Source organism: Chenopodium album, chromosome 22 (assembly GCF_948465745.1).
Source record: "Chenopodium album chromosome 22, dcCheAlbu1.1, whole genome shotgun sequence".
Taxonomy (NCBI): Eukaryota; Viridiplantae; Streptophyta; class Magnoliopsida; order Caryophyllales; family Amaranthaceae; genus Chenopodium; species Chenopodium album.
The window spans coordinates 4,141,548-4,192,602 of NC_137855.1; the positions used below are offsets into that span (position 1 = coordinate 4,141,548).

General features: G+C 33.2%; 3 protein-coding genes and 1 pseudogene across 5 annotated transcripts; 2 read left to right on the forward strand and 2 right to left on the reverse strand.

Annotated features, from left to right (window-relative positions):
- The first annotated feature begins 5,691 nt into the window (after positions 1 to 5,691).
- LOC145603698 (putative ion channel POLLUX-like 2) lies at positions 5,692 to 20,717 on the forward strand. Of its 2 annotated transcripts, none has more exons than XM_081659656.1 (24): positions 5,692 to 5,936; positions 7,456 to 7,529; positions 9,012 to 9,127; positions 10,198 to 10,487; positions 11,042 to 11,113; positions 11,262 to 11,337; positions 11,481 to 11,579; positions 11,706 to 11,860; positions 11,950 to 12,054; positions 13,710 to 13,796; positions 15,828 to 15,912; positions 16,032 to 16,179; positions 16,842 to 16,918; positions 17,032 to 17,112; positions 17,477 to 17,671; positions 17,772 to 17,885; positions 18,527 to 18,613; positions 18,711 to 18,837; positions 18,907 to 18,983; positions 19,195 to 19,242; positions 19,320 to 19,389; positions 19,497 to 19,570; positions 19,977 to 20,087; positions 20,164 to 20,717. In XM_081659656.1, exons 1-24 carry the CDS (start codon positions 5,797 to 5,799, stop codon positions 20,281 to 20,283), a joined length of 2,628 nt encoding a protein of 875 aa, XP_081515782.1. In that variant the 5' UTR covers positions 5,692 to 5,796; the 3' UTR covers positions 20,284 to 20,717. The 2 variants fall into 2 exon arrangements, with proteins under 2 accessions (XP_081515782.1, XP_081515783.1); XM_081659657.1 differs by having other exon boundaries at positions 9,069 to 9,127.
- A 780-nt stretch (positions 20,718 to 21,497) lies between these two features.
- Positions 21,498 to 25,092, forward strand: LOC145603700 (GDSL esterase/lipase At1g09390-like). Its single transcript, XM_081659658.1, has 5 exons — positions 21,498 to 22,043; positions 23,780 to 23,965; positions 24,103 to 24,263; positions 24,329 to 24,599; positions 24,700 to 25,092. Exons 1-5 carry the CDS (start codon positions 21,806 to 21,808, stop codon positions 24,930 to 24,932), a joined length of 1,089 nt encoding a protein of 362 aa, XP_081515784.1. The 5' UTR covers positions 21,498 to 21,805; the 3' UTR covers positions 24,933 to 25,092.
- Positions 25,093 to 25,306: 214 nt separating this feature from the next.
- Positions 25,307 to 27,316, reverse strand: LOC145606252 (increased DNA methylation 1-like). Its single transcript, XM_081662284.1, has one exon. The coding sequence runs from the start codon at positions 27,314 to 27,316 to the stop codon at positions 25,307 to 25,309; it is 2,010 nt and encodes a 669-aa protein (XP_081518410.1).
- Positions 27,317 to 36,432: 9,116 nt separating this feature from the next.
- Positions 36,433 to 44,601, reverse strand: LOC145606253 (inactive glucose-6-phosphate 1-dehydrogenase 4, chloroplastic-like; annotated as a pseudogene). The gene is made up of 12 exons (XR_014105231.1): positions 44,546 to 44,601; positions 44,320 to 44,432; positions 43,847 to 44,091; positions 43,217 to 43,311; positions 40,676 to 40,790; positions 40,337 to 40,539; positions 40,150 to 40,258; positions 40,030 to 40,070; positions 39,812 to 39,931; positions 39,529 to 39,731; positions 37,659 to 37,859; positions 36,433 to 37,045 (listed from the first exon to the last, which is right to left on the reverse strand). The product of XR_014105231.1 is annotated as an inactive glucose-6-phosphate 1-dehydrogenase 4, chloroplastic-like (transcript).
- Positions 44,602 to 51,055: the final 6,454 nt, after the last annotated feature.

Genomic DNA, 51,055 nt, shown 5'->3' on the forward strand with positions numbered 1-51,055 from the left:
CGCATTTATAAAGTACTGTTTGATAAAAATAATTTAAGTTCGGTAAAATTAAGTTAATTATAGCAAAAATAAGTGAAGTTCAACAAAAAATAAGCTGCTAAAGTCCATTAATATTAATCTGTACATTTAAACTTTAACTTCAAGAATATTTAATAAAAAAAAGTTTTAATCGAGAAAACTAATCTCAGTTCAACAAAACTGCAAATGTATTTAGTAAAACAAATTTAAGTTTGTTAAAAAAAAATATATATATATAAAAAAAGAAGCAAATTTCAAGTGGAGAGAATAAGGCTTCAGCTTGTTAATTTTTATGGTATTTTCTATAAATAACAATACTGTATATCCCTTTTAAATATGTATCTTTAACAATTTACTTTTTTTATACCAACACACTGGAATATGGAGTTAGATGATTAAATAGTTAGATATAAATCAAACAACTCTACTAGTTCAGAGACGGAGGAAGTATTACAAAATCTACAATATATACTACCTCCGGTCCAAATTACTCGCAACATAGGAATATTTTATCTCACAAATAATACCCCTTTGTTGCGAGTAAATTGGACCGGAGGTAGTATTTGTTACACTATATATAATTATCAGTTATTTTCAAATTGAATGCGTAGTATTTATCTGTTAATCAAGTTGATTGTACGATTGTGGCTTTTATATACTTCTTGAACCAATTTGATGAGCTAGTTTTAGTTGGCAATCTCACATCACTTTGTCGTGAAATGCCAAATTTATTCCTTGCTAGCTACTCCCTTTGTTTCATCATGTTGTTCTATATTTCTATTTTGACTAATTGAGTAGTAAATATAGTTTATATTGGGTATAATTAATCACAATCATTAGTCCACAATGTACAATAATCATTCTATATATACAATCTTGCCTAATTTTATTAGATTATACATGTAACTCTTATTTTCGAGTTATATTGCCTATCTCAAATCAAGCTCATCCCCAAGCCCTAAGCTAGTGTCACGATATATATTCATTCAACTCGATTAATTTCATACGCATGAAATCTGCTCGTGTTCTCTAGGCACAACCGCACAACTAAAAATTCAAATTATTTGCGACCCATCCTTGTTAGTCCTTTTATTTCTTTTGAGCCTTATTGGCGTTATTGTTGAAAATCTAGGCATAATTTGGAGCTTTTTCCTTTTTTCTGTTTTTTTCTTTTTGGAACTACAACATTTTTTTTGGCTTTTGTATGATGTAGTATCTTGCATTAATTTGCCAGTTTTTGGTCCCTAGTGATTCTGGTTGAAGGTTTAGTCTGAAATGGTCCAAATTTATGCCATAAGTTGTTGTTGTTCTAAAGGAAGGCTACACGCATATACCACTTGCCTTCTGTTTTAAATTAGAGATAAGCAGATAACTAATCAAATCCTCGATCTCCATAAATTTCAGTTTTTCGTGGAAGTTTTGAAAATATCCCTCCATTTATGCAATGGTTAATTATTTATCCTACACGTTTTATATTCAACACAAATCTAAATATGTAAAGAAGATTTACGATCATATTGTTATAGTTTTACCAATACAAATGACGAATTTAGCTTAGGGCCTGTTCATATTTACTTAATTTCAGTTCAGTTCAGTTTAGTTCAGCTCCAATCAGTTCAGTTCAGTTCAGTTCAGTTCCAATCAGTTCAGTTCAGTTCAGTTCAGCTCCAATCAGTTCAGTTCAGTTCAGTTCAGCTCAGTTCAGTAAATATGAACAGGCCCTTAGTAACTTATATTCTAGCAAATAGTCGGGATAAGTAGAGGGTAGATAGCGTGACGAGTCCTTTAAAATCTATATGTTGCGTAAATTGTATGTTGAGAATATTGAAATCTCATTTTTCATTCTTTGTTCCAAAAGAACATAATCCATTTGTAAAAATAAGATGGTTTAGTCAAAATAAAATCAAAGTAAAATCAATGACGATTTACTATGTACAAGCTAGGGCCTGTTCTGATGTTCTCTTCAGCTTAATTTCAGTTTAGTTCACTTTCTAATTTCCTTCTCCTATAAACAATTCAGTTCAGTTCATTTCAGTTCATTAAATCAGATTAGGCACTATGTGTTATGCCTATAAGCAATACGACATACATGAGCACAAATAAGAATTAAAAATTAGGGGGCTAGCTGATAGCTTAGATTAAGGTTTTGTGTGAACCAATCAAGAAAGCAAAAACCTAGTAACAACAGCTTAATTTTGTCTTCCACACGCAGCAACAGTAATGTATGTTGACAGATGACAGGTTATGTTGATCAAATCTAGGCTTAGCTGTGGCTAGTTGTTCTAGATCATCTCCATCATTCCTATTCTAATTAACGAATTAATTAATCCACAAGTTATACGTTTTTCCTTATCTTGCAATATTTAATACTGTAATTAATTAATATCAATTATTATTATTCAATGGCTTTGTAAAACACGTTACAGGCTACACCCTTGCAAAGTGAGGTTTTACGTGTTGGGTTTTTTTTTTTTTTTTTTTTTTTTTTTTTTTTTTTTTTTTTTTTTTTTGATGTTTTTCCACGTTGAAATTTGCTGGATGGATATCAGCATATCACCATCCCATTTATCCCTATCGAAATATGAACAACGGTTTAAGGCACTTTCCAGTTTCCATTACGTAGCATTTATATATACACAAGAGTACCCTATGTTATATATATACATATATATACATATATATACATATATATATATATATATATATATACATATATATATATATATATATATATATATCGATTTATAACTTATTTGATTATGTGAGAATGAAAAAACAAAAGTATGTAAATGTCAGGAAAAAACAAAAGTATGTATGTGCGGTACTATTTGTGTACACTAAAAATAACTTTTACATTTTTTATAAGTTATACATAAAAATTCGCATAACAAAATATATCGGTGGATCATCAGTAGAATCAATCTTAATTAGTGATAAATTAGTGTTTTTTGGTTAAAAAAAAAAGAAAAAAATATATATATTCGTATAAGTTTCTTATAAGAAAACCTAACGCCGTATAACTTTAGCTCACTAAAGATTGGGTAAAATTGAACAAAGTCTTAAACCTAATGCAAGTATATGTGTATTAACAAGTAACAACTAATCTCTAAGATTATAATTATAATTTTTTTTTTTCACATGCATTTTTTGATTTTTATGAATAGTAATAATTTCCAATTATTTCTTTGATTTTTATGAAAAGTGAAATATGAGCACTAATCTAAAATTCACTTTACCTAGCTAACTCATTAAATTCATCTATTAGTGATTTTGTGAGTCTAAAGTTTCAACCCACTTTTTTTTTTATAAGGGTATTTATATCATATTGTTCATATCTCATGTGATGTAGGTCTCTCCACTAATAACGAAGTATTTTTCTTTCAAAAAAAAAAAAAAAAAAAATTCTTTCACCAAAAAAAAGTATTTTTCTTTCAATCAAAATTGCATTTAATCTAGAAGAGCCTAAATTACTTTAATATATGCCGACACTTAATATTTGTGTTCGAACTTATAAAAGAACAATAATAATAATTATAGTAGTAGGTGGTGGAATTGTTAAGATTTTTCCAAGTCACATTTCCACTATTGTTATCTTCATATTGCTTTGGTGGATTGGTGGTACAGTAGCAAGTTAGCCACACTAACCCGTTCTTAGCCAAAGACAAGGTTGCATTACCACAATTTTGGAATACCTGAAACTTGTCCTGGTTGCATTATTGCATCAAAACTTTACTTGTATTAATGAAAGAGAATATGTATGGAGCAATATTTTCTATCACTTAAATTTGAAAAATATCTTAACACGAATAGATTTTCCCCTTATAATCTGTGGATTATATAGATTGTTCCGTCCATGCGTCCACCAAACAAAGCTTGCCTTGTCATGAGGATCAAACTCCACTAAAAGTATTTTGGGGTGTAGATTTCCTCCTATTCTCTCCCATCATCAAAGGGCCTAGCCCGATAGCTCGAGGCGAGTTGACCTATGAGAGGTTCCGGCCTGATATAGCCCTTCCCCTTAGTTTCTTACCTTAAACTAAATAAATATAGATTGTTCCTTTCAGGTGCCCCTCAAAGATCGATTATTACATATAATTTCCTTCTTAACTTGCCTTTTAAATTATAATTCAACTTGTATATTTATGATAAAGCATACATTACTTACTCATACATACACTATTGTACTTTTAATCTCAATCACAAACTAAACTATGCTTGTATAGTTGTATACTTGTATATAGTGACTAGTGAGGGAGGAAGTGTGTGCAGCTTTAATTCATAGTGTACTAGTGTGATTGTATGACGCATAAAATATTGCATGGTAGGAACATGTGATTCTCATGTAGTGATGTAGACATGTTGGCAGATGATTATTTTCATTGAAAAGTAAATTAAGCTTTATAAAGTAAATTGATAAAACCAGTTAAGGAATTGAACCCTTAAAATTACAAGTGGGCGACTTTCATAAAGTTATAAAATCAACTCACATACTCATATTATCGGAATAGTCTTTAACATAAATAATGGGCACGGGGCAAAACAAGGCCCGAGTAAGTCCACATATGTATGCATATGCACATTTACACATACACTATGTACTCATGTTGCTATATATGTAAATTTCTTAAGTGCTTAATTTCAAACCAAAGTAATGTATGTAATCAAGTTACATATACTATGCCTCAAAAAAAAAAAAAAAAGTTACATATACTAAATTTTACATCAAATCCATAATTTGTGGTAAATTATGAGACAAATCATCATTTATGTTGTGTAAAGTCACAACGATCATATATAAAGATATGACTTGAATACGTGGTATATTATTTCCTTGACAGGCTTATACAAAAAATTATAATGATTGCAAAGAATTAAATTTAAAACATGTTGAACCAAAAAAAAAAAAAAATTTGTCTTATAGCCAAATTACCGATCTTATTCAAGAAGATCAATTTTTAAAGAACTTTATACCGAACTAAGGGCCAGTTCACTTCAGCTTAATTTCAGTTCAGCTCCAATCAGCTCAGTTCAATTCAACTCCAATCAGTTTAGTTCATTTCAGTTCAATTCAACTCCTAATTTCCTTCTCTCATAAAATATTCATTTTAGCTATATTCAGTTCAGTTTAGCTCCAATCAGTTCAATTCAATCCGCTTAGTTCAGTAAATGCAAACATGCCTTAAATTGATTCCTTTTGCTTTTCAATATTCAACCCATTTTTTTAACACCCCTGCTTACCATATACTCGGTAACAAATAGAGCAAATCTTCCAAAAATAGAAACAACGTTACATCATCCTTGACACATAACGAATTCATATAACACATTACACATGTTAAAGGCTTATACCTTTTCGCGATTATGGTCCTATATTTCCACTTCTTTACCACAACCACATGGGTCCATGCCCACAAAGGCCATCACCAAAAACAACTCATCAAGGCTAAGTCGTACAAACTTTACACTATAATTGCACACACTTACAAAAAAATAATATTTCATGGACCACACCATTATTTAACATTTTTCTGATTTATAGTACTTGTTTTTTGGACATGTACAACTTTATTTAATGTATGATCTTCTTCTCTTCTTCTATATAATAGACGTTGACATGAATGGAATCTCAACATATTACTCCTTTTTATTTCTGATCAAACTCCAAATATTTCATTGTCACTTTTCCTAAAAAAAAAATCAAACATTGGATATTCTCTCTCAGTTAATTGCCTTGGTTGAATTTTCTACACTTCACCTTATCTCTTCCTACTGAGAAAAATGGGGCATCCTACGACGTCGTTTCTGCCGGTTCCGGCTATTTTTCCGGCGAAGAATCGATTATCTTCTCGCCGGATTACCGTTGATTCTCGGTGGAGCTCCGGTTCGTTTCGCCGGCGAATTTTGCGCGCCTCTTTTAGGTTAATCTTACTCTTTTTGTTGTAATTAATGTTGAATTTGTTGTGATTTAATTGTTTGTGAATTTAAACTTTTGAAGTTTGTTGTATGTACATTATAGAAATGTTTATTAATGTGGTTTGAGGTGGTTGTTTTATTGGATTTTTTTTTGGTGTATGTGGTTTTTGGATTATTAATGTGATTTGAGATTATTTTTATTGGAAAATTTTGGAGTATATAGATTTTGGATTGTTGTATATGCTTTGAGATAGTATTTTTTATTGGAAAATTTGGTTTTGGATTATTTACGTGCTTTGAGATTGTATTTTTGTTGGAAAATTTTGGAGTATTTGAAGTTTGGAGTATTAATGTAGTTTGAGATTGTAGTTTTATTGGAAAATTTTGGAGTATTTGAATTTTGGATTGTTTTTAGCTTTGAGATTGTGGATTTGAGGTAATGTTGGTATCGATGAAGCTTCTTTAGTCTTTTTGTAGTTGTAGTTGTGGAGTTTTGCTATCCAGTTTTGATTATTGAAGGCTAATTCGTGATGACCGGATATATTTAAAAAAAAATTGAAGATGAGAAAGCTTATTATGGATTGGATATTTAGTTTTAAGTGAGAAAATTACGATAGTTGTACGTATTTATAGAATAATCAAGAAGAGCTAATTAGTAAGAATTAAGTAAGACTGTGATTAGAAAAGGAGGAAAGGTTTTGGAACTTGAAAGGACTTGGAATTCTTCATTTAGATATGTGAGCAGAAAGAATGATGAAATGTATGTGTGCCAATTACACATTCAGTGACGGAGATTAATCTCACGAAGGGTTCCAAAAGCATGTCTCTTAACGGAGGTAATTGAAAATTGAAACTGCGATGTCTAGCGGAATGAATGAGTGAATAGTTATTTATTTATCTATTTATTTCCTTAATGATTAAATCCATGTTCTGAATTTAAGAAGCAAAAGGATTTCACATTCCTTTGGCATTGCCGAAGGACCAAGCTCATCTACTCCATCTCTTCTACAAAAAAATGTGATTAGAAAGTAGCAAAAACTTTGCCTTAAAGTTTTGATGAATGTAAAACTGACTAAAAGGGGAGGGAGGCACTTTGTTTGATTCCTTTGACAAATATTAAGAAACTAGGCGAGTGTTAAAAAAGGTGGTTTGAGTAGAGAGTGTAAAAAAGTGGGCTAGTGCAAGAAAAAAGAGGATAAAGTAAGAGAGAGTGAGTGGAAATGTGTAAATATTTATGATACTCGTATTGATCATGCATGCTGGAGTAAGTATCAGTATAGCACAGTTGCAATGACAAAAGAATTTAACTGTCTGTTTGAGTGCATTTGGGTTCAGATGATACATGTAGTATTGCTCCTGCTGTCTTTTATAAAAGGCTAAACAGGCAAAAAAAAAAAAAAAAAAAAAGGTTGTGGATATGAAAAATATCAAGAACCTCATACAGGACTCTACCCTGTCTCTTATGTCCTTGAATTCTTGCCCTAGTTTGTGGTTTCAAAAACTAATTTTGATGATACTCTGCAGGTGTACACTTTGTATTCCGGATATTTGGTTGGAAGATTCATCTTTAATGTCAAATAACAAAATGAATCAAAGAGGTGAGTTGTAATTGTAAGTTGATTTAGTTACTAGATTTCTTTTATATAACATCTGATTTATAGCATCCAAATTAGTATTCCATAATTTATACCATTCCATGATATTGATATTGATATGGCTAGCAACTTTACTTGTTGTTAGTGAGGTAAAGCCTTATTTATTAGTTTATTTTTTGTTTACATTCTTAATTACTGCTATAGAATTATAGGATATCTTCATAATTTGGGGAAGTAAACATGAGTAGAAGACTAAGAGTCCTTACTGGGAAAATAGGATTGTGCTAATCATGTTGTATACCACAGAAGTCAAATTCAAGCTGGCCTCTGCCACATGACACCAAAAAGTGGCACTGTATAGATCACGAATATAAGAATCTTTCAACATCTATATATATATATATATAAATTTTTAAAGTATTAATAATTTTGAATGTGTTTGATTAGGCAAAATCAAGAATTCAAGAGTAATACCAACAAAGGAAAAAAGAAATAAGTTTATACACTAGATACTCAAATCAGATTGATTCATTGATTACTTTTGCTTTTTTTTTTTTTTTTTTTTTTTTTTAATTATATATATGTATGTATGTATGTATGTATATATATATATATATATATATATATATATATATATATATATATATATATATATATATATATATATATATATATTATCTCCCTCCTATCTTTTTGTTCTATCCTATTTTACATTGTGGTCAAACTTAATGAATTGGCTGTATTTTTCAATTTTTTCTTTCACAATATCAACTAATAATAAATTTTACTAATAAGGTACATTTGTACAACAACAACAGCAACAACAACAACAAAGTGTTAGTCTCAAAATGATTTGGGTTGACTAACATGAATTGTTATAAGGAACATACGATAAAACAAAAGGTTTTAACGGAGAACCAAAATAAAATTCATGAAAGTTTTAAGAAGAGGTAAAAACGTGTGAGTAAAAAAACATAAAGTTTAAGAAAACTTTAGCAAAGGAAATTAATATAGTTTATAAAACCCAAATTGGGTGATAAAATAATAAAAGTAAATACGAAGATAAAAGAAGTGTCTCTGATGTTTTTACTTCCAAAGGTTCTTGTGATACAAAGACAAAGAATAATTGCTTGTAGATATCTTTGTAGAGTTGAGTTGTCTTTCCTCTGCAACATTCATTGTTTTAGTTTTGGAAATGCTAGTGTAGAGTGACAAAGCTCATGCTGGTAAAGTAAGCAATGAGGTGCAGACATAACTTATTGTAAGTTTTAGGTGATAACCTGCAGAACTAGGGAACTGATATGGTCTGTGAGAAATTAATGATCCATATTTGATACATGTCTGAATGCTGTCACCTTGCACCCAATTTTCTTTTTTTCATTTATTTTTACTGCTAGCTATTTAAAAATTATGAGTTTCAGACTTTCATGGTTGCCTAATATTTGGTAAGGAGACCTTATATTTTATTATGATCAATTTTTGTAGGGAAGCGGATTACATATGCTACAAGAAAAGATACCGAGGAATTAGTTTCTTGTTCAGATTTCATGGACGAAGAGGAAGGTACATGCTCGAGATTAGAACTTAAAGGTGGTCTGAAGGTAAGAATTATTGAATTTGCCCTGGGAATTTCATGTCAAAAGATGCAGACATCTGAATGAACGTCATTCTCTTTTCAAGATTAGAAGCTCATTTGAATATATGTCTAAATTTGTGTAATTTACTGACTTCTTTTACCCAATTTGGTAACTTATCGCCTTTTCTTTATAGTGAGACATGTTTTGATGGTGATTGAAATGACTTTTTGCGTACCTAATGGGTATTTGTAATTAAAGGAATGCTGGTAAAATATCCTTGGATTAGACCTAATTTGGTTGAGTGTTCATGGGGCTTAAGTTTCACATTTATTAGCAAGCCCTCTCGGCTATGAATGAAGCACTTCCCAAGAGGGGGTGGTGGTGGGACTGGTGGAGAGGATCTTCAGCGGGGGCTGGGGATAGGCCCGCCTTAAAAATGGAACCTGGTATCACATTGCATATAATTTTATGTTGTGTGAGGTCAAGGCTACACCTTGTGTTGGGTTAAGGGCTTAGTTGTTCCCAATTTCTATACTTGTTGTCCAGGGCTTTGCTTGGCATTATGCATTTTTTTTGGTTGATAAATTATGTTTTTAAGAGCAGTATAATGTGACTATAAGTCTATAATAATCTACGACTTAGACTTAGCGTAGCTAACTTGATTATGAGGAAGGTTATACTGGACATCTGGGTTCTCTGAAAGCTGTAAAAACTTGGGGATATTATGATGTATCTCTCGAATATGTTAGTTGCCTTAAAGAATCTTCTTAATATGTTTTGACCAGAAGAGAAGAGATACATTATAAGCACATGGTTCAAAAAGGTTAATATTGTCAACGTATATATTAGAAACTTTTTGAGTCATAGAATTGTTCTGTTTGTTTTCCTTGCTTGGATTTTTTTTAAAAAAAAAAATAAATTTATTGATAGATTTTTACAAGCAGGGAAAAAAACTAGACGCATTTGCAACTTCTAGTCCCCTGCATTTCTTCTGCATGTTTTTATGAGTTCAATATTCTTCTTTTTACGAAAACTTTATATGTAGGTTTTGTTTTATTTAGTTTGATAGTTTTTGTTATTCTAATTATGTGCAGGGTCACCTGGCTATGATTATTCACTCCTTATCAATATCATCCTTTGTCTTCCTTAGATGGAGTCATTTGAATTTGGCCAGCATGTTGCTGAAATCGCTCAAGTGCTTGCATGGCTTTTCAATGCAAGCTTTTGGGTCTACAAATCTACTGTTTGCTTCCCTGTCTAGTTCACAAAACAAGCCTACACCTCTCAACTTGGATGTCTCTTTACCTTCAATTGGGGATCTCCAGTGGAGCTTTGCACGAATGATATATCTATTCAACATGCAAGTAGAAAGAAATGTAGCAACGTAAGTGAAACCAGCCAACTAATTGAATCTTTTAAAATGTGTTTTTCTGCTATTTTCTGTTCACAAAAGCTTCTCTCTTGCTTTGAATTGAATCAAAATACCAATCATCCTTCATTGATATTTATAAAGGCCTGTTAATTATTTTTCCTCCTGTTCATTTTCATTGGCTTCTAACTTTTTTTGTTAACCGTTTTGTTCTGATCTTTATGCTTCTTGTATCATAGTACACGAGTGTCTTAACTAGGTTTGTATGAAAATGGTTGAATTGTGATCTTAGTTCTGGTCACGGTGATTTCTACTCAAGGAATTCTAAGGCATGTGTCTCAAGGAGAATAAAGACAATGTATTGAAAGTCTTAAGCCATTAACAGATGTGCATAATTTCAATGTGACCTTGATCTTCTTTTGGAACTCTTACATGACTCTTTTGTTCCGAACAGAGGAAGCAAATGGCTTACCAATTTCTGTTCTTTAGTTATATTGGTTGATTTTGTGTAAGTATCCTTTTGTATATATATTGCCATGGCTCAGACTGCTGGAGTGGACAAAATGCAGGTTTTTATTGGTACTAATTGTGGCGTGCTTCTCGTTCGTTGTCATTGGTGGTTTCCTCTTCTTTAGGTTCAGGTATGATGTGATATCCTTTTTACTTATGATACCTTTGATTAGGTTGTGAATGTAGGTGTGCTACACTGGCTGTCTGTCAGCTGTTTGAACTGTAAAGGACATATCTGCTGTTCTATTGAGTTGATTTTTTCCTTGTTTGATAATATAGGGGTCAAACACAGTCTTTGGAGGATTGCTTCTGGGAGGCCTGGTCTTGTCTTTGTTCCTCATCAACCCATTTAAGAGTGTGAAAATGATGCCCTTGTGAACTTTCTGGCTCTGTTTCTTCTGATATTCATGTGATCCTGCTTGTCTTATCTAGATCAATGAGCATTTGATAATTATTGCAATTGATGCATCTAATGTAATTTTTCATGAAAAACTGCAGTTGAGAACACGTTTTGAACGAGTTGTTGGCTTTATACTTGCTATTTGGGGCATATTATTCTACTCCCGCTTGTTGAGCACGATGACAGAGCAGCTCAGAGTAAGTTTAGAAAGCACAATTCCTGATAGTGATAATGTTATTCTATGCAATTGACTATTGAATCTAATACCTTTTTAAGTTTTTGACTATAAACACTATTGCATCATTCATCTACTGTGTCACCAGAATAACATGCAAAAGATCAGGGAGGGTGCACAAATGCAAGTTTTGGAGACTGATCATATTATCATTTGTGGAGTGAATAGTCATCTGAACTTCATACTTAAGCAGATAAATAAGTATCATGAGTTTTCCATCCGCCTAGGCACTGCTCATGATAGGTACAGAAATTTTTGGTTTACTTGTGTGAATCGTTGATGTACATTAATTCTTCCTGCTGGCAACATTTTGTTTAAAATTTTATTTTCAGGAGGCAGAGAATTCTCCTTCTTTCTGATCTTCCAAGGAAGCATATGGAAAGGATTGCTGAAAATATAGCTAAAGATCTTACCCATATTGATATTCTTACAAAAAGGTATAATTCTGAATATACTAGCCACAGTTTGTATCATAGAAGTGAACTCGTATTTCAATCTTATGAAACTCAGTCCTCAGGTTCACCTCCCCTCTTTTAAAAACCACCCATACTATCACAACCTTTTATCTCAGTGTGGATATATGGAAGGCTGTTTTCCCTTTTCTTTTATGGATCTTTTTTTTTTCTCTTTTTTTTTTTTTTTTTGGGGGGGGGGGGGGGGGGGGTGGGGGTGGGGGGGGTGGGGTGGGGTGGTTATTAATTCAGACTGGTCTTATGTGCAAGAGCTCTCCTGTTTACAATATATAAAAACCAGTTAACCACCCATACTTTGTCACAACCTTTCATCTTAGTGTGGATACTGTCTATGGCAGGCTGTTTTCCCTTTTCTTTTAAGGATTTTTATTTATTTATTTATTTTTATTTTTTTTTGTTTTTTGGGGTGGGGGTGGGTTATTAATTCAGACTTCAGAGAGATGCTAGGTGCGTGAACATGGGTAAAGTTTGGAAATTCACCTTGTAGTGTGTCAGTGATTCTATCCCTTCCATGGTATGAGATTATGTGTGGTATTCAGTAAGTCATGACAGAATTGATTATAGAGAGGGAGAGTGATATCAGCAATCTGGGAGTGATATTTAAAAGAATATTCATACTGCTAATTTTAATTTATCTTTTTCTTTTTTTTATTTATTATTTTTTTTAGGGTTGTATTAGAGATTTCATTGAATTAACTCAATTCTGCCTCTGGTTCTCTAAACTTTACTATTTTCAGTTTATTTCCTTTTTTTATTTTTATTTTTTTTTTATCTTCATCTACTTCAACCACCAGTGTAGGACTCTGGCTTTCTTAGTGCTGTCAAGCACTCAAGCCTAATTATTATTGTGGTGACTCTTATGTTTTGTTTAAAATCAAACATTCAAACACATGAATATTGCCTATATTTTTCAAACACCCTATCCAATCCTGGATGTATATGTTTGTGCTTGAACGCCTTGAAGTCACACCTAGTGTGCTTCCTTAGAGAAGTCGATTGATTTGTGCTATTTTAAGTGGAACCCATATCTTTTCTACTTGAAAGCTGACAAGAATGGTTTGAAGCCAAACATAACACCTTGACACATAAAAAAAAAAAAAAAAATGACTGTTCTTAACTGAACTTGCTGGCATAGTTTTGAACACAACATTTATATCTAGCTCTAGTTTGATGGATTCAACTGCAAGCAGTTTGTCTTTCTGAAAAGGAAAGAGCCAATAAGCAAGGAAAGGTAATGGTCTTGATGACTTACATTCAGTGGTCAAATAGGTATCCATGCCTTTCAGTTTTATTCCAAAGCTACAACTATGAGTTGGATATCCATATTGCTGGCCTTTTGCAGTTAAAAATTGATTCAATAAAGATGAAAATGAGACTGACTGACTTAAAAAAGTAAAGTAAGGAGCATCAAGCATTTGATCAGAATATTGTCCTATGTTTTCTTTCTAGGTTAAGAGCTCTCTCTTTCAGCTGTAGAAATACTTTTGCTTAAATTACACCCCAGCTAAAGCTAATTAATATAATTTCTTTCAGCTGGTCAATATCTGCACTATGGTTTAAAGAATACTTAATTGGGTGAATATCTTTGGGAATTTACCTTGGCTCTTGTATTGATACAGCTGCAGCCTCAACTTGACGAAATCTTTTGAAAGAGCTGCAGCAAATAAGGCCCGTGCTGTAATTATTTTGCCTACAAAAGGAGATAGGTAAGACACCTCTTTATTCATCATGTTATTTACTTTTTCAAGACTTGCAAGCATCATGCAAACTTTCCTAGTTTGCTAATTGTGCAAAATTTGAAACTAAAACTGTCCTTGAGGTGATGCGAGTGTGCTTGGGTTGTTCCTTCAAGTATTCGATACTTTACCAGTGGCCGGAAATTCCATTTGAGGTTTATAAAGTGGCTATAAGCTCTGTGCAGGACACATCTAAAATAATAGCTATAGTGTTAATATACTTCAGCAAGGTAACCTATTGTCTTACATTTGTGTTGATTTCCCTTGTAGTTGTAACTTTTAACATTTTACCACCCTACCATGGAACACTGAGGGAGGAGAACTCTTGAAGAGTCTTTTAGATACTTCAATTCTTTCCCTAAGCTCATATGGAAGTAAAAGGCATTAGAGATGCGAATGCCCTAACCACTAATAACATTTTCAAATTTCAAATTTTTACAATTTATATAACTTCCTGGACGATTGGTCATTGGTGAGACACCCTTGTTTTTCCAGTTAGGTTGTATATTGTGCCGAAAGAATAAATCACACTGAACAAGAGAAAGGAAAGTTAGAAGAATAAGATTAGATTAGATGAAGATGTGATATCAAAGGAAAAATGAAGTAGAAATCCATGGATTTCTCTTTATCTCGGTTAGGGATCTACCTTTATATTCCCTATACCATTAACAAAGAGATAGGTTAAGTATCCCAATAACAAATGAAAGGTAGCATTTATCTCGTGATATCATAACATTACTCGCCAAAAAGGAAATGTACTACATATGAGGATATTGTTGGGAAGGTTCAATTTTATTTTAGCAATGAAGTAATCCTAATTTCCTATCATGATGGTATGCAGCTTACGCTCAAATTTTGCATTCATAGGATTAGTCTCTACCTCCTTCTCATAAAATGCAGAAAAAAGGTGGAATGAATTACTGTAAGATAAAATAGATGAGGAAACCTGATCATAAAAGAAAATTCATATCATCTCTATTAACGGCCAAGCTACACGATCTTGGCTTCTGAGGTCCCCCCTTATATTAAGTGTTTATTTGTTCTAGATAGCATTTATAAACTTCTATAATGGAAGATCAATGTACTACATGGCTTTCACATGAATGTTTGTTCTTTTCTTTTACATTTTTAAAGAAACTTACAGACATCATGTGTTCATGTTTGACACTGGAGCTTTCTTTGATTTTTTTTTTAAATTAAAAACTTTGAACAAATTCATGCACTCACTTGCATTTAAGTTTTTAGATTTTATTCTATACACAAAAAAAAAGGAGCATTATTTAGTAAGGAAATTGTTGGTCAAAATTTGACTTATAAAGCTGGTGATACAATTTTTATTTTATTTTTTTTATTTAAATTAAAAACTTCTAACAAATTCATGCACTCACTTGTATTTAAGTTTTTAGATTTTATTCTACACACAAAAAAGGAGCATTGTTTAGTAAGGAAATTGTTGGTCAAAATTTGACTTATAAGTTATAAAGCTGGTGATACAAATATATTTTAGGATCATCAGTTTATAAACCATAATTGAAATACTATTATTGTTTAATCTTTACCTGGAATTTGATTGGTTTCTAAGATCCTGGTTTTTTGCCTTTGCTAGTTGGTCATCGGCATTTTGTTTAGTTTGTAAAGTTATTGGAATCTTTTGCTTGTTACAACTTTTTGTAAAATATAATCACATGGCTTATTATTTCTTGTAAAATGTCAACTACTGAACTCATCTTCTTCCTGTGTCAGCATGGTGAAACCTTACATGTGATTTGATATAAGTAGTTTTTACTTTTTATTTATTTGATATGAAAAAGTGAGCTTAATGCCTATGATCCAATGTATGGCCTGGATAACTTATCTGTTATATTTATATTTTACCAAACGTCTGTTGATAACTTGATACCATGATTCTCCGAATAACAGTATAGTCTCACAGCTTATGATTTAAGACTTCCTCAAGATTAAAATTAAAAATTGTGTTTGATAGTTTTCTCCATTAACCAGGTATGAAGTTGATACAGATGCATTTCTGTCTGTGCTGGCATTACAACCACTGGCAGAAATCTCAACTGTACCTACCATTGTCGAGGTCTATCTTATCAAACTAAGTCCAAGTCTTTAAATTTTGATTACTACATGTTTATGTGGAATTGTCTGAATTTAGAGCATGGTTTAAGCTTGTATTCATATTCAATCTTTCTAATGCAGGTTTCTAATCCCAGTACATGTGAGTTGCTGAAGTCAATATCAGGACTCAAAGTCGCACCAGTAGAAAATGTGTCTTCCAAATTGTTTGTTCAGTGCTCCCGACAGAAAGGGCTTCTTGAGATATATCGACACTTGCTGAATTACAAAAGTATTGTATATGTTTATTAAGTTGTGACACTTTTTGATGCTGTCTTGTGGATTAACAGTAATTATGATGTTGTCTTGTAGATTAACAGTGCATATTATTGTGTATTCTTCATTGGAAGTCGAGTGGCTTTAGTTGCTTTAAGTTAAAATTTTGTGTGTACAGTTATAAATAACTTATAATGCATCTTGCTTTCTGATTGGTGTTAGAGACTTTTTTAGCTAGTACCCTCTTTGTATTGACCTAGTGAGGTGATGTTTTTATAAACCCTTTCCATGTCATGTACATAGAGATGTTTCCTTGATCCCTTGTAAGTAGCTAACCAACAATGCTGTGCACTACTAGCTATTTACCCATTTTCCTTGCTTTGATTTGCCTAGCAAGGAGTGGTTGCTGCAACCAGATCTTACTCTTGTATCGTCCAAACCTAGATGCTACTGTCATTGATGGCTTAGCCTGGCTTAGCCATTGAGCTAGTTTCCGTCAGCTCAGATGTCTATCCAAATTTAAAAATTGAATTGTTGGCTGTTGCTTGTTTAGATCCTTAATATTTGTTAACTCTTCTTTAACTCTCATACTGTGATTGTATTAAATCAATACCCAGATGTTTATAGTGTTCTCTCACTTTAGTTACTAACCTTTTTTTTATTTGTCTCCCATTGCAGAAAATGTATTTAATCTTTGTGATTTCCCACACCTTGCTGGAATGAAGTATTGGCAAGTTAGACGTGGACTACAAGAGGTAAACATCTGTCAGATGAAACTTTAAGTTAAATGACTATTTGCTAGTTACTGGCCTACAGGTTTTGTGATTGATGATTATTGGCTAATTTTTTTATCTACTGTCTCTTCCAGGTGATTGTTTGTGGTCTTTACCGAAGTGGGGAATTAATCTTTCATCCAAATGATGAGGAGGTCTTGAATGAAACTGACAAAGTATGTTATTTGAAGACTTTTATGCTATTTATTAGATCCATGATATATTGACTTAACAGAAATCTAAAGTTTTCCTTTTATATCCAATGCTCTATGTGCTATCAAACATTTTTTGCTATTTGAGCTGCATAAAACTTTAAGGAAATGTATAAAATGGATGTTGAAAAAAGAAGAAGAAATGGCTATGAAATGAAAATCAGAATACTAATAAACACATGAGTATGAAACCCTACTTGTGGCCCTTGTATCTAGAGGAAGAGCCACTGTTCTCAGTTTTTATCATAAATCATTAAAGTTGAAATGGTCACTTTGCTTCTAGCTGTCGACTTTCATTGTTTGTGACATTCCTACTTGTATTATTTAGGTTTTATTCATTGCTCCTCTTTATGGGACAAGAAAGCCGCAAATTTCCTGCTCAAGTGTTATAGAGGCAGTAAATAAGGAGATTCACAACTTTGAGTACCTGGGAATTAAAGTTGACTCTGTCAAAGATGTGTCAACAATTGAGAAAGTGCGTCGTGAAAATACACAAAAGCGTCCTTTCAAACGACGATCTAAGGTATGCTGTAATATAAACATAATTATATATTTCATATAACAATATATTGGAAAAGGAACTAGAAGAAGACTCACTGCTGCGTTTTAATGCCTTTGTACAGGCATCAGACTACACTGTAGGGCCAAAAGAAAGCTTACTGTTGATAGGTTGGCGCCCAAATATTGCGGAAATGATTAAAGAATATGACAATTATCTTGGACCTGGAAGTTCACTGGTATGCTAAAGTTCTCAAATCAGATATTCACATTGAATACATCTGCTGTGATGGTACTCATAATGCGGGTAAAAAAAAACTCAAAAATGTTCCTGAAAGTGGCTGTATTTTCTTGTCCTTTACCAAAGTTATATAGGTGGAAACAAATATCTTTAATTCCAAGATAAATTCTGTCCTTTCTGTAGCACCTTTGCCCAAATATATTTTACTATTGTGTCTTGTCCCCTTAATGTCATTCTTTAACAAATGTGCAAGGTTGACAATTATCTAGAGACAGAGGGAGTTCATGTGTTTTGAATTGTGATTTTTAGACTTCTGTTTTGATCAGATTTTTTAATGTTATATAGATGCACCAAAAGACTCGGTTTTGTGGTTCAGTATTGTGTTTGTGTTGGCGTATGAAAGAGAAAAAAGTCATAACCATCAATGCAAGCAGTGATGGTGGCTTAAAAATGTAAATTTACTTAGTTAAAGTCTCAGAGTTTGCTTGAAGCTGTTCATCTGCTCACATATAAGCTGCATAGTAGATGACAGGTCCATAAACATGAATTTAGTTGATGGTGGAAACTAAGTATGTATTTTGTTCTGATGAGAACGAGCTTTGTACCTGATATTTTCTCAATTTATCTTCTCGAATTCAGGAAATATTGTCTGATGTACCATTAGAAGAGAGGAAAAGCAGACTTGTTGGTCTAGGGAAACTCGAACACATACAAGTATCCCATATGGTAAACCTTTGAGCCTCAATAGCATAGTCAACTAGCAGTAAATACTACCTGTGTTTGTTTTCTTACCAACTTGTACACTGTACTACTTTCTTTACAGGTTGGAAACCCTATGGATTATGATACCTTAAAGGAAGCAGTATTAAGAACCCAAACTTCTACAAAAAACGATGAAGAGATCCCATTCTCAATCGTTGTAATCTCCGATAAAGAGTTAATACTCGGAGGTGAGAATCGTATGTCACTAGTGATTGAGTAGGTCTGCTTTGTGTTTGTGTTTATCGTTTTTGTTTCAGATCCATCCAGGGCTGACAAGCACTCTGTATTTGCTCTTCTCTTGGCTGAAAATGTTTGCAGTAATCTTGGAGTAAAGGTGAGATAGCTTTATTTCTCTCAAGACCCTTTTCATCTTATCTTATCATAATGTGTTGTCTTGACATTAAAAAAAATCTTTCTTACTAGTCTTTCTCTGGTCTGATTTCGAGTCCTTCAACTTCGAAGGCTTCAATTTGCACTCACCCTTGTACTTGCTTGCCTAATGAAGTTAATATTCATGTTTGAAAAATTATCTATAATGCTTACAGGCGCAAAATCTTGTTGCTGAAATAGTTGACTCAAAACTTGGCAAACAAGTAAGTCTTCACGTAGCAGAACGTAGTTATCTAACATGAGTCTGTAGTTACAAACTTATCTGTTCAAGCATCTTCAGGTAACAAAAATAAAGCCATCACTGACTTATATTGCCGCTGAGGAACTCATGAGTCTCGTTACTGCTCACGGTTTGCTACTTGTTATCATTAAATGCTTTTGTGCTGTATTTGGTGTGTTTGATTCATTTACTAAAAGCCTTCAATATTAATTCAAGAGGAAATTGTTCTGTGCTCAGTTGCAGAGAATAGTGAACTCAATGGAGTATGGAAAGACATTTTGGATGCCGATGGTGATGAAATATATGTTAAGGTACACGCAGGCACGCAGCTAGTCCTGAGAATGCTATTCCTATGTTTCTGTTAATCCCTCCATTACTGCTTTACCGAATGTATTGTTGTGTTTAATACCCGGGCATTGAGTCTAGGGATGCATGTTACTTGAGGATTTTGTGTTAAATGCTGCTATCATGTTTAGGAATGCATGTTATAAGTGGATTTAAACTTCAGGAAAACAATCTAAGGGTTATGAAATTTTTGGTGAGAACTAGTCGTTGTAGAACCTTCACTTTGCGATGGCCACTGCCTTTGTTTTTAGCTCATTCTCCTAGACTTACCATAGTTATCTAGTACTCTGAATCCTTTAAAATAGTCCATATCCTAAGTCAAGTTGATTTATCTGACTCAGGCTCCAACTTTCATTCTTGTGAACTTTGCAGGATATTGCCTTGTACATGAAAGAGGGGGAAACTCCATCTTTCAATGAGCTGTCTGAAAGAGCATGTTTGAGGCGCGAAGTTGCCATTGGTTACGTGAAAAAAGATAAAACGGTATTTCAACATCTGAATTACAGTACTAGATAATCTTTGCTAAATGAATTCTTAATCATAAATCATTTTACTGCAGGTTATAAATCCAAACCCCAAAACACAACCTCTCAACCTCGATATGACTGACTCACTGATTGTAATCTCCGAGTTTGAAGGAGAACAACCTATAGTTGAGGATTCTCCCCTTATTATTTAACCACTGGCCCATTCATTTCTTTTATCTGCTGTACAGCCATGACTCATGAGCATCAGGTGCTACAAATCTAGCTGAAATTTTTGGAATTGCTAGATTGCCATGATCTTGTTTTAGTGCAAATCTCTTGGAGTAGTTGTTACACTAAGGTACATCATGTAAAGTCCCCATTACAAAGCTGGAAGACAAATTCTCCCACCCTGCCATCGCGGTTCTGATGATTGATAAATCCAAGCTCTTGGAGAATGTACAAGACACCGGCTAGAGATATTGTGAACAAGAGCTGCCTTCATTGTAATGTGATGGACATTATTTTCAAAATGTATTAATAATTGGCCATGGGTTTAAGCCAAAGGCCAAAATTGATCAGTGGATAGTTGATCCAAGAAAACTTTTGAATTACTGCTGTATAAATCAAGGATATCAACCATTAAGCACTAAGCATTGATTAGAACTCATTTAGTTTACAAAGTATACAAAATTAGCACTAAACAAACATGTTAAACGACTTAAACCGGTATCTGTAGGGGGCAATTACAGAGTACATCTTAAGATAATCCTGAAAATGATAGGGGAGGCTGGAGTGCTGGACCTTTAGATTACAGCAAATAGTCCCAAATTAATTCTTCCATTATAAACAGTCTTAATTCCTAAATTAGCCCACATGAACTTAAACACTGTTGCGTCATATTGTGCAAAGTCTGTTATTATTGCCATTAATGGTGTTAGAAATGTCGGTACACTATATTATTTCACTAATGAGTAATTCACTAATGAGTAATTATTATTATTATTATTATTGTTATTATTATTATTATTATTATTATTATTATTATTATTATTATTATTATTTATTAAGATGGTATTACTCGTATTTTAGAATTAATTTACCATTTTTTTATTTAACTTCCTCCGTTTTTTAATATTTGCAACAATAATTTAGACTATCAGGTTACATACTCTATAGTCTTATTATATTGCGATTTTTAAGTAAAAAAAATACAAAATGATGTATCTTTAAAATACAAAATAATGTATATGTTCTTAATATCAATTTTTAAATTAATTTTTTGAAATGTGTTATATTATATATTTTAAATTGTTTTAATAATTAAAGAACGGATGAAGTATATTATTGTTAAACAAGTCCTATAGTACAACAGGTACCTCTGTAATCCAGTTTATTACTACATCATCCTTCCTTGTTAAGTTCCTAGCTTTTCTCTCTATTTATTAACATAATTTAATCTTCCCTTTCCTCTGCAACATCCCCATTCCAAGTTTCAGTAAAATCATCCCAATTTCCAAAATCTGTATCCTAAAATTGCCGACGTTTTTGTAGGACCCACTCACAATCATAAAATTACTAGCTTTATCACCATTAACGACATAACAAGCTATGTCATTACCCATCATTTTATCACTCTTATAAAAGCCAGAGTATCTCTTCAACTTTTCCCTCTTTAAATTTAGGAAATCAAACAACCTTTTAAATTATAAAGGGTACTTGCTATTTTTAGTAAAGATGAAGTGTGTTTTACTGTCATTAATGGTAGCATTTATAGTAATGGGGTGTCATTTTGGTAATGCAATTGGTGGGTGTTTAAGACCTCCGGTGATCTTTAGCTTTGGGGATTCTAACTCCGACACGGGTGGACTCGTTGCCGGGCTCGGTTATTCAGTGAGCTCTCCTTATGGCCGCACCTATTTTGGTCGATCCACTGGCCGCCTCTCCGATGGCCGGCTCATCCTCGATTTTCTTTGTAAGTTGGCCTTTTTTCTGTTATTTACTCCATTCTTCCTTAAATAATCTACCTTCTCCCGAATTGTATGTTGTTTAAAAGTTCTTGTCATAACTTGAAAAGTTTGAAAGTAATCCACGAATTAATGTTTAGTTTTGTTTTGTATGATCCGATTTTTAAGTGTTAACAAACTTTTTCGGTGTGGGTACGTAAACCCAAAAATTTTATGTCCCCCTTCAGAATATAGTACTAGTATGTTTTATGTTATTGGTAAAGTATTGAAATTAATATTTTAAGGATGAGATTAACCATTTTTGACACATAGTCACATAATAATTTAAATTATCTTAGTGACTAATAGCTTCACGTTTGTACATATTGTACGTGGTTAGCCGGTTAGGTGCGCCTTAATTGCCTCACAAGCTAGTTCTTTGACTCGTACGTAGTTTACTATCTTTAATTTGTGAGTATTGTGACGTATATGGAGTACTTGTAGACTTGTCGAATAATTACGAGAATGTCACAACCCTATATTATATTTTCATTTGTATAATAAGTGATTATTTTTTAGGTTATACATGATGGACTAAAACCGTAGCCCAAATAACAATTACGAAGTAGCTATTTAGAACGAGAAACTCCTACGAGTAGTTTTTTTTTAAGACAAGTAACGAGAAACTCCTAGTTGATCCTGATATTAGAGCATAAAAAGTTCCATACAACAATAAAGAGTAATTGGTTACGAAGTACCAGCGTATATTCCAAACTACTCCGTACTCCAATGGTCCAATCTATGCCCAATCAAGGGGAGTAACAATTTTGGCATTCATTTTATCTAGGTAGATTTGGCATTTATGCAAGTTGCTCAAAATTTGAATGTTCAAAGAAGTTGCGCCCTTTCCCAGTAATTGATGTCCCTGGACCCCCAGTCCCCATCTGTCTTTTATAAAATCCGACCGTTACCTAAGATCTGAACTTGGACATCTCATGTTCTACTGCTTTAACCTGTTATTTGTGGTTTTGAACATGGTAGATCCAAAGTTATTAATTTTCTGGCCCTCAAATTGTACCAAAGATCTGAATAATGCAGGTAATATTATGTCATTATGTGTATCTCACTCTATAATAAATAAGGGTAGCTTGTATTTTGTCCATTTATAAGAGGTTTTGTAGCATTTAGAGACTTGTGGTCGTGGAAACAATTTAACAATGACCTGTTTTAGACCAATTTGAAAAAACCCGGAATAAGGTTTCTCGATCATGTTACTTGCAACGTAACTAAACACATTCGTTTCATTTCCCAAAATAACTCCCCGAGTCCCTGTGAGTCTGTGACCCCCTTTGAACTCTTTTATGCTCACAAAGAGTTAAATCCCCTGGAAAGTTTACAAACCAGTATATTTTGGAGACACAAAATTCTGAAATTAAGGACATAGCTTGGCAGATGCCATAATATCATAATTAGGAGTTTTGGATTAAGACAATATACTTTTTGGGTGCGAATGACTAAGGACAAGATGTGATGGCAGCTTCCCATGTTTTTAATCTGTTGTTACTCTGATATTTTTGCTGAAGGTGGATCTACTGCCATTCAGAAATAATCAATTGTTTGTCCCTTAGATTTGCTATACAATGTATGTCGGTTCATACGTTTTATGAATAAAAAAGAGGTGCCAAAACTTATTTGGCCTGTGAACATCAGTTTTAAAAAGTATCAGTATTAAGTTAATTCCTAACCATATGGCTGATTTATGCAGGCCAAAGTCTGAATACAAAATTTTTGAGGCCATACCTGGATCCAATGGGGTCGAGTTTCCAAAATGGGGCAAATTTTGCAGTGGTAGGGTCCAAAACACTCCCGGAGTTTAAGCCATTTGCCCTGAACGTTCAGATTATGCAATTTCTTCACTTCAGAAGCCGATCCCTTGAACTTGCTGCTTCAGGTAGTTAACTGCAGCTGTCTAAATCATTTAGCGTACTATTGACAACTCCGTATTATGCAATGAAACAATAAGTCACTTTCTGTTCTGTAAGCAATAACGCTTAAGTAACATAACGTGTTCATGTAACGACATAACAGGAGTGAAAAGATACGTGAACGAAGAAGGATTCCGTAATGCACTCTACATGATAGATATTGGACAAAATGACCTTGCTGACTTATTCTCCAAAAATCTTACATATGCAAAAGTTGTTAAGAGAATTCCTCTGGTTATCGAGGAAATCAGGAAAGCTGTGAAGGTGAATCTAATTTCCATCTAATCAAGGATGATTTAGTCTTCCTACATTCTTTCATTCTTTTCATTACTTTATTGTTTAAAGGTGGAAGAAAATTTTGGATTCAGAACACTGGGCCGCTAGGTTGTTTACCTCAAAAACTCTGGTTAGTTCAACACAAGGCAAGTGATCTTGATGCCTCCGGATGCATCTCAAGTTACAACTCCGCTGCAAAACTGTTTAATGCAGCACTCTTTCATTTGTGCCAACAAATGAAATCTGAGTTAGTAGGTGCTACGATTGTCCATGTTGACATATACTCCATCAAATACGACTTAATAAGCCAGGGCATGAAATACGGTAAGTTATACAAGAAGCCAGGGTAGTGGTGGATATATAATTTGATGCTGATGTGAATGTCACGTTGTAATTAACAAGTGATTAATGTGTGATTATACAGGATTCAAAAGTCCATTAATGGCTTGTTGCGGAGCTGGGGGGCCTCCATATAATTATAACATACAGATGACTTGTGGCAATTATGGTTCTCAGGCTTGTAGCAATGGATCTCAGTTCGTAAGTTGGGATGGAATTCATTATACAGAAGCAGCTAACGCGATCATAGCCAAAAGATTACTTTCTATGGAGTATTCAACTCCTAGGGTGCCATTCGATTTCTTTTGTCAGAAATGAGTAAAATTATCATGGAATTGGCACATGTTTTGCTGGGTAAGTTTATCAAAAAAGAATTTTTGAACTTTATACTATGATTTAAGAAGCAATATGAAATGTATCTTAATGAAAGACTCGTTTTAAAATTGGAATGAGCAAATAAAATCTCAGACTTCTACCTTCCAAATTCTAAATCTAATAACAGCTAGTCCAGAGGCGAAATGCATAACAAGTCTCCCCTCAAAAAATAAAGAAATAAACAATGAACAAACCAAAAACACAAACAATTTTTGTGCTAGCCATATATACAACTATCAGTCATCTCTGAACAAATTAACAATTTAACTAAGTAGCTAGCTAATTCGAACTGTCGGGCATGGATTGTTATTCATGTTCTAGCTGTAAATGTAATGACTCATGGCATCAGAAAAAGGTTCCAAACAATCTATCTGCTGCACCAGTTGTTTCTCCAGCATAACTGTTCCATTAAATTGTGTCAACTGGTACATTTTTGTGTACGTAGCCAAGTTTTCCTCGTTCACATCACTGAAACCTAATCTGTTTATCCACATATGTTTAGCGTGATCTGCTGCTGGAAGCACTAATTTCTTCACCTTCAACGAACATAACAGCTCCTCAATACGCGAGTATAAAGCTAGAAAGTACCCTTTTCCTTGACACTTCTTTCTTGTGGCCACAATCGGAAGCTCAGCTATTTCATCACCAAGTATTCTAAGAAGCCCAACTGAAACCACAGTTGATTTATTAGTTAAAAACACACAGTACATTCCTCCAAAATCCTGGCCAGAAATATTTCTGCCATGGACCATCAAAGTAATAAGATCACGTCCATTTGGTGTAGTTATAGGACTAAAACAATCTCGAATTAGATAAATTGCCTTAGACAGCAAAGGCTGAAGTTCAGGAGGGCAAGATTTCCCACTCAGTAAACGCCATTGTACTTCATCATCAGCACCCTCATGAGATTGTTTCTTCACAACTTTCCTATTAATTTTGCTTGTCTCGGAGGATGAAATCACTTGTGAGCCTCTGGCAACACATTCCCTCAGAGCAACAGAAATTCTGTCACACTCATGACAGCAGAACCACTTGTCCTTCGGAATTTCTTTCAGATCACAACGCCCATCCCCTCTCAAGCAACCAACATGATATTCCTTTTCACATTGGTCACAGATTATAACAGTTCTGTCATCAAATATGTTGACACTATAATCATGTTTCGAGCATAGAGCACAGTTACTGCTATAATCGATTTCACATTTCTTAACAGTTCGTCGTTGCAGTTTGATGACAGATGGCTTCTTAGGCTTACTCCTAGGATCAACATAATCAACTTCAGAATTATCAGCTCGTATCAGTCTGCTGTCATCATTGTTCTTCAAATTGGTTTGATCTAGTCCCTCAGCTAGGGAAATCGCCAAGTCATGGAGTGTAATCCCATTGGCATCATAAATATGTTGATATGGCTTTTTTCGAATAGCCATCCCTGCATGAGCTTCAAACTGAGAAGGGCTAATTACACTGCTGCAATGACTGCAGAAAATACCATTACCCTGCTTGTATCCCTCAAGCATTATCAGTCCTTTAACACGGTAAGACAAATAAGCGCCATCTGCTAGTCCAAAAGGCATGAATAGCACTTTGTGCAAACTGTCATTCCTCTTTCCACCACCTCCCTCCCTTTTGCTCTCTGATCCTGTAACGCGTGAGGTAGTATCTTGATTTGCTCTCTTCCTTACCCGTTCTGTAGGCAATGCCTCCCTTTTCCTCTTTGATCCTGTAATGCATGAGGTAGTATCTTGATTCACGCTCTTCCCTACACATTCTGTAGGCAATGCACCTCGTTCAATATCCCTTTGCTCATCAACATCATGTGTATCAGCTATGCTCAGATTAGTCGAAGATACACCACCATGAGTCCCATTCAGGAAAACTCGAGCTTCAGAGGGCGATGTATTACTCCTGCATTCCTCCGAATTCTTACTAATCTTAAATCTAATCTTTAATCTCCCTTTAAGGCTAGCATGTTCAGAAACTTCTCTAGTAATCTGAGAAGTACAAACTCCACCTTCTGTGCATGAATTTGCTGAACTTTCTGAAGTCAATTCACCAGAATTAACTTTAATATGACCACCACTTAAATCATTAGAATTACTTCTGTTATTATTTTCCATGCTATTTGATGCACTTTCATTATGTACACCAATTAAGTCTGAAACTCCTGAACATATGTCATCAATATGATCATTTGAAGGTTCTCTTGCAATTTTTTCTTCAGGTGACACACTTAATTTGCTCTTCAACTCTGTATTTCTAGTAGATTTTCGATTTTCGACATGTTCATAAGCTGGCAAGGCTATCACATAAAGTCTCTCTTCTCCCATATCAACTAATAATGTACCTGTTCGAGTACAGCAATTATAAGTGTTACAATTTACAAGTTACAACTGCTCAAAAAAAAGTTTATGAATAATGACAAAAATTAACAAACAATTTGATAACGACCCATTATAAACAAAGCCACAACACATGTAAGTATGTAACCCGTGTTACAAGTATAAATTTTGACAATACGACATAAACCCTAAAAATTAAACCTTGACACAAAACCCTAAAGTTTAGACCTTTAAATGAAAAATCGACTCTAAAGTACAAATCTTTCTAAACAAGTTAAGAAATTTCAACAAATTTCCCCACAATTCCACTTCAATAAAGTAATTCATAAATTCAACAATCAAGAATAACAACAACAATTGGGCTAAAAAAGATCAAAGAACACTACAAAATTATGAACAGTAAAGTAAAAAATAAAAAAAAGTAAAATTGATTGAAGTACGTATTAAATTGACTGTTACCTTATTCTTTGACGATTAAAAAAGAATTGGTTTTTTCTTGATAAAAAAAATCCCCTTTATTCAAACTCCATTGAATTTTGGTGGACCCTTTAAATTTCTCTCTCTTCTAATCTTCTTGTATGCTAAGTCGGTGATGAATTTATTTTATGGTAAATTTAATTTTTATTTTGGTCTTTTGGAAAAAGCGTTGACAGTTAATTATAATTATTGATACCAAATTAAATATCGACGTCATTAATTATATATAAAGGCCCATGAAAAAGAAAAGATATGGATGTATTATATCTTTGTTAATATTTCAGTGTGGTTGAATTTGATATGGACTAGGATAATAATAATTGAATGAAAGAGCTCTATACCTATTTGTTACGATTTATGTGTACCTTTGTTATACGCTATCTTCTAACGAACCCACCCCTGTCCACTTATTTTAATAATGTACTCGTGTTAATATAGAATTTGTTATATACATTCAGGTGTACAGTACATCCGTACGTTGCATTCGGGTGTATATAACAACTTCTCGTGTTAACGTATTAGATACAACTCTGTATTTTTTATATTAAAAAAATTGGTGAGATGTTAATTTGATTTCTTAGATTTTAAATAATTAAATATAAATAGATGCAATATTTGAAGAGTAGATAGAGTTTTTGGAATTGGATATGAATAGATGCAATGTATGAGACATATTTTAAAAAGGTTTATTCGAAGAGTAGATAGAGTGTTTAGAATTGGATGAGACTTTGATTTTGTTTCAATGATGTTGATGATATTTTGAGAAGTAATCTTTATTTTTATATTTTGCTTCCAACTACTCCTAGTTTATACGAGTATCTCTTTACAATATGAGGCTAGAGCGTAGGTTTCATTGTACTCTTCGATTTCATGGAGTTTCTAAATTCACCCGCGTAGTCATTTTTTATATGTATAAATAAACAGTGAAAAGTTATAAACAAAATATACGTATCAACTCTTAGTAAGTTCGTGATTTTTATGTAATATACAAGTATAATGTAGTTTATAACCCAAAGATAAACAAAAGTATGATCAATATATTACTCCATAATCTGTTTATGATCATTATTATATGAATTAACCCGACCTAAAATCAATAAAAATTACTGTATGTAAAGATTATGAAACCCTACCAAATATTGAATTGATACAAAAACACTTCACACCTTTGAACTTTCAATTACTAGCTAGAACATGATCTGACATTACTAATTCTTTCTCCACCTGCTTGATTAAGCCATGGGGTAGATACATTGTAACCAATGACCTCATGTCGAATCGTGCTTACATCATTACACCGAATGAAAACTCTCTATCAATTGTTTAGGGACGTTAAGAAAGTATTGCACTCCTAGCTTACAGAATTGCACCAACATCCAAATATTCTATTAATGAATTTTGATATAAGTATAGTAGTATACGCTAGAAGAAGGCAACCTTGAACATAGTGCTGCACTGCTGCTTGGATATAGTTTGAATTTTGTGTATGTGGGATCGGATGGCATTGATCACTTGAAAGTTTACTCGACTGTCTGGATTGTGTCATTGTGTGGTGACCTAAAGCTACTCAACCCTTTAAAGCTATATGTCATACACTAATTCTTATATGTGGCTGGTCAAACCGTGTGGCGGTGTGGCCAGTCATCATAGAAGTTACTTCGTTAGTGTAATAGAGGTTACTTGGCCAGTGTTATTAGTGTTATATTGTTACTCGGTCGTGTTACAGGGGTTACATAGTTAATATTACAGGGTTTACTTGGTCAATATTATAGGGGTTAATGGGTCATAAAGCATTTTCTATGCAGCGAATGCCAACTATCTTAGTTGTTAAAGAAAAAGGATTATACATCGTCGAGGTCTTAACTCCATTATTGGTCTAGATTCAGGTTGGACCCAAATAGGTGCATAAGCAAAATTGAGAATGGTCTAAAACGTAGTTGGTATTCCCTCCTTGTCACAAGTACACCGGGCTCGGCCCTGTCTGGCAACCTCGTGACCACTTGTTGCTTGTTGGGGCCTAATTCTTCTGTCCGTTACTTTAATGACTTTTGATTGCACTTTTGAAAGATTATAAGTGCAACCAAACGTGTTTTCTGCAAAGACCCTAGCTTATCAATGTATCACGGGTAATTCACTTGAAACTTGATAAGCTTAATAAGCGCGTTATATTCACAGTACTCTTTTTTGAGGAAGCCCCAATTAATCAATTTGATAAACAAAATTTGTTTATCAAATGGCAAAATGGTAAATAAAACAATATAAATGCTCAATCATCATGGCATTTTCGTAAATTTATCAAGCAGTTGACTCATATTGAATAAAAAGTTGTTAATTTATTTACAATTTTGCCATTTGATAAACAAATTTTATATATCATATCGATAAACTTAATTGTATTTTCTCCTCTTCCTACCATCAACAGAAATTGCCCAATTTCATCGTTTTTTGTGATAGATTTTTGGTTCATATGAGGTAATTTTATTGGAACAAAGAGAGTATGCAATTTAGTCCCTTATTGCTTTAAATTCAATCAATTGTATCATATTCATTATTGGGCATTTATCATCCACCTTTTTTTTTTTTTTTTGTACACAATATTATTATATTAGGGAGCCTCTCTCAGATTAATATTCCAAGTTAATCTCCTCTCACAACTTTATGCATTTGTTTCCGTGCCACTTTAATTTTTTATTTTTATTATTTACGGAGTAAAAAATAAAAATTAAACAATATATTGTGAGAGGAGATTTATTTCCATGTTTATCTTAGACATAAACTTGAATTTTCTTTTATTATACAGTGTACAAAGCTGACTAAAAAACGAAAGTTTCAAATTTCCATTATATTGGAGAAGAAAACATTATTTATACTACTGATCACTTTCTGTGTCACAATATTTGGCCAAAACTTTCAAGCTCCTAATTATTTCTTAACCCAATAATTACAAATTTTATTGACTGTCAATAGACATACTGTATATATGATTTCTGCAAATGGGTGTTACTATACTAAGTCGTCCAATATCAATGATATTTGTAGGTCTCACTCTCATGGTGAAGTTTTTCTATACTAACAAGCAGCCAGGATTTCTTAGGCTGCTTCAAGTTTCTACCATTCAAAGCAAATTTTCTCAGTATGGTAACTCGATCGACCGAGTGATGCGTGCATGATTGTGCTTGTTTGTTGCTTCTGCTTGTACGCTAAGACATTTCAGTGAATTTACTACTTGTTGATTGCTAATGTGATATGCATATGTGTATCCTACTAGCCTGCATGACTTTTCAATCAACATGTACAAAATAACACAATTGTACAAATATCTAATACATGTAATGAGTGTTGAGGGTCAAGTGGGCAGCAGATAAAGTTGTTAAGAGTCATAACCGAGCCTAGTTAGGCTTGGCTTGAACTCGTCAATGGTGAGCTCAATCTAGACTCGAGGCTCGATCAAGCTTGGCTCAAGTTAGGCTTGAAGCTCAAATAGTTGCTTTGGTGCTTGTGGCCCAAATCCAATGTTTTCTGAACCAAGGCTCACATGTACCTAACATTATTTTTCTTTAAAAATTTAATTTATGAAATTATACAGATATTTAAATTAACACTAGCTTATTCACGAGATTTCTAGTTTCACCAAAAAATCAAAATTTTGCTTCTTTTCATTATTCAAATCTCTATTCCATTGGCTTAAAATAAGGTGGTTGGCATTTAGTATCTGGTTGTCATTAAATTATTGATGACTAAAAAAAGGACATTAGCTTATATGATTAATTAACGAGATAATGCAAGTACTTGTACATCATCTTGCTTCAGCTAAGTTGTAAATGATAAAATACCTAATTTTGCATTGTTCATGAGTAAAACCGCTAAAATCATTAGCAATTTTACCCTAAAATGTAACAATAACCTGGGCTCTCTCTTAAATAACTTTTTAATTATAGAAATTTCTTTTTAATTTTTGAGGAAGATTATACCTTGAGTACAAAATATACAACGATCTTACCTTAAGTAGTGAAATGGCAACTTCTTAGCTAAGGGAATTACCAATTACGTATAAGAAGATAGCATTACTTGAAAGCATATCAAACCTCACTTATCGAGTAATTGATTCAATCTCGCTTCAATTTCTTATGTACACTCAGGTGTACCAAACTCTAAACAAGTTTCTTATGTCATACAAATAATAGAATGAAATTTCTAAATACAACTGTCTTACATCATACTACAATATCCCTTTTGTTTTCTTTCTAATTTCAAAATTCTTCAAAATCACAAAAGACCATGAATTTCAGAACCGACAATAAATGCAAGTTCCAAAAAATCTACCATCAAAATCCAGATGTAATGGAATCATCAAACATGTGGCTATAACCAAATTGAGCTCCTGATATTTCTGATTAGCCAAATTAACAGGTTTCCAATGTCAACTTAATGTTAATTAAAGTGTCAATTTTTATTTTAATTTTTCTAATTAGATCTGAAATTATAGCATCAATCTCCCAGATTAACAGGAAATGGGCTAATATACTTATTTAGGAAATCAAAAATGAAGAAAAGAATTACTAATATTAGAAAGATACATACCCAAAAATCTAATGTTTACATCCTAAGAAATATTACATCATTAAAGGGAAAGATTGAGATCCAACATAATTCTACCCCCTTTATAATTATTACTCTGATCTGCTGCTTTTTTGCTCTTTTCTTCTGCTGATGATCTGCTATTCCTAACAGCAGCACTAGCAGAACCTGCAGCACCACCCGCCGCAGCTGCTGCTGTCGTATTAACAGCAGCAGCAGCAGCAGCAGCGCGCTGGTTGGTGTACATAGCATCAGATTTATAAGAAATAGCAGCAGCAGCCGAGGCGGCTGCTGCTGTTCCTGATGCAAAACTCTTATCAGTATTATTGTTATTCCTACGAATTCTTACACCCTCTGCCTTCTTTTCCGTAGCGACCGCCTTTTTTGCTCGTGCTTTCGACGATCCATCAGGATCAAGAAGCTGATCACGGATATCCTTTGCACTCCTAATAAGAGCATAGAACTTTTCTATCTTAATATCTTCGTCTTCATCATCATCCTCCTCAATTATCTTCCTCTTCTTCGTTTCCCCTTCCATAAATTGTCTCATTGGAAAAGAAGGGTGTAAATTTTTTAGGGGAAGAAAGGGTAGAAATGTAGAATGAAGGAGAGAAGAATAAAGAGTTGTTCAATGGCTTACTACATGATGAAGAAAAAAAAAAGGGTTTGTGTGGAACAGAAGAAGAGAGAAAGAAGGTGTTTTAATTGATTGGATAGATTGCCAAGAAATGTTTACTTTATATAAGATGTACTAATTAATTTAACAGGAAAAAAAAAAAAAAAGGAGGGGAAATTAATAATTAAGTTTGACTATTATAACATAATGACTCAGACTCTGTCAATGTTTTAGTCTTCTTTTCTAGGTTAAACTTCATTGAAATTAAATTTTTTATAGAAAAAAAGGTTACGAGCAGCCAACAGTAGTTATATACATCCCCAAGTGTACGGTGCATACAAGATATTTTTTTTGCTAATTTATTGATATTGCTCATTTAATCATCAAATGAGCAAAAATATAACCTTGATGCATCTTGCACCGGAAATTTCAACGAGTAGCTTAAATGGTCTAGTCTTCTATGTAAACACATACACTTTTTCATTTTTTTTCCAAATTGCGAAATGCAATATCACAGAAATGGTTGAAATAACTACACCTTTAATAGCGATGGGTGAAAGATTAGTTGCGCTGTACTAGTACAAGTAGCTTTATTATATCCTTTTTATAGAAACAGAGAAGGTATAGCGAAAATCTAAGTACGGAGTAAGGAGAAAGACAACCTAAATACTACGTAATATACAATGATTAGTTTATCGAATTATTGCGACTATTGCGACTAAAAAGAAACAAAGTTATAAAATAACGTACAATAGTACTATTAAACAAAAATAAAGCAATTGACTATATTTCTTTATGGTCGCTGGTTAAGTTTTATAAATTAAGCAAAGTATATTAGTAGGGCCAACATTGATTGGTAAATGTCTAAATGACGAATATAGCCATCTTGACTAGAAAATTTTAAGGGTAAGAAAAGTAAAGAAACAGATACTCCATATAATAATCATCTATCAAATTATCGCACAGCTATCAAGTAATATTTAGGGCATGTTCACATTTATTGAACTGAGCTGAAATGAACTGAATTGATTGGAGCTGAGGTGAGTTGAACTTAACTAAAATAAATATTTTATGAGAGAGGGAAATTAGGAGCTGAACTGAACTAAACTAAACTAAACTAATTGGAGCTGAATTGAACTGAACTGATTGGAGCTAAACTGAACTGAAATTAAGTAAATATGAACAGACCCTTAGTCTAATCGTGAAAATTTTATATTATCTCTCACAATCTTGGAATTGTGAAGTCAATTTTAATTTAATTGAGGAAGCTTTGGCAGCTAACTCTGTGTAAAGTATCAATCCAATAGGACGTCTTCTCCTTATCTATCAAACAAATACAAAGTATAATTGGTACTCCGTATAAAATAATCGAGGTGATGGGGTCGCGAAGGTGGTGGTGGTGATGACAATGACTACCTAATGGTAGTTAGGAGAGAGGAAGCATCATGGATTGCATCATGGTCCATAACGTAATGTTGGCCACTAGTTTGAAGATTTAATCTGATGTCATGGAGATGATGCCCAGTTGCCGACATCCTTATGTTATGCCACAAATTTTATGTGGCGTCTTCTTTCCTACTAGTATTAATTACGTTAATTACTTACTACCCCCACTATAATTATTTTATAGCAGAAAAGTATTATTTTTTTATTAAGGAGAAAAAGTATTATTCCTAGGAGAAAAGTATTACTGGTATAAATTTGCTAGTTTTTTTCATGTACTTTTGACTAATTGATTGGCAAGTGACCCTACTATCACTAATTTTGTCGTGTTTCATTAATCATAATCAACACAATACTCTAATCATAATAAACTCTTATCGTAATAACACCGGTAAAAGTAAAGAGAGAAAGAGTGTATCACGAATTAAATAGTGTGGGGGACTTAAAAAGGGAGGATTCCCGGGTTTCACTAAGGAAGATAAGGTTGTAAGACGAATTTTTCAAAAGAACGAAATAGAGTAAAAAAAAATCTTTAGAATGAAAATCGAGATAAAATTTTGAATCTTGCTTGCAATTTTTAAAAGTTTCTAGCGGCTAGCTTGAGCATTAGAGCTAAAAAATACAATTAAGAGTCAAAGATATAATTTTTTTTTTTTAAGGTAAGAAGAAGGACCCTACTAAACCGGCACCTCTCACAGGTTTAGCCAGCCCAACTCCACAAAGTCACAAGGTGAATTCCTCACCAACTCCACCAAGCTTTGCTTGGTAAGAGTCTAAGATACATGACATCATGACACATTGACACACGCCAACATGTATAATATGAAAGAATTCTATGAACCCATTTCGCTCCAATTAAGATCTATGAAAAATTGAAAAGACTAGATATTTTCCTAATCTATAATTAAGGAACATAATTGACTTAATTACAAGCCTTCATCATCAAGATTTTTTTTTTTTAAAAAAAAAAAAAACAATCTTTGAAGATGGGAAGAGAAAGTCTATGAGCATTTATTTCGCCGTATTACAAATATTGAATTAAAAATACTTCGAAGTCTTAGGTCTATCAAATTGTTAGTAGTTTAATTTTCGGTACCTTAATCTAGAATAAGTCTATCCAATTGTTATTTTAATTTTTGTAGCTTAATTAATGTTTAATTCATAGCAAAACTCAACTTGAAATTTTCAAATCAATTCCAAAAACCCATGTATACGGGGTTCTTCTGCACATTTTGACCAAAGACTCAACTCCTTCAGAATCATTAGTACAAATATATAATCCTTAATTAAAGAAAATGATTAAAAAATCTCATATTCTTGTGAATTAATTAATTAACACAAAAACATGTTAAAAAGAAAATAAATAAAATAAGGAAAAATTCAATCAAAAAGACAAAAACAGCTACTCCAATTTTTGGGGACTGGGGTTTCCCAATCAAAATCTGAATCACCCATGTTTTTAATTCACAAATAATTGGTACGGAGTATTATAAAAAATGAGTAATAAATAGATAAATAAATAAAATAATAGTCAGAGTAGATGGGAAATTAATTACAGGTTTCTAGATTCACATGTTTTTCATTTTCTTTCAAAAAAATATACTCCGTACTTCTTCGTAAAAAAATTAAATAAATAAAGTCTCAACTGTCAGTAAATCAATTCATTTCAATAGTACTAATCCGTATTGTGCATTATTTCATCAATCTGATTTTTTAAAAAAAGCAAAAGCAGAGGCATTGCTGGAAAAGTATTAAAGTGTGAAAAAAAAAAATTGACAAGCAAAAAAGAAGTTTTGTAAATGATGCTTTGGAATTAGATTCTACAAATCTAAAAAATGCAAAATCAGCTCCTTTCAAGAACCAAATAATGAGACGGAAAAGTGTGAGATAGACATAAAAAGAACGTGGGAAATTTTTCCAATACAATATTCATTGTTCTCGAGTGGAATATCTTTAAAATATCTTCACCAATAAGATATTTGTACTCCGTATGTTATTCCACACATAAGAAATTAAATGTCACATATTATTCCAGCTAGTAAAATACAGTTTAATCTAATCTTCCATTATTAAAGAAAAAAATTATAATGAAAAAAGAAACTAAGAAAAAGATGGTTCACACTACTTTAGATCAGGGTTGGGTTATTGTCGTTGATAAAGACCGTATGCAGTATCAACGAGTTGTCGATATTGCTCTATGTTAGGCAGTACTATCACTGGTTACCATTCTCACCAACCCATCAGCAATGTCATCACAATTTTATAAAACTACAACAACACAGAGACTTCAAAAACATGTACTTGATTTTGATAATATGAAAGAACTGGTTAAAAAGGACAGTTAGGGAGCAAGAAGAAAGCGTACTCAGTCTTCCACCCATCGAACTCCATGTTTTGCCCAGAGATAGTATGCTCCCTCTGGACCTCTTCCCCCTAAGTCATACATTTCCGGACTAATGTCTTTCTTGCTGATCTCCTGGAGGACAGGATTAAGAATATTCCATGCAGCAGCGAGCTCATCACTTCTCATGAATAGATGGCTATCTCCATCTATGACATCGAGAATAAGGTGTTCATATGAATCAGGCACCTCAGCACTGTACCTAAAGATGATGCAATCAGGAAAGAGTGAGCATGTTCCAGCGAAAACAAGTCAAATACATGATGCTCAGACTCTCCTGGGAGTGTGACATTAGTTAACCAAAAACAGGAAGATCAACACTTTCCTACACCCATGTACTAAATATACTCCATACTTAATACATAATATTGCCAATTTTATCGATTTCCACTTTTCTTAATTCCCAAGTAAAGATTGTGTTTGAAGTTGTTATGCTTTATTTTCCATCATACAATTCCTAGATGTACCCCTTATCCTATGTTGATATGATGATATCTGAACTTAATAAGTATGGAGGGGGCACAATATTGAACTAAGGTAAGTTGGGCATAAATTAACATATTTTTGTTCTCTATGAAAAACCTACGCCTAGTGATTTCTCTTTTATATAATATGATAGTCTGTCTTAATTTCAAGTACCTCTTCAACTAGGCTGGACATGCAAGGCGCACCGCCTGAGTTACAAGAGGTATTTCCTGACTTAGATCCATAACTAAACCAGACACTTGATTACTTGGAATTTGAATCCAAGGCTGAGCATCATACATCCAGTCAAAGCATAAGATTAATGAGAGATTTTAAAAACATAAGCTTACTTGTCTTTGTAAAGCAAGTTCAGTTCTGAAGCATCCAGATGCAAACTTAAGCCAGGAACCTTGTTATTGACTCTGATTAGGATTGCTTCATCAGGAACATCTTGCAATATCAATTCGTTAGTAGCAAGGTCAGTATTATGCCCCATAAGCCCTTTGTAAATGTTTCCCGGAACATGATCAAACTGTATACGTATTTCCATCCTACAAACACAAGTACCCTAAGGTCAGGAATCAAATACCAAGCCACTTGAGAGATCTAATAAGTGTTCCACAACCAATGCATCAACATTATTACCAAACGCAATTAGTTTTTTTCTATTGCAGTTGAACTTGGCTTATGCATCGGATTCTCAATATAAAATTAATTAATCAAACCTTCCTTTCCTTTCAAAATTTCAACAAAATTGCATCCTTATTAAAAACTGGGACTATTAAGTTTCTCTCCCGTGCTATATCTACTAGTATCAAACCTGATGCTTGCTAAATTCTGTTTCCTGTGTAGCTCACTGTTCATGCACTTTCCAATCTAATAAATTTGGTGGTTCCAGCAGAGATGAACATATCATATGCTGAAATCTGTGATATAGACATGAGGAAGAAGAGAATATGGGGGGAATTTTGTTAAATAGTTGTATAAGCACTGCAATTAAATCATCGCCAAGGAGAGTTACTAACCCAGGCTTTCGACTGGATGGATCATGGATCCCATTATCAAGCTAACACAAATACGAAGTAGTAAAATTAACTCAATTTTATTTCTAACTGAAATTGCATATGTACAACATTTTCTGACTTCCGCATCTCCAATCAACTTCATACTTTCTTCCCCAAGCTAATTTGAACTTCCAAAATTGCAATATCAAATGTGCCACTTCCCCTTACCTAGTACATCCAACCAATCACAGAGTTGAAGCTTCATTTGTCACACAAAATAAATTTTGCTATACTTGATGGTTGGGGATAGACGTGGTTATTGGGCAAGTCAGGTCATGGTCACATTTTATTGGGCCAACGTGAGTCGCAGGTCAATAGGTCGATAAACAAGCAAGAAAAAAGAATGGAAGATTGAGACAAAAGTAAGCATATGTGAACACATATTTGTACATGTAAGTTTTTATTTTTATCTATTTTCTTATCCACAAAATTGGGCAAGCTTTTTGGCCATGTATTAAGCTTGTCCATTAAAGGACCCTTCCAATAAACCCTTTAACCTTGACCCAAACCCTATACCCAGGTCTAGTTGGGAAGGCTTTGACACAGTGACAATTATCAATCATCAACAAAAACAAGGTACATATCAACCCAAAGAAGATAATTTTGTGAGGATGGCATTTCAAAGTAGTAGGCCTAACTTTGACTGTCCATATTCCATAAGCTACAAGAAATGTGTTCATAACACAGCTTTATGCACAATCATCCAATAGTGATTACTTGAGAGTTCATTATAATTGTGTAAATTTCAAAGTGGTAGGCCTGTCTTTGTCTGTCTCTATAAGCAAACAAGAAGCATGAGTTCAACAACAATTGGAAGTAAAGGCACAACTTCATCTACTGAAGATTGAAAGATTCTCCATCTCTGAGTGCTTTGACAATTTTCCCATCATTTTTTATACACAACATTCAAATTCCTTCCTCTATCACAAAGGAGGGGCAAGGATAGGACAGCAATTCAAAATATTTTACAAATTTACTGATCAATTTTTTTTTTTATTTTTTTTTTTTTTTTATAATATTGAAGGGGTTCAAAAGTCATTTTCCATAGAGCATTTAGTGCAATAAAGATAAGTTCATTGGGGCAGTTGCAAATTACTAAAAGACATTCACTCAAATGTTTCTCAAACAATGCTTCAGTAATTCAGTATGCACATACCTGTGAGAGACAAGTCCTGTCCCAGCTCTGATCAGAAAGGGTACACCATCCCATCGTGCATTATTGATGTACAAAGCTGCTGCAAAGAATGACGGGGTCATTGATGTCACAGAGACGTCAATTTTGTCTTTGGACATAGCCTTGTATTGTCCAAGAATGACACCTTTAGGTTCCAGTTGACCAATTGACCTCAGAACCTTGACCTGCAATTATGCTTATTTGTAAGTAATATGTTTGCATGTTATGACACTAAGGTCTACATAAGACTTAAAGAGTAGCACACCTTCTCATTACGGATATCCTCACCATCAAGGCTTATAGGAGTTTCCATGGCAAGAAGTGCTACCATTTGGAGTATATGACATGCACCATCTCTCGGATAACTCCATAATCACCAGAATACCTGCACCGGAAGAAAATTTCAATAGTTATGAATAGGACCATATGGGAAGACAAAAATTGAATTCAAATTAGAAAATTTAAAATTTGGATCTATATTGCCTTGATTGACTCTCTAAAATCAGTTCCTCAGATAGAATAATCTGCACATAATTGCATGAAAATTCAATTTGTCTATATCCAGATTATGAAATAAGCCCATAAAGAGAGGGAGATATATACCTGCACATTACGTATAAATTTACGACTCCATAATGGCTCAAAAACTAGATTAGAGAATCTTAAAACAGTAAGGTTTTCTATAAGATTTCTTCCCAGAAGATGGTCCATCCTGCAAAAATCCATTTTATCAGCCATATAGAACTACTATAGGATGATACATACAAGAGTACAGGATATTAATAAACACCTGTATATTTGCTTCTCCTCAAATTTCAAAAGGGAGTTCGTCAACAGATTAGAAGACAAAGCATCTAAACCGAAGGGCTTTTCAATTATTATACGGTTCCATCCTATTCTTGTTTGAGATTTATCAGCGATACAGGATGCAACATTTAACACAGCTTCTTGTGGCACTGACAGGTAAAAGATCCGATTTGCTCCACGGTCTCCCTGAGAATAGACAGCTTACATATTTAAACTTTAAATAATTCCATTATAGACCTCTATATTTGTAAAAGAGACTCCATTCATCACATATTTATCTGCTTATCACAATTCTGAAACAAGAGTGTCAATCAAAATCCACCTCAATTTGCTCCATCCTTGCATTGAGCTTCAAGGTTCCTTCTTGGTTGTCATAATCTCCAGCAACATAGTATGTCTTGCTAAGAAAAGAGTCTATTTTGCTCCCACAGTTCTGCCTGCACAACGAATGAATGAGGAATATGGCGATGCATGCATCTACATGGAACTAATTGACCCTCAGAAAAGATATGAGAAAAAGACAAATGGATTATTTCACCAAGCTCCAAACTCCAAATCACCCTCCCCTTTCCCAAAACAAATTAAATCAAATAGAAAATTAAAATATGTAAACACAAAATAGAAAGAAGAAGAGTAAGGTAAGGGACTTCAAAGCAACAGAACATAACATAGAGAATTTTTTCTTCTCACAAAAGCTGTTCACTGAAGTCGTTCTTATGCAAGCAGTCGAGCTCACTAAGACATATAAAAATCCTGCAAACAACATGGTGACTTAGGTCCTTATTTTCTTCTTTGTTGAGGAAAGTAGACAAGATTTTTTTTTTCCCCCGATTAACATGAAATTTATTGATTACTGTAAATTGCTCATTAAAAATAAGAATAAAAGGGGGGTCAGATACAATGTTGGTTCTTCCAGCCCACTGTATCAAAATGTTCACTTACTGCACGCTTTACAAGAGAGTAGAGAGCTTCAATAAGCTAAGACTACAACACACCAAAAGTTGCTATTAGACAGACAATGATGCCGCAGTAACTTTGTGAAATAACTCTCATTTTTACATTCACCTCTGTAGGCTCGGTATTTCAGTAATATTAGTTTCTTGATTATTGACTTAACCATACAAGGACAACAGCAGAATTAATATTTTCAATTTCCTATGATCAGGCCACATCCATAGTATATGTGATATCAGTAAGAGAATGTTTCCTTCAACTTTTTTGTAATGCATCAGCATAAGCCTTTCCTATTAAGCTGATGTACCCCAAATGTAAGCAAAGGGGTAGTATGGGAAATGCAGCCATTGGTCAGCAATTCAGTTAAAAGATGCCTAAGGTGTGAAATTGGTAGAAATTCCATGAATGGGTGGAAATGAGTGTAGAGAAATAACCATTCAGACATTTTGAGATAATTTCTCTTTCTTCTTGAATTTCCAGCCACTCTGAGGTCTGGGTCATATGTTGTATTGCTCCATTGGTGATTTCATTGCTTCCGTATTACAACAATCATCAGTATCACAAAATTTCTTCTTAATTTTTCATAATTATATTACCAAAAATACATTAGCAACCCTGTTCAATAACATTATTCTGCCACTTGGTCAAGGAAGTTAAGCAATTTTGTTCTTGTTGCTGTGAAACCTGATCTGAAGAATGCCTATGTCACATAAATATACCCTCTCTAGGTCTTGCCTTGCCAAACTAACTTTAACTATTACACCTCCAACTCTTAAGCATACTGCCATGAAGGCCCATTTCAGAGCCTTTGACCTACTCCACAAGGCCAGGCTACATGGAAAATGAAAGCCCCTTCCAGCATACACTACTTTTTATATTGTTTATGCTGAACTGATACAGTTAAAAACTTACAAGATCTGGCCCTAACTTGCTATATTCCCTGAATATATGCTACCTTGAAAGATCAATAATAAAAAATAAAAATAAAAAATAAAAAACTCAGGCTTAAAGAACCCCACCCCACAATTTGACCACAAATTCCTGTTATCTCCTTGTCTTTTATTATCTCTGGATATGCTCAACCTAAGCTCTGAGGTTCAAAAAAACCATCCAGTTGCACAATATCAATAACACCTCAAGTCTCATACCAATGTGGGTATCATGTTGTGTTGACAAGAATGCCAATTTCTGGCTAGAACCATAAGCTGCTTTGAAATAGTACAGGATACCCCCCCCCCCACACACACACACACTTATATGTCAATCTAAGCTACTTCAACTCTTCGTACATGTGGCGGACATTCGACACTGCAACAAGGGTATGAAATCCTTACCCGACACTTCAATTATCTTGAACCACATAATTGTAAGAGAAATTGTGAATATAGGGGAAAGGAACAGAGGAGCATATTGGATATCTGCTCACAAAAAGCTTGAGATATGTTTTCAACAAGTCTTAATAATCATAATATGTTCCAGCACCTGACATTCATACCCATGTCTGAATAACATAATGTCACAGTACATGAGTTAGGAATGAACCATTGTATCACACGAACAAAAACGGAAACCCTTGTATGCTTCCAGCCCACCTATATCTGATCATCCTTGTCAAACTCAAGATTAGCCACAACATTCATCTTGTTTACTTCCAATCTTAAGCTAATTATGTTTAATTATTTATGAGGCTCAATGAAACCTCCATCTCATGCATCAGGATGAGCGGAGAACTAATTTCACTTGCTCTATCCAGGCCTAGGATCTTACCTCTCATCAATGCTTTCAGTTACTATGGAGCACTATATAAAACAAAAGCAATGTTTCGTAGTATGTGCATAAAGTTGTTTATAATTGGCAACAATTATTTTAATAGACCATAAGCCAAACTAATCAAGGTAAAAGGCCATACTGATGATCAACACGACATGTCAAAGTTGATGCTACTAGGGATCTCAGGTCTTCATCTGTCAGTTTTTCTCTGGAATACCCAAATATTCGAACATTCTGCAATCAATAAAACCATAACTTGAGATGGCAACATCATATTTGGTCAGAGAGAGTACACAGGAGTTCCGAAGCTATCATGGTAAAATAATACATGCACGAGGCCAAACCAGTGTTTTTCACCAATAAAAACAACAACAACTACAACAACAAAAAGTCATGAACAATTTCTCAAATTATTATCCCTCTTTTCCCCATTCCCCTATTTTCATCCACGTTCCAACTTCTTACTCATGATAAGTTACGTTAGTTGTTATAATTGCTACTTGCTGGCAATCCTGGGCACTCTATCGTCTTAAATGTGATCAAAATTTACTTTGACAAAAGAAATGAAGCACTCATTCACTAACATCTGCATATCCAGCTTTATTTGCTGATTCAATAGGGTAATGATCAACCAATGAGGTAAATCAATACCAAGTTCATGAATTGATTTCAGGTTCTGATGACAGATTTGACACAGCAATACAATATGATAAAGATATGGTAAAAACAGCAACCAAGTAAGCCAAAATGAACATATAAGGGGTCCCACCTCAGGGAGGAAGCCACTGTAATATAGAGAAAATAATGCTGGAAATATTTTCTTCCTGGAAGGGTCACCTGTTGCTCCTATAACTGCAATACTAAGAGACAGTGCCTCAGCCTCCTTAAGCGAGAAACCAACGGAATTTGTTTGCATAACATTTGAAGATCCATATAATAAAGACACTTTTTGAGACGAGTTGTGAGTTGAGCTTCCCTCGGGAATTGAAACATTTCTTGTTTCATCAAGTGAGTCTGCAAGTTACATTTACAAATTGTCAATTCCATGAAATGTCATACTAAAATGAAGAGACAATTAATCTCCCAAAGCACAAGAGAGAAGGGAGAACCCTAATTTGAAACCTCTTAAATTTCATAAGAACTTTATTATTGTTATCTCCTCTCTTAATCTAGTAACTTGTTATAAGAAAGCTGATAAAATATGCTAGGCAGGATAGTAGAATCTCAGCAGGTCTTTACCACCTGTTTCATCTCGAACCTGATTCTCAGATGAAGAAACTATCCTCGAAGAATCAGCCAAAAAATTGCGGTCAAGAACTTTTGATGTTTTAAGTTTGATTTCTTGTCCATATTTTCTGTTGCACAACTTTATGTTCAGATTTTTTAGAACCCAAAGCTTCAAGCCACGGAACTTGTGACAAAAATTGCTAGCATGCCCACATAAGACAAGATTAGCTGTTGGGGAAACCTGGTAATCTCCTGCCACCTGAATTTTATACCAAACAGAACATAGTCTCCGGTCATCTTACAGAATTGCTAACTCAAGGCTTAACATGTTACCAGGATTACACGCAAATATATGATCAAATATAGGTACATTGAGCCTTCTATTTGTTAAATAGATGGTCCTCTTGTGTTGGGCAAAAAGTAATATAACATCTAGACAAGAACATTTACACTTTGAAAATGAGCAAAAGTTTCACCAAAAACAATTGAACAACATTGGTCACTTTACTTTCTCCACTACCAAAAGTACTCATCAAGAATTCAAGAGTACAAGTTCGAAACGATGAGGAAGTATAAGCTCAAAAACACATCTTTTGCTTCTTTTTTTCAGGATAAGTACGCCTAAGTTACACGTCTTTATGTCACTACTAGGAACAATTTGAAAAACATAAAGTGGAGAGTCCAACATAATGTAAAAGGTCAACAGATTATAGAGTTATCCTCATTAACAAGACCATAAACAGCAAGTAAGTCATCCAGTTACATAATTCCATACTCTAGAATATTGTTAGTATACCACTATAACCTGCCTTAATCTACAGATATTTTCCGAATGAGACGTATTACACCCGGCTACATCAAGTTCCAACCTGCAATAATTTCTCAATCCCCAACGCGTCAACTGCGACAGACTGACAGGCTTAGTTCAAGAACTTCCTACCACATGTTGAAGATATTCCATATTAAGACTTACATTCAGGCCAACCAAATCAGAAATAAAAATGTTCAAAGAAATATACCTTTTTAGAACAAACACAAGAAGCTAAACTTGTCAAAATTCATGGGACATCGGTTGAGAAACAAACTTTGTCAACTATATATACTAATCTACTTGGACCACCTCCATTCCACCCCGCCCCACCCCACCCCCACTAAATTTCTTCACCTTGAGAGTTGAGACTTTGAAATCCTAAATTTACTTCCTTTTTCATCCAAATAATCAAATATAACCATATGATTTAGGCTTTTTAGCAAAATGCTCCTTTCTTATTTCCCAACATTGCAAGTTAAATTCACAAACATATACGAAGTATCAATCAAATACAAACATGACACTAATTAAATTGTTATAAACATAATTAGACAATCACATAAATCAATAAAACATACAAACATAATATGAATTAAATCAGTGTTAAAACATAATTAGACAACCACTTAGCAAAAATTGAAAGCTGAGAAGACTTCAGCAAAACCCCACATCAAAAAATTGAAACTTTTAAGTAATTAGTGCAAAAATCTAACCAAAAAGCAAATAAAATCACAACCCCATTATTAAAAGACTAACCAGAGAGCTTCGACGTGGTATTAAAGGTTGTTTTGACAAATTTTGGGTGTGAATTGATGAAGAAAGCGTTGAAAGCGACATCTTGGTTTGTCTGCTTTCAATACTTATTGCATTTCAAGCTTTGGGAATTAAGAAACTCTGATGAATTGTTGATCAAATTCGGTATTAAGAAGTGGGAAGATTCCGGCTAACAGTGAACTTTGTTGCCCAGTTTATGAAACAATGAAAGTTTAATCCAAAACTTGCTCAAATGCAATGAATAGTGTAGTGTTACAAACTTACAACACTTGACGGAGTACAAATGTAAGTTAAACCCAAAACGGCTAAACCGCAAAACCCTTTCTTGGTGAGTCTTCATACCAACACGTATCATTGTGTTTTGGCCTTTTGGTGAAAGGTTGAACACTTGAACTAAAGAAAGAGGTAAACAAATGAACAATCGAGCCGAGTTTTACTTTCTTTGATACTCGTATTAAGATGTATTGTATTCACTTAATTTTTTATTTTGAATAACTTGTTATAAATATGAATCTCTAGTAATACCTAAATTTAAAGTGTTATATTTATCTGATTTTCATTTATTGTATGAATTTTTCTAATCGAATTATACGATTTTACGAAGTAACTTTTTTTTTTTTTTTTTGACAAGAAGATTAAAGATTTCATTTATAAAATAGCCAAACGGCACTTACAATCAATTTTTGAGAAAATTTAAAATTCCAACAAAAATATATAAAACCCTAAAAATAACATCGCAGAATCGATTGATAATAGCCTTAACAAAAAACTTCATCCGAAGCAATACAATCTGTGAGTTCGCTCTAATTCAGCATAAGATCTGCAGATGCATAATTATTAGGATGAATAATATACTTCCGTGGTCTTCTAAACTCCGGTAGAAATTGCGAAACCTTCGATCTTCATTTTTCAATAAACAAGTAATAAAAACCTCTATCATGAACACCATCTTAAGGATGGTATCTTTTTATTGAAAGCAATTAAAGAGAAATTGGGGCTTTCCACCGGTAAAACCAGTGGAAGCCCCTACAAAATTCACAAATTAAAATCAAGAATGAAGGAGATGAAGAGAAGTAGGGAAGGATTGAAGAAAAAACAAAGAAAAAATCCTAGCAAAAGAGGCTAGGAAAAAACCCTCCTAAGGAAAAACCGTAGAGGGAACAATCTCTCACTCATTTTACGAAGTAACTTATCAAACATTTGGTGCGCATTATATTTTGGCGTTGTTTACCAAATCATTTTTGTCAAAACAAGATTAGGGTCTAGCAAAACAATAAGAGTGACCATTAGTATTCATCCACATACATGAGAAAATAAAGAAGAAATAAAAAAAACCGTATAAATCTCATTAGATACATACGTCCCATTATGCAATACTTCGTATAAAGGTATTATTAATTTATGCAAATAATTAAAGATAATGTTAATAAAAGATGTGCATTGGATGCTATTAAAAGAAAAATTAAGTTAAACAATAAGTCACAAATCAAGGGAGTAGGACTACGCAAAACTAAATCATGTGCTCTCAATTTATGAATTAGATCATACTAGGTATCTGATGTTATATGTGACCGACCATCCTGATATCGAAACATTCAAATATCTAAACCTTTTGGATTAGTTGCATGATATTAATTTGTAGCCTTGTAGGATATTTGCATAATTTTTTTTTTTTTTTTTTTTTTTTTTTTTTTTTTTTTTTTTTGACAGTAAGAATTAAGAAAGGAAAAACAAACAACTTAAAAAGACCAAAAAAGAAACTCCCGAACACGAGCCTTCCCAACCAACCAATGCGCTGGAGATACCCATATTGGTTACTTGGTTCGATATTGTTTCAAATATTTACCCATACACAACCCTACTATAATACTTGTAGAGCATAGAGATTTCACTTTACACCCAGTTAATTTTAACTAAAATTAAGTTGTATCTAGTTCACCTTTTCTTGCTTACCTGATTTGATTTTTTTTTTTTAATTTTTTGAAACAACCTGATTTAATATTAATTAGCTTTGATTTGATTTGACCAAACTTTAACCTATGTATGTACTCTAATATATAAAGAAAATATGTATCAAATTGTGTCTTATTTTATATTAATGTGTACTTTATTTATTAATGTGTTATCAGCATAGTTTTTTTTCATTACAGATTTACGGAATTGAATATATTTAACAATAAAAATCCGCACATAAATGAAGTATGACATGTATTTAATAGAGGGTAATGGTGAAGTTAATAGATAGTATTGGTGACTTTGTAGGTATTCGCAGTCTTCCTCAATAAATCATTGTCAACTTTACATATACAAGTAGATCAGATGATATGTGTACTTCGGCCAGGTTATATGAGTAATATTTATCATGTACGACAATTAATTATATACAAAAGTATAACTTTTTCATTTTTATACTTGAAAAATTAAAATTAAGTCTTTAATCAAATATTCAAATTTCAAAGGTGTTGTTATCTTGTGAGGTCAACATACACATGCATTGAACGAAATTCATTGCTTCCAGATGGAGTCATGAATCCTAGCTGTTTTGCAAGTCACTCACCAAAAATAATCAGTGGCTACATAATATGTTGTATGGACAAAATTACGTGGAAATTAAGCTAGGGTGGTATGCTATTCAATTATGCGTTCTAGGTTTATATAATATATGACCTATATATAAATCGATTTATAATATTGACAAATTGATATTGAAAGAGACTTAGATATATAATTGATAAAGCCTACTTTTATTATGAAAAATACAAGTAAGACCACCTCATATTTACGTTAGACTATATTATTAATTTGACTTGACAATTGACGATATAGACATTTAATAAAATATTAAATCAATCTTTCATTAAATTATTTAAAATCACTAAATGACATAACAACATTTTAAAAGCATATAAAATAGATTAGAATCATTAGATAAAGCATCATTAAAAACAAAGGACGGTGTCCAATACATTCTAGATGCAAATAATTTTACACTTGAAATGGACAACTTCAATTATTTTGAATAACCTTTAATTAGTACCGTAATGATTCATGTTGGTAAAGGTAACAATGGTGATGATAGATTGATGATACTTGCATGAATATATATAAAAATAATTAGTAGTGGGGCATAAATTAATGGCTACTATGAGTGCATGCATGTAACTTGCCCCTACCTTATATGCTCTCGGACAAAATAAAGGCGTAGCCGCATAGACGATGCTATATACTAGTATACTACTCACTCCGTTTCAATATATTTACACATAACGATAATTTTTTTTTTAAATGTAATATTAAATTTATCACTTAATTTTTTTTTTATTCATACAAATTTTAAAATTGAATTAAATACAAGATTATTTGATATATCAAAAAAGTAATTAAGAATATTAATGATTAAAAGTGTGTATTAGATATTGTGAGAAAAACAATATAAGTGAGTAACGAATTTAGCTAGTGAGATGAATTGAGTATGCAGTTGTAACCAACTCTAATTAAGCATATGTGATGCGGCTGATTCTGTGGAATAAAAATCATACAAATTGATATGGTTTGCACACTAGTTAATTATTTAATGTAGCAAATTAACAACCTTCACCAACTTGCTATTGTTATATGGAAAAGTAAATAGATCAAACCTACAATTTGGTCATCTTATTGCTTGTTTTATAAGAGGTTCGGTTTCAATTAATAGTAACTCACTGTTTCTTATCCTAATTACTTAATTAGACACGTGTCATATGTATAATGCTAAGGAGACTCAATTTAAGAAGATGAAAAATTGCACGCCGCATAATTAAATAAATAAATAATGTAAAAATATTTTAAAAAATCCTCGATATAAAATTTGTGAACTCCTTAAGTAATAATAATGATGTATATTTTTTTTTTTTTTTGAAAGAAAGATGTATATTTCTCAAATTTTATTAAACAATTATTATGATTTAAAGTTACAAAAAAAGTTTTTTTTTTTTTTTTTTTTTTTTGAGGACATACCAAAAATGGTTATTAGTCACGAGTATTATTGAGGTTTTATATATTCCATATATCAAGAAAGTAATTGAGACATGCTTTTCGTAATCATTTGTCATCGACTAATATTACTTTATGTCTTTATAGGGCGTGTTCGGCAAAATGTAGTTGTAGAGGTAGCTGTTAGCTGTGATGGTGGCTGTTAGCTGTCAGCTAGTTATTAGCCGTGAAAGTATATAATTCAGTATGAGTGTTTGGTAAAGTAGCTGTTAGCTGTAAAATTCTAAAAAAATAGAAGAAAATTCAACAGTTACCTAGCTTTTCACAAAAGTTAATAATGTTAACTTTTCGCAAAAGCTACTTCAACTACTAAACTCTACCCCCCACTACATTCCCAAACACTCATAATTTTTTCTATGTAGTGGTTTGAATAAGTCAAACCACTAAAAGCTACGTATAGTGTCGAACACGCCCATAGTCGGATTATATATTTTAGTTCATATAAAATTGGTAAATGACTTTACAAATCATTAAGTTGATATGAAATGCTTTAACACATGAAATCAATTAAATCGAATATCATCATATCAAGATATGTTATCTATTGATTCATGAGAAGACATAAAAGACAAATGTTGCAATAAGTGTCACCCCCGAATCTTCTAAACCTTTACCATATACGTTATCGGTTATCGGCTAGAATGTCTCAATTATGGGATTGCAAATTTCAACACAATGAGAAATTGGTCCCAACAAAGATGAAGTCTCAAACCTACCCTTCACCAAAATCAAAGCAGTATTATTCCTAACTCAGCTACACAGCCTACACATATAACCAGATTATGATACCCATTGATTTTTTACTAGACGAAACCAACCCAAAAAATTGTTCCTTTATTCGTTTTGTTTTTATTTGGTACAAATCGTACAATGACAAACAATGAGACCCTTAAACCCCAAATACAAATTCAAAACATATAGCACATAAGTTTTGTGTGTGGCTGGCCATACCGTGTGGCCAACAAACACACAAGTAACCAGATAACCTTGACCGATCAAGTAATCCCTGATCGATAATATAACCCTTGATCGACCGAATAACACCTGACTAATCAAGTAACCCTTAACCGACTGAGTAACACTTGACTAATCGAGTAACCCCTGACCAAATAACCACAACCATTCTTTCAAAAA

Bases quoted from the DNA above. Each gene is read 5' to 3' on its own strand.
- LOC145603698 (XM_081659656.1), top strand. From the start codon at position 5,797: ATGGGGCATCCTACGACGTCGTTTCTGCCGGTTCCGGCTATTTTTCCG. The intron at 18,838-18,906 runs GTGAGAATCGTA...TTTTTGTTTCAG, and splicing joins TAAAGAGTTAATACTCGGAG to ATCCATCCAGGGCTGACAAG. The intron at 19,571-19,976 runs GTACACGCAGGC...TGAACTTTGCAG, and splicing joins GTGATGAAATATATGTTAAG to GATATTGCCTTGTACATGAA.
- LOC145603700 (XM_081659658.1), top strand. From the start codon at position 21,806: ATGAAGTGTGTTTTACTGTCATTAATGGTAGCATTTATAGTAATGGGG. The intron at 22,044-23,779 runs GTAAGTTGGCCT...TGATTTATGCAG, and splicing joins GCTCATCCTCGATTTTCTTT to GCCAAAGTCTGAATACAAAA. The intron at 23,966-24,102 runs GTAGTTAACTGC...ACGACATAACAG, and splicing joins CCTTGAACTTGCTGCTTCAG to GAGTGAAAAGATACGTGAAC.
- LOC145606252 (XM_081662284.1), bottom strand. From the start codon at position 27,316: ATGGGAGAAGAGAGACTTTATGTGATAGCCTTGCCAGCTTATGAACAT.